General features: G+C 51.9%; 2 protein-coding genes across 3 annotated transcripts in view; both read right to left on the reverse strand.

The window, feature by feature from the left end:
• Window positions 1–3,155, reverse strand: part of IGSF22 (immunoglobulin superfamily member 22) — an 18,079-nt gene extending 14,924 nt beyond the window's left edge. Inside the window, 3 exon segments of the mRNA XM_069469683.1 lie at window positions 592–728; window positions 887–1,018; window positions 3,047–3,155. Coding sequence (XP_069325784.1) covers window positions 592–728; window positions 887–1,018; window positions 3,047–3,155 — 378 coding nt within the window.
• Window positions 3,156–7,006: 3,851 nt separating this feature from the next.
• PTPN5 (protein tyrosine phosphatase non-receptor type 5) lies at window positions 7,007–47,181 on the reverse strand. Of its 2 annotated transcripts, none has more exons than XM_069469686.1 (14): window positions 47,162–47,181; window positions 41,392–41,468; window positions 20,817–21,010; window positions 20,144–20,155; window positions 19,855–19,938; window positions 19,128–19,369; window positions 17,710–17,899; window positions 15,358–15,442; window positions 11,359–11,438; window positions 11,038–11,175; window positions 10,442–10,552; window positions 7,729–7,889; window positions 7,527–7,640; window positions 7,007–7,100 (listed from the first exon to the last, which is right to left on the reverse strand). In XM_069469686.1, the coding sequence occupies exons 1-14, from the start codon at window positions 47,179–47,181 to the stop codon at window positions 7,007–7,009; spliced, it is 1,602 nt and encodes a 533-aa protein (XP_069325787.1). The 2 variants fall into 2 exon arrangements, with proteins under 2 accessions (XP_069325787.1, XP_069325785.1); XM_069469684.1 differs by having other exon boundaries at window positions 20,144–20,251.
• Window positions 47,182–70,451: the final 23,270 nt, after the last annotated feature.

The raw sequence follows: 70,451 nt of genomic DNA on the forward strand, positions 1-70,451 counted from the left end.
CTGGAGACAGAGGTTGCAGCTGGGCAGATCCAGCTGTCAAAGTGTCCCTAAAGCTGGTTAGACCTAAGGATGATGGGCCCTCGGCGAGACTCTTCTGGAGGGGATCAGTTGAAGAGTCTAGGATCCCTGACCCTCACCCCTGCTCTGAGACCAGTCCTTCCTCGCCTCCGGGTGCCGCCCAAACTTGGCCTCGCCCCATCCACCACGGGCCCGCCCCTTCCTAGCCACGCCCATCGGCTGGGTCTCTCGTTCCCTTTGGCTCGCTCACTCTTTGGTTCCCTTCTCAAACTGCCCCTTTGCTTGCATTTGTCCCTGCCTCCGCCTCGCTCTGGCTTTGCCCTAGCTTTGCCCTAGCTGTGCTTCGCCCCGCCCATCATTTCCGGTCCTCTGCTTTTTCTGGCTATACCCCGGCTCCAGACTCGGCCTCTATTGTCCTGCCGCGCCTCTAGAGCAATGACAGCCTCTTTCCCAGCGCCCAGTTCTCGGGTCGCCATTGTGGCTCTCTGGGTGGTGAGAGGACTGGCGGCCCGCCCCGGGGTCCCCTGCCTCCGGCCTCATCGGTGGCTGGACCTCCGGCGCCGGTCTCCGCACCTTCAGCACGTGCTCCTTGTTAACGCTGTCGTAGAATATCTTGGCGGACTCCTTGATGGGGATGCCGCTCTCCCTCTTCCAGGAGATGTTGGGTTTGGGGTTCCCCTGCACCCGGACTCGGAACACGGCTTTATCCCCTGCGGTGGGCACGGGACGCATTTCCCCTCTTAGCCACCAGTCCAGACCCTCTGCCAGTGTCTGTGTATTGGGGGACGTTGGGATGGCAGAGCGGGCTGGGGGATTAGGTTAGAAAGCCAAGCCCCGGGGGCCTGGGGGGACACGGGGAGCGACACACCCTCGGGTGCGGTCATTGGCTGAGGTTTCTCCACGAACTCAGGGACGCTCTCGCCCGCAGGAATGTTGGCACTCCGGGTCACCAAGCTGAAGAGCTCCACTGTGCTCGAGGACTTCCTCCTCACGACTTCCTCTGTGGGGGCAGGCGAGAGATCAGCATGGGCTCCGGGTGGAAGCTCAGCCCAGGATTGGAGGACTGAGCTTTTCTTGAGGGACAGTGGAACATGGGAACAAAAGGTGTTTAAGGCAAGCGGGGGCAGGACCAGCTTTGTTGGAGAAAGGGGGACCTGAGTCGACGGTTCATCGTGTTATGGCAAATTTCAACCACTAGGGGACGCTAACTCCTCTCCCACACCTCACCGGTCAATAACCTTTTTTGGGCCATGGTCCTGAGTCCTAAAGTTTTTTTTTTTCTTTTTTAAAAAGGAGTCTTCCCTTTTGAGATTTCCTTGGTCTTTGGGCTTCTCTCCTGGAAGTTCTGTTTCCCCAGTAGCATGAAGAGGGGCAGGCCAGCTTCTGCTCTAGATTTTCTCCGTGCCATTCTGTGGGTTCAGCATTATTGGCTGGGGAGTGGCGATCTTTGAGTGAGGGACAGGACACCGTCCGACTCCAGCGGGGCTATGTACCGGAATCTCCCCATCTAAAAAAGCATATCCATTGTGGTAATATAATTTTGTATTTGGAAAACAAAAAAGTGCTTTTGCAGTATAAACTATACAGAAAATCTTGGCTGGTGAGTTATCGGTTCATAACAACTGCTCTGAATCAGGAAGCATTTTCCTGGTGTCAGGAACTGTGCTAGGCACATATCAGAGATGATTTCATTTAATCCTCACTGCATCCCAGTGAAGTAGGGACCTTTATTAGCCCCCACTAATCTGAGGGACTGAGATGAAAAACATGTGGTAAGAAGCTCTCATGGCCTGCTTTTAAATAATGAGCAGAGGTCTCAAACAGGCAGTATGCAGGCTGCCCCTGGCCTGCAGACGTCTTTTATTTGACCTCCACAATGTTTAAGCAAAGAAGTAGCCCTATCTCTGAAAATGGAAAGATTCACATAAAAATTCAGTTTTCTGGATTCTCAACACTGGACTCACAGTCCCATATGGCAACAGTCAGTGGGAGGTCAATAGTGGCTGCCCCTTTCGTTGGGGCACGTCCTCTTCACTTTCTCCCACATTTATGTTCCCTGCCTGGACCCGGTTGGTCAGTGGTTTTCAACTCTGGATGCACGTTAGAATCCCTGGAGAGCTTAAAAAGAAAAAAAACAAAAAAACCTGATTTAATGGTTTGGGGTGATAGGTATCATTTTTCATCCCCCCCCTCCCACCCCCTACGCTGCAGTGACTCTGAGAATCAACGCTATACATCACTTGGGTTTGCAACTTCTGGTCTAGACCACAGGCCTTGAGTCCCAGCTGTTCCACTTGCTCTGCCTCACTGGCCAGGAGAGGTTGGTTGGTATATAGAGTGTTTATCTGGCCTTGACCTCTATGCACAGAGGACTTTGAGTGACTCTGTTCCTCTGGGACTTTGAGGGAAGGCCTGTGACTGTAGGAAGGGGTATTCAATATCCTGGCCCCTGGCCATCTTTTAATCTCTTTCCACTAGAGACACAACTAAAACAGTCTGCTCTGCTCTGAGACCATTTCTCAGCTTTCCCTTGGACTTGACTTCCCCCAAGTCTGGCCCCTAAGGGCTAAGAGCCTGGATGCTGAGGTCACTTGTTTACATGTCTATCTTCTCTGCACTGGTGGCACCAAGTCTCCTATTTCTTAAGTGGAGCAAGGTCAGCATTACTCACATGTAGATGAGGTGTCTACCTTCCTACTTCCCCCATGTCTAAAATTCTACCATCAGAGGTACAATTCATTTACCTACAGCTCTGATCTCTTTAAACAAGAGTTTATCAATCATTCACACATGTCCATGTGATTGATTTTTCCTAAGCTGTTTCCTGGAGATCTGCTCTGTGAACATACGGTTGGCTGAAGCTTTATCAAAGCCCAGATTAGCAGCACAGGTTGGGAGGGGGTTGCTGTTGGTACTGTGGGCTCCTGAGGGGCCCATTAGTGGCAAAGACTGAGGGCACCCAGTGGGTGGGTGTGAAGGAAAAACGACTGCCCCTTCTCAATCCCTCCCCCATCCCCACTCCACTTGCCTCCCACGATCTTGGTTGTCTGGGAGAAGGTCTGCACGTGGGTGGAGGAGCTAGAGAACGCCATGGACACATGCTCCTGCATCATCTGCTAGTGGTAAATGGTTGCCATGGTGACAGCAGGCGTGGGCACTCACCTGTGAGGACCAGGGAGAGGACGAGGCCATGAAGGACAAGGGAGGGAGCAGGAGAGAGATTCGGAGAGGTGTGTGTGGACACAAGGGAGATGGATGTGCACAGGAGAGGGCCGGGAGAGCAGTCAGGCAGCAAGCCTCTCCTCTCTGGCCTCTCTTCTTCCCTTCCTAGCTCCCTTTCCCTGGCTGGTTACAGGAACCAATGGGCCTCTGCCCTCACTGAGTAACTCCAAACCCTACTATGGTCTTAGAGGGAAAGGACACGGGGCTTGGACTTACCCTGCCAACCAAGTAAGGCCCAGGGGGAGTTGAGGATACCTATTGATAGTTACACGGAACTAGGGAGGCAGTTGCTGGATGTTTCATCAGGAGGGAATGAAGTCAGACCTAAGAAGGAACCTCCTGACTAAGCCATACTGGAGCGGCCCTTACAAGGAAGCTGTGGATCCTCTTCCTGGCCCTGGGGACCGCTGGTATTGGTGAAATGCTAAGACAGATGACAACACATTTCTACAGCTCTGCTTTCATTTGTGACATGGTAAAGGCAGAGGTTTAGTTTTTATTTCTCACGTTTTTCTTTGGCCTGGTAATTCAATCACATAAGCAGTGAAACAATATAAAAATCTACACGGAGAGGCTGCCTCCCCCTCCCAAGTCCCCACATGCCCCAGCCTCCCCACCGCAATGGGTACACTGTGGTCTCCGGGCTCCCCCTGGAGCGACTTCACGCAAATAGGAGTACGGAACATGTTCTTGTCCTCCTCCTTTTGTTTTGACACGTAAGGTAGCCTATCCTACCCTTTCTTTTTTCACTTCATACATCTTGGAGATTTTTCCACGCCAGTTTATGAAGAGTTTCCTCATTCCTGTTAACAGCTACACAATGTTTCAGTGAATGGATGTACCTGCCATCCTTTAACCAGCACTGCCATGTTTAACCCCCTATTTAGTACATACGAGGGAACTGATGTCCGAGAGAAATGCCCCGCCACTCAGAGCAGAGGCCTGGCCTCCTGACTCCAGTCCAGTGGCCTTCCAGAGAGCCCGAAGGCCTTCTTCTGAGCCAGGCGGTTTGGGCCTGAACTTTACCACCCCCCTACTCCCCACATATCTCTGCCTGGGCCACTTCTACCTCTGGGTGCTGAGACCACTTCCATCCCAGCTCGTGCCCTCTACCCTGTGTCTGAGTCTGGACTCAGAAGGTGGCAGCAGGCTCTGCCCCGTCCTGAGGGAAGAGAGAAGCCTTACCTTCCGCACTCACCAGTCCTCCCAACACTCGAATGCTGTGTCCACGGCTCTGGAGTCTCAGCTAGTGCCTGGACTGTAGGGTGGCCAGTCTCCTCCTTCCTTTGCCCTAAAAGTGGGGCCACTGGGAGTCGCCCAGTCCTTAAATGTCTGGCCCCCTGGGGGCGATCCCTTACTCAGGCTCTGCAGCTGTCTCAGCTAGATGCCACACTGGTGTGTGTGTGTGTGTGTGTGTGTGTGTGGCGGGGGATGGGAAGTGGGAGAGGGAAGCAAGGCTGGATCCAGAGCTGGAGGAAACGCTGGGGAGGCTGAGGGTGGAAGTCCAGGGGCACTTTTCCTATTCCCTTGTGCTAGAAGTTTTGGTTCTCACTACTGCTGGGTGGGACCCCTCTGAGCTGAGGAGCTCAGAGCGTGTGTGTGTGTGTGTGTGTGTGTGTGCACACATGCACACGCTTAGGTACATGTGCACACACAGTCCAATGGGGCTTAGGGAACGAAACAACAGGTCTATATTTTCTAGGGACTGGGAGAGGGAGAATTGGGGTGGGTCATGGCATCTGCTACTTTGCACAAATCCAGGGGCCACCATTCATGTTACACTCTGTGTGGTTCATGCATAGTCTGAGTGGCCTCACAGGGCCACCTTGGGGAAGGACAGGGAAATGTTAGCTCCTTCCCATTCTAACAGCCCAATCTCTCTAATCTGGGTAGCAAGGTAGATCTTCTGGGGGTAGATCTTTGTTTTAGGGTAGCTGGAGAGCATGCCTCCTTTCTCTGGGATGCCCATCTGGGCTGCTTCACCCACCCACTGTTCTTTCTTCATTGTCTGTAGAACACCTTGCATGCCTAGACCATTGACCAACCAACCCAAGGTTCTGGTATCTTGTAAAGAGCAGTTGGTTGGTCAGCAGCCCTTCCCTGGATGTCCCCCTGCCCTGGGGTGACCCCCACTTGCCAGCAATGGCATCACAGCTACTTTTGCTCCATCTCAGGGGTGCAGGGGATAAGAATACAGCAGGAGTGTCCAGGATGACTTAGGATCTGAGCCCACGGGCAGATTCCCTTGGCCCCTTGGGAGGAGCTATTCTCAGCCCAGGCCTCACAAGGGAAATTTCTGGGCTGCAGCTGCTGTTGGGACCTATGGAGCTGACAGGGAGAGCCCTGGGCGTGACCTGAACATTCCCTTGCCCCAGCCTTGGGCTTTCTGGCCCATCTGTTGCAGCTGGTGGCCTGGAAGATACTTTGCCTTCCCTGGAAGCCTTCCTCACCTGTCCTTGAGGCTCCCTATGGCCCCGAGCATCTGGCCAGGCTGGGGTTGAGGGTGTGTGAGAATCCTGCAGAATGGACTTATTTTGGCTTTTCAAATTTGGACTCACTCCATACTCCCAATCTCCACAAGGGGCGCCAGTGAGCATGAGGGCCAGACTCCTGTGCGCTTGCCTGGGGGGTGCCCGGAGGCAGGAGTGCAGGGGAGAGGAAAATCACACACACCCAGGAGGTTAGTTTTGCTCAAAATGCTCCGTTTATTGCTCTATTCAATGACCACGAGCGAATTATAAAAAGACACCAAATGTCTCTCTGCCGTGAAATAAATATTTAAAGTCAGCAATAAAAACACGTGGCTCCAAGATAACACACGTTGCCAAAGAGTCATGCATGCCCTGCTGATGGGCTCTCAACACACACATGGACATGGGAACACACGTGGAGCAACACACAGCGAGACTTCTGGGAAGGCTCTCCCACAGTGACACAGAGAAATTTCTCACACAGATCTGGGGCTGAGTCCCCACCCCCTCCCCAGAGCTCCCCTCCCCTCCCCCAACCAGGGCCCAGATCCTCTGGGTTCCCCACCTCCATCTGTCCCCTTCCTTCCCAATGCCTCACAGGCTGGTCATCGCCTCCTGGGGACATCTGACACCCAGAGGCCACCCCGGCTGTGATGCCCACTGCAACCCAGAGACCTCTCCCCCAGCTGAGATTTCTCTGCCAACCCCTCAGGAGCTCCCCATGCCTGACCTCCAGGTCCTCAGCACCCACCCGTTCCTGGTCCCAACAACTGGGGGCCAAATGCACTCTGCCTGTCGGGAGAAGTGGGGGTAGGGGCCTGAGGCAGGCACCTCTGCCTGGCTGCTCGGGAGCTGGAGCTCATTACCCCTTTCCCGGGCCGAGGAGACACAGTGTCCGGTACAGACAGCAGAGATGATGGACAGACGAACACGCTGCAGCAAGACGCCTGGAGTGCGGCACGGAAACGTTTTGGATCAAGTAGCGATGGAACCATCATTAAAAACTGAGGCCCCGGGTCTGTGTGGTGTAGGTCAGGCCCTGGGGCCCCAGGCCTGGCCTGGCACGTCCCTCCCCCTCCCCCCACTCCCCAGTATGTACAGGAGGAAGAGCTATGGTGGAGGGCAGGGGCCAGGCCCAGGCTAATACAGGAGGCGGGAGCAGACAGGAGGGAAGGAAGCAGGAGGGGGTGAGGGCAGGGAGCAGGCCCAGGACCTGAGGTAGGGCCCTGGGAGGCCAGGGTGAGCGCCCAACTTAGGCTGGGCAGTGCCCAGAGGACCTCAGAGGGGGCGCTTGGTCACTCTGGGGACTGGTGGGACAGCTGCTTCTCGTAGAGGCTCATGACGTGGTGCACAAACTGGTACTGCTCGCAGGTCTGGATCATGCCACCCCTGCGGGGCAGAGATGCATGACAGGGATGTGCTCATTGAGGGATGGGCTGCAAGGGGTGCCCAAAACCCATGCAGTGCCCATGATTTTTGAGGCACACTAGGGGCCTTGTCCTTGTACAGCTTAGAGAAACCAACCCTTGCCAACCATTGCCCTCTGCTTCTTCCTGTTGGGGACACAGATGACATGTTCCTCCACTTTCAGCCCCTGTCCTTCTGTCCACCAGCTCTGTTTCTCTTCCCTCTTCATCCAGCCCCCAAATGTCTGGATACTGTCTCTCCACCCAGCTGTCCTCCCTACTCCTTGTCTGCCTGTCAGTCCGCACCCAGTGTCCATCTGCCCCTCACCCACATGCACACATCGGTCTCTCCTGCTGTCCCCAGAGCTCTAGCTCCCCCATGGGCCCCCACCCCTGCCCGTGGGCTGACCTGTCCTGACGGAGCTGGCACGTGGTCTTCAGGATGTCCACCACGCCCTCATGCCGCAGCTGCTGGCAGCAGATGCTGGTGGCAATGAAGCAGCCGGTCCTCCCAATCCCTGCACTGAGGGCCGAGGGGATGGGTGGGGTGAGGGCAGCGGCCCAGCGGGTGGGGGGCCACCCTGCTTCAGTGGCTGGCTGGGAGGACCCACCTGCAGTGGACGACGATGGGGGCACAGTGGGGCCCCTCCTGCTGGGCTGCCTCCTCCACCTCCCGCACCAGGTGCAGGAGTGGGGGGGCCCGGTCTGGGGTCTTCTGGTCAGGCCAGGATGTGAACCAGTAATGCTTCAGGCCTCGCTCTTCAGTCCCACTCTGTCGAGGAGACAGAGGCCCACCCCAGACACCTGTGAACTCTGTCAGCCCACAAACCAGCCCAGAGATGGGATGGGATGGGAGGAGGACGGACACAGGAAGGACAGAGAGAGTGGGACCCCTTACCCCTCCCATCTAGGCCATACTGCCCAGTGGCACCCGACAGAGACCCAAAGTCAGCCTGGTAGTGGGGGCTGGTCGGTGACACCAGCATCGGTCTTCTCTTTGTTTCTGCCCCAACAATTCCAGGATCATCCGAGAGAGGGCAGAAGCCCCTTCCCCAATTAATTTCTGTCTCCAGAGTTCCTTATCTTAACAGATGGCCAGTTGTCTCTTAGAGACACAATCCAGAGCCCCAGGACTCTTCCCCTCGCCTTGCTATGCTTTGCCTGCCCGATCCCACCTCTGTCCGCATTAAGCGCTGCCAGTTTTACTGCCTCTTCATCCCCCCAACCCCACTAACACCTCCACTTTGACCTTTACCATCGCTCTAGTATGTGCGACTCTCCCTCATCCCTGACTGCCCCAGATCCAGAGTCAACATGATCTGTCCACACCACAAATCTGGACACGCTGCTCTCCCGCTCAAAACCCTTTGCTATGGACCGAATGTTTGTGTCCCTCCTAAATTCACATACATGTTGAAACCAAATCCCCGACATGATGGTATCTGAGGGTGGGTCCTTTGGGAGGTGATAAGGTCAAGAGAGTGGAGCCCTCATGAATGGGATGAGGGCCCTTATAAAAGAGGCCCTGGAGAGCTCCCTCTTCCCTTCTGCCACGAGAGGACAGGAACCAGGAAGTGTGCCCTCGCCAGAACCTGATTGTGCCGGTGCCTTGATCTTGGACTTCCAGTCTCCAGAACAGTGAGAATTAAATCTGTTGTTCATAAGCCACCCAGTCTATGGTATTTTGTTACAGCACCTGAACATACTACAACACTCTTCGATGGCTCTCATTGCTTTCCAAATAAAACTCACTCTCCTTAGTCCTTAGCCCGGCAAAGACGACACCCAGTACAGGGTCTATCCTTTCAGGCACATCTCCTGCCCCTGCACACTTGTTATTCGATGTTCCCATACTCCAAAAAGTTTGTATGTAAAGTGTCAGGAGCATGTGTACACAACTGTTCCATCTTCCATGCCCTTACTTTTACTTTTTTCTCTTTTGGGAATGCTCTCCCCACTTCTTTGCTCCTGGTCAACCCTTCCTCATCCTTTAAGACCCCAATCAGCAGCACCACTTCCAGGAAGCCCTTCCTGAGCACGCCCGCTGGCAGAGTGACCTTCTGTATCCTTACCTATCTCTGGCTCGGTATTTACCATCTCATGGGCACTTCTTGAGGAGAGTTCAGGGCTTTGGACAGATCTGTAGCCCCAGTCCCCAACCCAGAACCAAGCCCAGGCCGGGTGCTTGTGATGGTTTATAGACAAAAGTAAATATCCTCAAACCCCAAGATGTCCTGGTTCTTTCCCTACCAGCCACATGGCATTGAGAAGATGAGCAGCCCATGCCTCATCTGGGCCTCTCTTTCTGGGGCATTTCTACTTAGGAAGCCAGTCCCTTGGGTCCCTGGGTCACCTGGCTGCAACATAGACCACAGCCTTGCTCCCTAGCCCTTCCTGCCCTCCAGCAAGACCTGTATTTCCAAGCTGCTCAGGTGGGCAGTGCCCTCTGTGGCTGAGGTGTCCCCTGTGCCCCACCAAGCACACTGTCTAGGGAGAGAGCAGCTCAGAGGGACAAGTCTCAGGCCTTGAGCTCATTTTCAGTGGCTGCACCCTGTGGCTGTCAGCATCAGTGGACTTCTCTGGCTGTTTCTGGATAGGGCATCAGCTTCCTGGTGCCTGGCCCCCCGCTCTTGCAAGCCTTCCAGGTTATTACTGTGGGCTCCACCTTCTCCAAATATGGGTCTTATCATTTCTCAAAAACAGAACCCACTCATCCTGATTCCAGAGGAACAGTATCCTCTCTTATGCTGATCCTGAAAGAAGCACAACTTCAGGGTGGGAGGATACCTTCCCCCACTCTTCTGAGCTGTTTTGTATTGCTCATACTTTGTATGTCTTCCTTTTTCTTGCCATTTTGTATAACCACTGCCTCCCTGTGCAACCCCAAAGCTGCAAGGAGTGCCTGCTCTCTGGTGGACAGATCGGTCACTACAGGCCAGAAACCCAGCATTCCAGGGGAAGCGATGTTGCTAGGCAGATCTCCAAGTTATAATGAACCCTTAGTTTTAACGACAGTGCTGGAGGCTGCTGAAGTCCCCTCACCCAGACAGTCCTGGCCTTGGGTACATTTGAAGCAGAGGTAGAAGGCATTATGAATGACAATGTTATTAAATGCAACTGAGGTTTGGGAAATGTAATGGGTTTGGTCTTGCCTCTGGCCCCCAAGTCCGCTAACCCCTCCCTCATCCCTGCTTATCAATCACCAAAAGCTGGGAGTTACACAGGCCTGTATTTCAGCTACAGTGGACTGTGGGGCCCTGTTCTCTGTGGAGCCCCCCGTTAAGCCCCTATACTCCATCCTCCCAGCCCAGCCCCAGGCCTCACCTTGAGGGAGATGAGTCGCAGCCGGTAATCCTCAGTGTGAATGACTTTCTGCACAGTGATCTCAACACCATCGTACACCACCTGCTCCTCTGGCCAGTACTCGGTGCATTTCTGCAGGGGCCCAGATCAGGCTGCGATGCAACCCCATTCCCTTCCCAGCGCCCCTCCAGAGGCAGTGGAGAGATATACAAGGGCAACAGATTTGCTGCTATAGAGTGTTGGGTTCAAACCTCAGCTTCATAATCTATAAGCTACTTCCCTTTTCTGAGCCTCAGTTTCCTCATCTGGAAAATAAATGGAGGTAATGCTCATCCTGAAGAACTTTTATAGGGATTCAAATAAATGGGCCGTGATGGGTACAGAAGCAGCCATTGTCAGTCCTGGCAGGCTGGGAGGCAGCAGAGTGTCGTGGGCACTGGAGGTGGAGAGCCCAGCCCCAGGCTCTGCCTCTGTCCATGTGGCCCTGAGCAAATGACTTAACCTCATGGAGCCTCACATCTCATCTTGGCAGTGAACGCTGCCAACCTCACAAGATCATCGTTAAGGATTAATATGCAAATGAGATGCTCAGGGTAGGGTACAAAGCCGGTCCCTACCTCATTCATCTCCTCGATGTTGGTGATCATGACGATGATGGGCGTGTGCTCCTGCCACACCATGCGCCAGAAGTCAGCCACCGTGCTGACGATGGGTCCCTGAGTGGCGATGTACACCTTCTCCTCCCCACCGTAGCCCTGCGGCCAGCCAAGTCCAGGCTGTCAGGGTCAGAGGCAGCGCTCCTCGGGCCCAGTCCCCACACTCAGGCTCCTCCCAGGGGCTGGCAGGAGCCAGACTGGCTTGGGGACAAGGCTGGAGGATGGGTCCCCTCAACTCAGGCCTCCCCTTCAGCAAGAGGCCATTGGGATGGGGATACATACCCGGATGTAGTTGGCGTTGATGTAGGAACTCAGAGGGTCGTCGGGGTCTGGTGAGATCAGACACACTCTGCTGTGAGGGTCTGGGGTAGGGGGAGACAGGTGAGGCTGGAAGCTGGGCCCTCTTGTGCAGGGCCCACCTTCTGTGGCCCACTCCTGGGCACCCACATTTCTTCTGAGACCTTAGCAGTTCTTCCTTCCCTTGCTCGGCAGCAAAACATTGACCCCATTTGTGGTCCATTCGGGGAGGGAGGACCCAGGATGAAGAGGAGAGTAGAGAGAGAACCATGCCCTGGGTCTCTACCTCTGTAGGCTCCATGCCTACCCTTTGCCCGTGCCCCTTTGGCTGCCCTGTACTTACTGTGTCTTATGTTCTGAGAGGAGAAAGCTAAGTCAAGAAAGGAATCACCTAGCGTGCAGACGCTGGACAGCAGGAGGCTGCTAGAGTTCGAGCACATACTGCCACTGGCTTCAACGTAAGCTTGTAAAATTCATGGCCTTTCAAAGCCTCAGTTTTCCTACCTATAAAAGGAGGGCAAAGATGCCTACTTTCTTGGGCTATTAGGGATACAAATGAGAAAACAGATGTGAAAGTGCTACATAAACTGTAAAATGCTTTAAAAAATACAAAAAGCTGTTAAGATTTGGGAGTACGGCTGGGTGTGGTGGCTCATGTTTATAATCCCAGCACTCTGGGAGGCCAAGGCAGGAGGAGTACTTGAGGCAAGGAGTCTGAGACCAGCCTGGGCATCACAGGAAGACCCTGTCTCTACTACTACTACTAATAATAAATTAGCCAGGTGTGGTGATGTGCACCTGTAGTCCCAGCTACCCAGGAGGCTGAGGCAGGAGGATCACTTGAGCCCAAGAGTTTGAGGTTGCAGTGAGCTGTGATCACACCACTACATTCCAGCCTGGGTGACAGAGTGAGACCCTGTCTCTAAAAAAAAAAAAAAAAAAGATTTGGGGTAGAAAGCTAGCTGAGGAAGACTACTGGAATAAAAAGGGAGAAGTCTCCCATATCTGGAATGAGGCTGTAGGGTCTTAGCTGTGTGAACACATGTGCACAAAGATTTTTTTTTTTCAATCTATTTACACATCAAATCCCACAGTTACAGATTCCCATACATTCTGCTCTTCCTGGAGTAAATTTTGTTTTGTTCCAGCTACAGCCTCCTTGTATTGGGTTTTCCGTCAGCCTGCTGAGACTGAGACTGAGATAGGGAGGGATGGGGGTAGGCAGAAAGCTGGCTGGGGGACCAGAGTCCTGGGTTCTGGTCTAGCTTTGTCACCAGCCCACTGTCTTATCCCTTCGCTAGGACTCAGTTTCTCTCCTGTTATAGGGAGGGCTGAACTAAAGGCACTTCCAGCGTGCACATCATGGGGCTCTCAAAGGCAGTAGAGGGGAGTCATTAAGAGTCTACACCAGAGAGCCTGGGTTTAAATCCTGGCTCTATGACTTAACTAGCAGTGTCCAATGTGGGCAATTTACTTAATCTCCCTGTGTCTTACCTGTAAGCTGGAGATACTCCTTCCACAATGACCTCACTTATTTTGTAAAGGTAAAAGGAGTTAACAAGTAGAGCCTTTAGTCATTCCGTTAGACTAGCACATGGTAAATACTATATTGCAGGCAATTGCTGTTATTATTGCTACTATTACCAGTTTCCCCATAAGTTAATGGATAGAAAGAAGGATCCCAAACTCGGTAGGAGGAACAGGAAAGGTGGCATGCCCAAGTCTCTCCTCTCTAGACCTTTTCTTGGCCCAGCCCCAATGCCTGAGGTTTTAGCAGGTGACTTGGGGGGTGGGGGTGGGGATGGGGCAGTTCTTGTAAAGAGGGGCATGGGGATGGCAGGGATGGAGAGGAGAGAGGATAAGTGGGCGGAGGTGCTTCTGGGTGACCGGCAGCAGAGAGAAGCAGGAAGCTCTGCCTGGGCCATCTCCTTTCTCCCTGTCTGCAGGGAATACTGTGAGATTCCAGTGCACGGACAAGGGGGCGACTGGTGAGAGGTGAGGAAAGGAACCCGGTGACAAAGGGTGTTATAAGCCATGGTTAGAGAGCTGGACCTAAACCTGAGGATTACAAGGGTGACAATGACAGTGTTTAAGGAAGAGAAGGACATGATTAGGATTGCTGTTTTGCATCATTTTGGTGGCAGGGGTAGAAGATGGACAGGGGAGGAGGATATGGAAGTCAGGAGACCAGGTAGGAGATTACTGCAATAATCCAAGTGTCAAGGATCACAGGGCTGCCATGCATGGCACGATGCCAGGGGCATTTACATCAACGTAGTCTATGTAAATGGTGCCCCCTGGAATTGGGGAAGATGAAAGCCCTACCCCCAAAAAGTCATTTGGCTGTGAGGATGGAGAAGAGGAGCCAGCTCTGGGAGATATTCATGCATTCATTTAAACAGGTGCAGAAGGTCTACTGTGTGCCAGGCACTGTTTTAGTGCTTGGGATACAGTGGGGAAAGGGACAGAAATTGCTCCTCTGCATCTTGTCCCCAGTGCTGCCTGCTGGGCTACTGGTCATTCTGACTATAACTGTGCAGGGGCCTGTCTCTCCCAAGAGACTGGGAGATCCTTGTGCACAGAGTCTGTGTCTTACTCATGTCTAAATTCTCAGGCCTGGAGGCAGGAGCTGAGGAAATGTGTGCCCAGTGAAAGAGAGACCAAACCTCAGGGTGTCCTGGATTTGAGAGGCAGCCTCTGCCAAGCCCGACCTGCCCTCTGCCCCCCAACCCAGACTCACAGAGGGTGCAGGGGCAATTCCTGCTAAACACAGACAAGATTCTCTGTTGGCCTTTGGGGCCTGCAGGCTCTGAGCATGGCTGGAGGTGGCTTGAGCCTCTCAGCAATGTGGTGGGGACAGCGAAGAATCACAGTCTACTCCCACCTTCCCCCAGTGGCCGCTCTGAGCAGCCAGCAAAGCCCTGGGTTCTGGGTCCTCCAGCCCTGAGCTCCGGGTAGGGCTGGGAGCAGGAGGGCAAGATGAGGGAAGAGGTGAGCAGCCCTGAATAATGCATCCTGGCCTTAAATGGCGCTTTGTTTAACCGGAACTACCTAGACACTCTGCAACCATAGCAACTACAAGTCGCTATTTTAAAAGTTAAAAATAAGTCATGACATCTTACATGTTGTTGGAGATGCTGATGGCAAAACTGCTTTTTTAAAGCCTTGCTACTCCACAGACTGAGTGGAGTAGCTTTGCGGGGATTCACTTTCAACAAGTCACCCCCAAGCTAGCCCTGGGGCCTGGGGCCAGAACTTGGCAGGGGTGGCAGGCAGACAAAAGTGTGATAAAAGTCACCTGAAAATGACACCCCAGGGCTGAGAGAGGAACATCAGGTCACCTGGTCTAACCGCCTCCAAGGAAAGAAAATCCTTCTGAGACCTTCTGGGGGGATTGCTTGTGTAGCTTTACTTGAACACATCGAGTGATGGGAAGCTCACTACCTCACAGAGGCAGCTCATTCCCCCGTGGGGTGGATCTACCTGTTAGAGGACTTACAATGTAGACAGAGAGCCCGATCCTGGGGTCATAGAGGCCCCAGTTTGAAATCCAGCCCTGTACTTCCTAGCTGTGTGACTGTGGATGAGCCACTGAACCTCTCTGGGCTTCAATTTCCTCTCGTTAGTATCTGCCTACTCTGAAGAGATAAAGGATGTGAAACATCTTTCCGTCACCACACACTGGCTAGGAGCCGCTGTTATCACCACCCCTTCCGTCTGGGTTTCTGTGGAGCCCAGCACACTTGGCCAGGCAGAGCACAGGCGCAGAGAGTGCTGTGTGAGGGAAGGCGCCGGCCTCTGCTCTCACCAGGCTGGGAACCCCCCAGCTCGTCACTGGTCACCTCCCAGCTCTCCATCCCTTCTCCTCCAGTGGTGGCTGTCCTGTCACCCCTGGAGGGCTCAGCTCTGAGGTCTTCTTCAGGGTGAGGGGCACCCAGGTGAAGGTGAGCCGGCCCCCACGTCCCTGGGATGGTGAGTACTTACTGGGAAGTATGGTTTTGTACCGGTTCTTCCGCACCAGCCCAGGGATGTCGTACTCTTTTGGATCCACAAAGTTCATGGGGATTTCCTGCAGGAGGAGGACACGGGGGTGTGAGCACCTATGGGCTGGCCCTCATAGACATTTGAATCCAGGGGCTGGCTTGAGTGCATGAATTCATTCAACAAACATTTACTATTAAACGAGTTAGTGCACATAAAGCATTTAGAACAGTGCCTGGCACATGCTGAGTGGATAATAAATGCTACTATGACTATTGTTTATTGAAGGCCAACCTGGCATATAGTAGACACTTAGGAAATGGTTGATGAATGAAGAACAAGACAAAAAGTGACCTGGCCAACTGCTGCCTTCCTCCATATTCTCTGTGCAGCATTCCTGCCCTGGGCATCCCTGCCTTGGGAGCCTGGTTCATGCTGCTTGCTCTGTGGCAACATCACCCCATCACCATCTCCTTGGGCTCCACCACCTCCTCTGAGAAGCCTTCCCTGATTCTCCAGCAGGAAATTGAAGCCTCCTTCTGAGCCCACAGGTGTATCTGCACCCCCCAATCACTCTCCGTGTCAAGAGCTCCTAGTGGGCACTTCTCTCCTGGCATGTGACATCTTCTCGGGTCTGGCCTCTTTACTTCCAGCTACGCCTGTCTCTTCTCTGTTGCTAATCTGCCGTTCTCTGTCCTGTCCCCAGGTCTGAGCTGATGGTGTTCCACTTGCTGGGACCACCGGTCCCCTCCTCCATTTCTGCAGATTGTTCCTACCCTTTAAGGCTCACCCCTGACTCTGTCCTCCCAATGTCCTCTGGGGTGACTCCCTGATGCCTCTCGCCTCTGTGCTCCCTTCCAATCTGTCCGCACCGTTTAGCACCTGACTGCACCTAGTTTCATACTTTTGTTGTTCTGGGGCACACTAAGTGTGGGCTTTGTGCGATGAGGTTTGTAATACCTCCTAGGGTTGTTGTGAGAATCGAAAGAAAAAACAAACACGTGCAAAACTGCCCCTGGAGTGGGTGCTCAGGCCACGTTCCTCCCTCTCTGGCAAAATCAACAATGATCCCGTGAACAGCAAATCACAGAGAGGACATAAATTCTTCCTTCAAGGGGAGATGATGGCGGTGGGAACGCAGCAGGAGGTGAGCCTGGGGTGGCTGAGGAAGGCTTTCTAGAGGCATCCAGGGTGAGGGAGGAGACAGGCACAGGTGGGGCTCACCTAGTTTGCAGGGGTGGGGGAAGGGGGGGATGGCTGGCAAAGGAAGCCGGGGCTGGACCAACTCAGGTGAGGTGGGCCGGCTGCCTATGCAGACGTTGCCGGGTTCTGGGAACATGGGGCAGGGGGGTCTTCCCGGAGGGGAGAGCCATTTGGTCCAGGTACGGAGCAGGGCAGGCAGGGGCGAGAGGCCAGGAGAAAGGAGATGTAAGGGAGTCACACCCTTCCCCAGCCTTATGGCTTCTACCAGGAGGAACTTTCTCCCAGTACTCACGGCCTCTTCCCCATTCCTGCCCACAGAAGCGGGCAACTGCCTGATAGGTAAGTTTGATTGAGGAAATGGGCTCTGGGGCCTCAGCCCCTTCCTTCCTCCTCCTTTAGGGGGCCCTCCTGCCAAGAAGGAATTACAGGGATGCCCCTGTAGGGCAAGGCCGGAGATGTACCAGCACCACCTGTGGTGGGTGGAAAGTTCATTTAATTCTGGGGCTCAGTATTAGGAAGCTCACTGTTGCTAAGCTCATTTCAAATTTCATTGGCAATAGAAGGGATATTGTGATCTCCTATGTCTTAGCTCTTCATTGGTTGAGCCCTCAGGCAGGTAAACAGGGCTGTCATTTATTGGGCCCCTAAAAACCCAACAGGAGGCAGCAGGAGGCTGTGGCAGGGTAGGTGGGAGGTGATCAGGACCCAAGCTAGAGCTCCAGGGTTGGGAAGGAGGGGAGGTGACTGGAGAGATTTCAAAGGGGGATGAACAAAGCTTGGCAGGAGGAGGATAAGAAAATAGGAGAGTCAGACGAGAAGGCTTTCTATGGCTTTCAGAGCACGGTACCAGGCCATAAAGACTTAGAAATGCCACTGTACAGCAATCACCCTGCTAGGTGCTTTGCATACATCATCAACCTCTTTAATCCTTGCAACAACCCTATTACTTTCATCCCCATTTTCCAGATGAGGAAACTGCGGCTCAGAGGGAAGGAGCTTCCCCAAGATGGTGGGAGAGCTGACGATGAAGTGATGTTAGTCTACTGCAGGTGCTGAGCTTTGGGCACCATGCTCCCCTGCCTGGCTTGGTGGGTGGCTGATGGGAGCAGAAAGGCCCATCCAGAGGGAGGTGGCCGGCTCAGGGGGACTCACAAAGAATTCTGCCTGCAGCAGGAAAGGGTCCAGGGCCTTTTCGTGAAGCTCCTCGGCGTGGAGGACTCGGGAGGCGCTGAGCAGGTATTCGCGGGCTGACTCCTCACGTGGAGACATGAGATAGCCAAAGCCCTCCTCGTTGCAGCCCGGAGTGCACATGTCCAGGGTCAGGGAGACGTTGGAGCCCCTCCTGGAAGGACCCGGAAAGGGGGAGTAAGTTTCAGGTGCCGGGAGGGGCACCAGCTGGGGGCCTTGAGGGTGGGAAGATGAGGGAGGGAAAGAGCGGGTGGGCTCGAGGAAGAGGAGTGGGAGTGTGACAAGATCCCCGTCAAAGGTGCATGAATCTCAGCCTTGAGGAGTAGGCCTGACTCTGTCTCCTTCCTCCCACCGTGCAGCAGTTGGGTTGGGGGTTTGGGGCCCTAGTTCCAAAAGTTCCATCCACAACAACCCCAACATCCCAACATGGCCCTCCCCTGGCCTCTCCTCTGTCACTGCTGGAGGCAGTTCCTCCCTGTGGTCCTCAGGTGGATGGGTCTCACAGAGAGGACACCTGCCTAGAGCAGAGTAGCTGGGCTCGAGCCCAGAGGATGCTCCAGACCCTCTGTGTCACAGTCCTGGGCCCAGCAGTCCTGGGACGAGGCTGCCAATGAGTCAAGGACATCTCAGGCAGGACAGGCCAGGACCCTCAGCTGTCAGGGAAGGAAGGAGTCCCAGGAGCAGCAAGGACATCTACACTGCACAGACTCCACCATGCTCAGTGTCTACAACCACAGACCAGGAAGGCCCTCATTCTATAGAAAGGGAAACTGAGTCTCCATGAGAGGGTAAGAATTGCCTAGGCTCTCACAGTAAGGGGGTGACAGAGCTGAAACAAAATGCTCAGTTTTCTGACTCCTCATACAGTGTTCTTTCCATGATATTGTGTAGGGAACTCAAACCTGGTGTGATCTGGTTTACCCACCTAGGCTCTGAAAGGAGGGTGTCTACACCCAAAGTGTGCTCTGTGGAACACTATGAGCACTCCATATGGCGGATTCTGTAGTCAAGTGATTTTGGGAAATGCCACATACTGCCCTCCTGCTGATTTACAATGAATACAAGCATGTTAAAGGCCATGACAAGTCCTGCAGTAAAGAGACCTACTCAAACTTACTTGAGCACAGGAGCGTGTGTGAGTGCGAACGTGTATATACCTGTGTATGCCTGTGTGTGCATGTGTAGTTAACAGTATTTCTCAGCATTCCTCTTGGGGCACTCTGACCTACACGAATGACCTCAAGAACATGTGTCTACACTGGCTAAGCCAGGAGGCCAGCTTTGTCCTAGGCCCTAGGAATCAGAGTCAGGCATCCACCCATCTGATGGAGAGCTGTGTGCTTGAGGGCCCACAAAGCCCGCCCCTCCTCCACCCCTCCCACCTCTCCTGCAGACCCATGGACTTGACGGTCAGCGAGGCGGGGTCAGCCTCAGGCTTGATGTCCATCACGCAGTCAAACACAGGCGTCTCAGGCACTGGATCCAGGTCCAAGAAGTCATCCTCGACCTTCTCCTCCATCCACTCCGAGTAGGTGAAGGAGGGCTGGCGGCTCACCGACTGGCGCCTGTCCTCAGGGGGCAGCGGAGTGGCTGGCTCTGGGGTGGTCCTCAGGAAGTGCCACACCTGATTGGAGGTGTACAGCATCACGGACCTGGGACCATGCCAGCTGCCTCCTGGGTTCCTGGGGTGCCCGTGGGATTGAGTCCCCGGCCCCTCAATGTGTCTAGAGTCGCCCTGCTCTCCTGGAGCTGTGTACACAGCACTACCCCTCACCTAGATGAGAGCCTCCACCCCCCCTTCTCCCTCCCTGCCCCTCTCTCCCCCAACCCTCTATTTCTTGTGGATTCAGCCCTTCTTGATGGGGTCTGGGGGTTCCTACACAAGTCTTCTCCCTGCCTCAGCGCCGTTCTCCAGCCCAGATTCCTGCAAACCAATTTTCAGAAAGAAGGAGCCTCTCACTCCAGACTGGGCACACTGGTGGGAGGAGACAGAGACCCATCCTTGTCCTGCCTGGGATGTCTAGCCTGTGGGTGGGGTGGGAGTGGCGGGGATCGGGGGCGCAGGGTCAGAGGAGGTGAGTACCGAGGCTGGGTCAGGAGGTGCCTTACCAGGGTGGTGCCGAGGACCAGGCCCACAGACAGAGAGACCAGCAGCAGACTGGGGACTCCCCAGGTCCCAGCGCCCAGCCAGGCCTGGGGGACAGCAGACAAACAGGTAAGCGTGGTGGCCGGGGCAGTGTTCTCAGCTATTTCAGCGGTGACAAAACTTAGGCTCTGAAAACTGCGTCCTAGGTCGGGGGTGAGGAGCAGGCAGAAGCACTTCAGGGGCTCAGGGAAGGTGGGACTGGAGGCCCCTGCCAGAACCCTTCCACCCTGGGGCTCCCGCAAGTGTACTCACTGTAGGTCCCAGCTGTTTCAGAAGCGTCAGCAAGGAGGCGATGAGGTCTGTGGCATTCTGCGACCAGATGTGGCCATAGCCGCTGAACCAGAGCACCCCGCAGGCAAGCTGGGCAGCCAGGGGGAGCGGACTGGGTGCAGAGCCCAGCTCTCGCCCCCATATTCCCCCACTGAGCTCAGCTTCAGCCTCGACTGGGCTCCTCAAGGAGGCCCCTGCACCTCTACGGTCCAGACTGGGCAGCTGGGGGAAGGGCCCAGGTGCCCCGTGCCCAGAGGAGGCCCCAGGACTCTCCCTGGAGAAAAGCTGACTGAAGGAGGCCAAGAGAAAGCCCTTCCCAGAGGGGACCCCTCAGGTGCGCACGTGAAAAGGGAAGTCTCCCAGAAAGGCCTCCACAGACAGGAGTCCTCAGAGAGAACCCCGCAGGACTGGGGGGGCAGGGGAGAGGTCTGTGTTCCTGATTCTGGGGTTCGGGAGGGCAGGGTGTGAGGGCTTAGCTACTGGGGCCTTAGCTCGGAATTCCAGCCTCCCCTCGCACCAGCCTGGAGTCCCCGAGGGACACCAAGGAGGCCCCTCAGCCCTCTGCCTCCCAGGCGGCCATCTTGGGGAGGAAGTGGAAGGCTGTCCCTCCGCCCGCCCTCTCTCCAGGTCCTCGCGAGGCCTGTGACATCCTTACCAGGAGCTGGGAGGCTGCAAACAGGCACAGGCTGCTCCTGACAGTGAGGGAGTGGCTCCCGGCGCCTCGAGGTGGTGGCTTCTGAGCTGGCTCTGAGGGCAGCGAGGGAGGAGGGGGCGGTGGCATCTCTCTCTGCGCGTCTGGGAGCCCTTCGGCCTCGTCCCGCGCCTCCATCACTACCGGCTGGGGGAGACCTGCAGAAGGCGGGCATGCGGCCGGTGACTCCGGCCCCTCAGCACACAGGCCTCTGCGACCCGCGGTGGCCGCTCCTTCTGGGGTTGCTGTGGCTGCCTCTCAATCCGGGATCAGTCAGCCTGGCTCCACTTCCAGCAGTCACCCTCGATTAGCAAAGCAATATTCACCTACCTTCGTCAGAAAGAGCTAAGTGTGGGTGGACAAATTATTTCTCTTTTATTTCTCCAGTAACAGAGTTAAAATGGCAGGAGGTTTTTCAGGGAGTTAATATCGTTGTATTTACGCAGCTTCATTCTTTCCCATTTCTTAAGGAAATAAAAAACAACCACCTCAAACCCAATTAAAAAAGGAAAAAAAAAAAAAAAAAAGACATGGCATAACCAGGACGTGACCCTGAACAAACTCACCCACGCCTGCCCTCCGGATTTTTGCCTCTCGGGATCCGTGCCCTGAGTGGGGCTGGAGGCTGGGCTCTTGACAAGGTCACAGCCACTTGTCTCGCCCACCCATCCCGAGACCCCCACACTGAGAGGTGATAGGGGACAGTCAAGGCAATGTGGAGGAACATCCTCGTGCAGCAGAATTGATATTAGATGCCTGGGATCCAGTTCTAGCTCTGCCCCTAATTGACGTGACCTGGGGATAGTCACTCCCTCTCTGGGTCTCAGTTTCCCCACCTGGAATATGGGGGTTGGGCTCTAGCCTTAGTTTTCTGACTGTGCTTTCAGAACCCTTGTGTTTTCTCAGATGCACCAGGGGCTGTTATCAAGCGCTCCTCAAGGGAGGCAGCTCTGCCTGTACCCGTCCACATCCTGGAGCTGTGCTAAGATTATCTCAATGCAGAGTTCCGTTACTAAACAGTCTGAACACCACTGGCTTAGATCTGAGCCCCTGGTTACAGTATGGGGGTTGCAGCTGCAGCCACCTCGGTGAGTCCCAGATATTGGAGTTCCCTGCCCACACTCACACCTTTATTTTATTGCCAGGAAGAGAGGGGCTAAGAAAATGGGTGTGTACAGCTAGACAGCTGGGATGGGGCTGTCCGCACATCACGGTGTATGCGGGACAATGGATTTCTTTTCTGGTTGGGTGACAACAGTACCATGGGAGGCCAACATAGCTGTCTGTCCATGTGCTTGCCCACTCATTTGACATTTACTGAGCATCTCCCATCTTCTAGAGCTACAGTGTGGCGCAGAGCCCAGGTCCTAGAGATACCGCATTTGTATCACAGGCTCCCCTGTCCCAGCTGCTGAGCCTGTATGGCTCTCCCCCTGCTGTCTTCCAGCCACACTCCTTGCAGTTCCTCAGGTAAGCCTGTCCCCTGCGCTGTGCACATGCTATTCTGCCTGGAGCATCCCTCCAACTCCCGGCTCCCCTTCCCTGCCTCCCACATACTTTGCCAAGGTCACCCCTATTCAGATCTCAATCAGATGTCTCCTAGAGTGGGTCCCGCCCTATCACACACAAGCACCCCACACCTGTCCTTCATCCCACCAGCAACAACACACCTGGAATGTGCAGGGCCCTGTTCTGAGTGCTCTACATGTTAATTTATTTACTCCTCGCAGTACCCATATGAAGTTGGTACTACCATTACCTCCATTTTACAGAAGAGGAAGATGAAGTGCAGGGGGATTATGAGAGCTGCCCAGAGTCACCTAGCTGCTAAGTGGCGGAGGTGGGTTCGACCTTAGGCAGTCACATGGGCACCAGGCTGCATTACACTCGCTATGGTTTGTAAAATAATTTTTGACTATCACCTCCTCTACTCGCTTGGAAGTTCCATGAGGGCAGGAGCGGGATCAGTTTTGCTCGTCACAATTGTCTACAGCATCTAGCACAAGTCCTGGCGTGTAAGTCTACAATAAATATTTACTAAATGAGTGAATGATGATGGGCAGATGACAATTTTGTACTCGGTTTTCTTACCTGATAAATGGGATAATAATGCATGCTTTGAAAAGCTGTTATAAAGACCTTAGATACTATAGATGAGACACCTGGCATGGGGCCAGGCATTTAGTAGGTACCCAATACATGGCAGATTATAATAATAACACATAATTCTTGCCTTCAAAAGGCTCCCAGTCTCATGGGTAAAACAGACCAGTAAATACATGTTTATAACAAAATGCAACAAGCAATAAATCGAAGTGCTAGTGGAGTCTAAGATGCAGGGGAAGGGCATCTACCTCTGCCCACGCAGGTTACCGTTACTGACCATCTGAGCAGTCAGCTCAGATCCTGGGAGCAAGGTGTAAAAGGAAAAGCTGCTGCTAAAAGGTGGATCATTTGGAAGTCAAGAGTTGCTACTGTTGATAAGCAGAGGGTTGACTTCTTAAGGGGCAAGGTCTCCACTCACACAGTTGACAGGTGATGCCAAGTATGAAAGGGTGGGAAGGGTATAGGCTTGGTGGTCACCTGGCCTCTATGCCTTGGCTCTGCACTGCTCACACTGGGGACCTGGGGCAATCTCTTCTCCTCCCTGGATCTCAGTAAAAAGAGGGGCTTGAATGAGAATTCAGTGCTGCTTAGATGTTTCTGCCAACCTCAGAGGAGAGGGAACAAGGGCCTTTGGGGTTATTCCCAGAAAGCTCACATGATCTTAGACTTTGCTGTTTTGTTTTACGATATTTGGGTGTTCTGTGTTCTACACTACGACATATCTGTACTCATTTTGATATTAAAATAATGTTTTTTTCCCCCTCCTATAGCTTCGAATCAATTTATGTTTCAGGAAGACGTGTGACATTTATCCTGTGGCTTTGCCCTCAGGGGTACATGCACCCTAGTCTGAGAAGCATGGAACTTGCCTGCAATAAAACATCACGCAGCCGTTATAAATGACTCTGTTGATGAATATTTAATAACACGGAAGGAAATTTCAATGGTATGAAGTGAGAAAGGCAAGGTTACAGAACAGTATGATTTCGCTGGCCTTAAAAATTAAGAAAGGACAAATGTGTCTATAAAAAGATGAAAAACGCCTGATGTAAGGTTAGAGATTAACATGATAGTGCCGTAGAGCCTGGAGCACGTAATGCCTGGCATACAGTAAGTGCTTAATAAATGCTGTACTTGGCAAATGGGAAGAATATAAGCCAAGTGTTAGCAACAGTTCTTTTGCGTGGTGGTGAGATTGGAGGTGATTTCAGTCACATATCCTAAATTTCCTTCAATAGTCAGATATATCTGTGATACGTGTGTGCATACATATACACACACATTTATAGTGAGAAAAACTATTTTTTAAAAAAGATCAAAATTCTGAGTTCGGGTATCATGAAACGTAGTATTCCCAAGTTTCAGGCCCTGACTCCCACCTGTCCCGTTAAATACATAGCTGGGCTATCAGAGATTGGCAGAGAATGTGCGGCTCTCTGAGACCCACCCAGCAGCAGAACAGCCACTCAGAAGGCAGGTCCCTTGGATTCTGTGTGATCATCACTTTTGCATATGAAAGACAGCAGGTTAGCTGCCTTGCACGTTACGGGGGTGGAAGAAAAACTGCAGGCTGGTAGGGCCCTGTATGCATATCCCAGAGACAAAGGGGGAGCCTTTTTATTTTCGTTTTTTTTAAAATCACTGGGCGCCTGCATCCCTGGGGGCCAGATGCATTCAAATGGCAGGTATTTACTGGACATCTGGTATATGTGTATCTTTCAGAGCAGGGTTTACTTAAAAGTTTTTCTGGGTAGAAATCTGACATCTTTTAACCCAGCAAGCTACATTTTCAAACACACACTATATGCCGCATATTATTTTGAGGGAGATCCATGGACCTCAGGTTAAGAGCCCCTGATCTCAGGGGTGGGCAGTGGGCATTTGTGATAGAAAGTGGTGGAAGTGGCAGAGATGGAGAACTGGGTTAGGAACCCACCTCTCTGATTTTAGTCCCCGTGCATTTGTGCATCGAGTCCAGCACACATCTACTGAGCGCTAATTATATGCCAAGCACTGGGAACACAACGATCCAACTTCATGCAATTCAGGAAGTATTTACTGCGTCCCTACTTTGCCAAGCACCGGGCTAGGCTCTGGGGGATACAGCAGTGAACAAAACAGTCCCCACCTGCACAGACCACTGTGGTCCTGGGCCCATTTGTTCTTTTGGCCTCTGTTCTGCTCCTAGAGATCATGTCAGCTCTTCTCTCTGCCCTGCCCTCTCTTTCACTCACTATCTTGTTCTGGGAATGACAATGTCACCTCACCGGGCTGGCTCTGTGCCGTTCCCGAAGTGCTTCTGCGCACGCAGTCGCATTTGCTTATTTCGGTAGCCCTGTGAGGGAGACATTATCATCATCACCCCTGTTTTGTTGGTGAGAGGCGGCTGCTCGTGTCAAGGGCTGGCTTTTCAATAGTTCACAGCGAGGTAGCTGCTTTGCCACGCATGAAACCCTGACTCAGAGGCAGCTTGCTGACAAGTGATTTAGTATCGGGCTCCTCGCGGGCTTGCCTCCTGCACAGGGTGAAGAAATTTTCCAGGGGAAGAAACCAAGGCTTAGAGAGGTTAAGTGCCTTGCCCAAGTAAGCGCAGACCTGAGATTTGAACACAGGGCTTTCCAACACTAAGAGGTGTGTCCATTTGGCCAAACTGCATCTCAGTAAAGGGACACTGCGGCAAGGCAGGGAGGATGGTGAGAGCTTGTGTGGGTCTGGAGGAACCTTGACCCCCTAACCAGCTGCACGGGGGTGGTGGTGCAGCTCTTGTGCCTGATCCTCGGCTAAGGGATCCTCCAAGGCTATACGTAGGAAGTGAAGGAAAGCAGTGCTGGAAGGAGCCCAGGCCAAAGCGCTAGGCCTGCTGGGAAAGGCATGCAGGCAAATGGCCTTCAGACTTCACCTGGGGCGTGTGGAAACGCTGTGATCCCTCTCTTGTCACCTAGCTCCCACATCCCACCATTAAACTCTGCAGCTACCCTGTGCCCCGGGGCTGGCGCTGCCTGAGTTCCAGAGCTGCGGCTGCTCCGTCAGTGACTCATCCTTTGAGCTCCCAGGCTGGCAGCCCACCGGCACTGGAGTGGCAGCTGGCTCAGCCTGCTCCTGTTTACGCGGGGAAGGAGGCTCTGTCCCAGTTAGCTCTTCTTCCCTTCCCAATGCGGCCAGCAGTGCCCTCCCAGCCATGCCCACACAGCCACAGGGGGCCCTGCCCAACAGAACGTTACACTCAGACCTGCCCGGGCTTCCAGAACCACTGACTGTCAGGGCCTGCGGAGAAACAGGCCCAGAGAGGAAAAGCAGCTCTCCCAAGGCCAACAGCCAGTCAACGGCAGAGCCTGGATGTCGGCTTCTACCGCAACCACCATTTGCTAACATATTTGACTGCTTACCACGTGTGGGGTCCTGCTCCAAGCACTTTATGCACATTAACACACTTAATCCTCACAACAATCCTAGAAGGTAAGTGCTACTCTTACTGCCATTTTATAGACGAGGAAACCGAGGCACAGGGAAGTTAAGTCACTTGGCCAAGGTCCATTAATAAATGGGTAGAAGCTAAGACTAGAACCCAGGCAGTCTGCCTCCAGAGCCCATACTACTGGCCAACATACTAGAAGAGGCTAACTCCCTAAGCCCAGGACCAGGCATTCTGCTTCCCACACCACATCTCCTTGGAGAAGTTTCCAACATCCCCACCCCCATCCATCTGGGAGATGGTGTGGGCTCCACAGCCTGTTACCATGTCCAAAATACCCCCAGTAGACACTGACTCCTTGTCTATAGGATCACTGCTCCTATCTCACTGCGGGGACAGAGAGGAGTGTGGGAGGTGTACGGGGGTCACCTCGGGCAATTTTCTGCCAGCTCTCCTCTGTGGAGGGGTTAATCGACAGGGAGGGTTTGCCCTCCTATGTTCCCTCTCTGTAGGGGGGAGCCAGGCACATCATCAGCCTAATGCTACTCAGCACTCACAACTATGCTGTGGGTTGACATGACTGTCTAGATCTTATGCGTGAAGCCATAGAGCCTGGGGTCACAGAACCAGGAGGCAGCAGAGCTGGGATTTGAACCCAGTCAACGGGTCTCCAGAGTCTATCATCTTTCTCTTATTCCACAGAAAGGTCTAGGAACCCACGAGGGGGATGGGGTGGGGCAGGTTTTTGAAGTTTTGCTTGGTTAGGCCCCAAATCAAAGGAAGTATTATTAGAGGAACTGAGAGGTGCTGAGGGGTGGAAGAGTCCAGAAGGAAAAGTCCCAATCAGCCATTTCTGCCATCACAATATCACACGCTCAGCACTGCCTTGGGCTCCGAGAGGGAGAGCCTGGCCTCGCTGGGCACTGCTGTGGTCTCTGTCCTCATTTTCTGCTACCTTTTGAGGGTGTGTAGCAGGCAAACTAGGAGTCAGAGGGTACGCGGTGCCTGAGAGTAGAGTCCCCAAGACCACGGCAAACATTTACCAAGCACCTGCACAATGCCTGGCCCTTCACTAAGATCCTCTCCTACCTTCGAGATGTTTTGTTTCAACCCAAGCACTGACCATCAGGACTCCCAGCAGTGAGAATAGCCCTGGTGAAAAAAATTTCTAGCTCCTCCCAAAGGCAAATGGATGGTGGATTTGGGGTTCTGGAATTTGTACTGGCTCCCCACAGCCCCTCCACCCTGTTAGTCCTGCTTATCCGGGAGCAACAAGACCAAGAGGTCTGCAGAAGGAGGCAGGAAGATGACAAGGGCTTGGGCTGGCGGCGAGCCCATCTCGGATGGACAGCGGGCTGAGGGAGGGCCCCCGTCTTCCGCATCTCTGCACTCCCCAGGCAGGCGGGACGGGGTGGGAAATGGAAAAAGATTCCGGCATAAGAGGATTCTGGACTAGAACGTGGGCGCTCACCATTTATCAGCTCCATGTCTTAGGCAAGTTTAACGTCTCTGTAACTTAATTCCTGCTGTGGTCATAAAATGTGCCTGTAAATTCTTCAGCATTTCTCCCATCCACAGGTGGAGTCTCTGTCCCCTCCCTGGCTGACCGCCCCGAAGAAGAGACAGTGGCTGAAGTGATGTTACAGGACCATGAGGCTAGGTTAGAAAAGTCCAGGTAGCCTTTACTAGTTCTCTAGGGACACGTGAACCTTTTAGCAGCCATGTGAGAAATCCGGCTACCCGGAGGCTGCCTTGTGGAGAGGGAGAGACTTCAGTGACTGTACAGTGACTGCTTTACAAATACTGACTCATTCAACCCTTAGAACAAGCATACGAGGCAGGTAACAGGACTGTCCTTTGAAGACAAACGTACGGGAGCTACAGGACTTGCCCAAGGCCACCACGGCTCATAGACAGAAGAGCCAGGACTCAAAACCAGGCAGTTTGGCGCCAACATCTGTCCTCTTACCCTGACTGTGCTGCCTGCCCAGACTGGGCCTCCACTGCTTCTTCCTCCTCCCTGTGGGGGGAAGTTGGCCTGAGAAAAGTGCTTCAGCCCATCCAAGAACAGAGGGGACAGGGGCCATCCCAGAGCAGAGGGTCTTCTCCCCTTGGCATAGTCCATCATACTCTGGTTGGGGGACTCTTCTGGGGAGGGAGGCACAGAAAAGTAGGACGGGGACCAAGACAATGAGAAGAGGTCTGGGAACCAAGGCGGCCCAGTGCTTGGTCTGGAACCAGGGCGGGGCAACTGACCGCCGTCTGCAGACATCCGAGGGGCTGTGCTACCCTGCAAGGCAAGAGTGGGATCTGTGTCTGGAAGCTCAAGGTAGGCAGGTTTCCAAGTAACACGAACTAAATCTCTAAGACTGGACCCTACAAGTCTATACTGTGGCTCTCTCTGTCCCCACAATTGGCTCTGTTTCCAGCAAGGTCACAGCTTATAGTAGCTTGCAGCAAAAGGTTTTGGAGTCACACAGTCTTAGGCATGAGGCCTAACTTTGCCATTTACCACCCGATATTGGGTAAGCGACTTAATCTCTCTGAACTTTAATCTCTCCTCCGGAAAACAGAAATACTAAAACTTGCCTCCTAGGACTTTGTGGACACCATGAGGCAAAAGATGCAAAATGCTCAGCCTGGTGCCTGGCACATGGTGAGTGCTCAGTAAATGGAAGTGAGCACCCAGAGGTGAGGGGGAGGGGAGAAGGGGAGGTGAAGGAGAGACGCAATAAGAATTGCCCTTTCATCTTTCAGGTGAGTCCCCCAGGAGGACAATGGGTGTCCGACCCAGACGTGGGCAGGGGCCCTGAGGCTGCTGGCTGGGGAAACTGGGGTTGGTGGATGGAGTAGGCACGGACGGGGGTGGGGGCAGGAAGGCAGCTTTGTCTCTGCCAGTTAATTAAGCCCGGAATGCTAAAAAGCTTTCAGAACAAAACACAACCCAAGTACTCCTTGGATGGGATATAATAAAATGGTTCTATCTGAAATTGCAAACAGCTTTGTTGCTGCAAACAAAGGCTCCGTTCTTTGTGCCTCTCTGGAGTGGAGGCTGAGAAGCATGAGGGTGGAAAGGGTCAGTGAAACTCTGAGGGTGCCCCCCTTCCCAGCTGCCCATGCTGAGAACTGCAAGAGCCGAGAGCAGAGGCTCTGGAGCAATGCGGTGCCAGAGGTCCCCAGTGCCTGAGACCGAAGCACACGAGCATGGGGAAGGAGGGACAGACTTGAGAAAGCACCTTGTTCTATTCTCCCATTTCACAGATGAGGAAACTGAGGTCCAGAGAGTAAGAGACAGAACCAAGACTGGCATGCCTGTCTTTAACCCTCTAGTTCAGCTCCCTCATTAAGCTAGCATAGGATGTTTAATGGGGCCTGCCTGTGGGTATCTGAAGGTCTAATGCTTGAGGCTCCTGGCAGAGGAAGGCTGGGTCCTAGCTTGGGGTTCTTTCGTGGGCCGTGTTAAATGCCCTCAGAGGTCTAGGAAAGGCCAGGCAAGCTCTTCAACCCAAGGCTCTCCCAAGGACAGCAGGGCAGACAAATACCAAGCCTGCAGAAGCTGCCACCATCAGACAGCTCTCAGCAACCTGGGAGGCTCACGTGTTCGCAAGGCATCAAGAGGCCCGAGTGCTCCATCTCTATCCGGATATGAGACTCTGGGCATCTCCCTGCCTCCAAGGACCTTCTAGGCCTTCTGTAAATTCAAAGAGTGGGATTACAGGTCTTGGAGGGGTCTTCCGGCTCTAAAGACCCACTGCTCCTTAAAAAAAAAAAACACAACTGAACGGCCTGCTTTCATTCAATTCAATGGCTTCCTTTTGTTATTAGGTTAAAGATCAAAGTCCCTGCCCTGGTGAATAAGAAGGACCGGCTTGCTCTGGCCTCTGCTTATCTCCCCAGGCTCCACCCACAGCACCTCCCGTCTGTCTGCTCTGGCTCTTCCAGATCCTCTGCTGGAACTGGTCCGGGAAGTAGAAGAGTCTGGGAACTGGTAGCTCTGTTTCAGGGCATAAATGTCAAAGAAACTCTTACGCAGTCCCTAAGTGAGCATGTAAACCAATGTTTCCTCCTGTGCTTTCTGTGGTGGGTGTGGGGGAGTGGAGCATCTGCAAGCCCCTCGCTGGGGGAGATGGCGGGCCAGTGTCCAGGGACACACTGGGGATACTGTGCAGCCCTTGGGAGCATGGAAGGAGCTTAGACACATAGTGCCGAGTGACAAGAATGAGATCTGGCCAGGCGTGGTGGCTCAGGCCTATAACCCTAGCACTTTGGGAGGCTGATGCAGGAGGATTGCTTGAGCCCAGGAGCTTGAGGTTGCAGTGAGCTATGAAGACGCCACTGTACTCTAGCCAGGGCAACAGAGTGAGACCCTGTCAGGAAAAAAAAAAAAAAAGAAAAAAACAAAGGAATGGGATCTAACACAATCCAATGTACACAATTAAGAATATAGGACACAAAACATCGCCACCCATTCTGCAAGGGAACATAGAAACAAAAAACACAGATTAAATGCATTAACTATAGAGAGAGGGGCATAGCAGTGGGAGATAAAAGGAGATAACTAAGGGAATAAAATCCAAGAGAAACCTGTGTGACCTACTGCCGATAACAGGACCATGCACCGGGAAGTATGGTGGACAATGCTCTAAAAACCCTAGATAATCACCTTTTCCTCCCCCAAGTACACTTGAAACAAAACCAGTGAGTTGGAAGCTGGGCCAAGGTTCAATGGGGAAAGAATGAACAGAAACTGGGCACCCCTGGCCCTGTCTGCATCCTGGCACTGGCAGAGCTGCAGAGAGAGACCCTGGCTGCTTGGGAATCAATACTCCCTGAAGCGGAAAAGGCTCACAAGTTTAGCCGCAGCACAGCCAGCTGTCAAGGAGACCCCTGAATCTCCTCTTTTCTGAGTTGGATCACCCACATGACCTCTGAGTCATTTTGCTGGCTTTCTACAGGGAGAGGAATTCCACGCCTCTCCACAGATGTCCCTGGAAGGATTAACCAGCCCCAGGAAGATCCCCAGGGTTGGGTCAGCCCAGGTTTCCACCCGCCAGGCTGAGCCACCCAGCCAGAGGGAGGTGACTCACCTCAGAGGGCCCCTCCCCACTGGCTACCACTTTTCCTTGGTAAGGATTAATTAGTATTTCAGAGTGACCATTTTTTCTTAGTGATTTTAGAAAATACGGAGAGCCCCTCCCTCCCATAAAATCACAAAGAAATACCAAGTCATCCACAATCCTACCACGCTGAGAAAGGTATTGATTTCCTTCTGATGTATTTTCTGGTACTTTTCTCTCTTTGTGGGTGAACTTGTCTCCCCGTATAGGCACTCTATCTGCGCATAGGCATGCCCTGAGAATATGCTTCTTTAGATTACAAGGATTCAACTTTTAAGCAACGTGGTAGACAGCCTCCAAAGGTGGCCCTCCATGAGCCCACCTCCTGTTCTTCACATCCTTTTGTAGGCCCTCCCGCGCTGCACCAGGGGTAGTCCGCATGGCCACCAGCATGCAGCAGAAGGGGAGGCAAGTCACTTCTAAGATTAGGTTATAAGAGACCGTGACTTCCATCTCAGGCATTGTCTCTCTCCCTCGTGTGCTTTCTCTTGGCTCTCTCACTCTGAGGGGAACCAGCTGCCCTGCTGTGTGGTCAGGCAGGCAGTCTGTGGCCTGGCCCACTTGGACAGGAAATGAGATCTCTGGCCAACAGGCTGCAAGGAACTAAAGCCTGCCAACCACCTGTGAGTGAGCTTGGAAGTGGATTCTTCAGCTGCAGTCGAGTTCTGAAATTACTGTAGCCATGGTCAACATCTCCAGATGACCCAGCCAGGACCACGTGGCTAAGCTGTTCCTGGATTCCTGACTTAGAAACTATGTGAGATAATAAATGTTATTTTAAGTTGCAAAGTTTTGGGGTAATTTATTATGCAGCAAACTACGATTAATGCAAACAGTTTTACCCCTTCATCAGGTCAGCAGGTAAGTAAGGTGGACTTTCAAAACAAGCTATATTCCCAATGGGGAGAGGGAGGCTGAAGAGGCTGGGAATGGCCAAGGGTTGGCCATGCTGCCAGATGCCAGGACCGACGGGGGTGCAGCTCAGGTTGGCAGGGGGTGGCACTGGACCAGGTGGACGAGAGATGAACAATTCTAAATGGTCTTGTTTGTGATCAATAAGTGGTCTGTTTTAAGCTGGGTGATGTTCAACAGGGACATGGGCAACATGATCTGACAGTCACGATGAGCCATAGCCCCAGTGGGGCTGGGAGGAGGGGAGGATGGTGATTGGTCCTTAGAAGAGGGCTGCTTTATGCAAAGCCTTGTCTTTGTTAGGAAAATGGCATGCAATGGGAAATGTGGGGCAGGCTTTTCATCTATGTTTTAAAAGGCACTGTAACCTCAGTTGACATCTGGTTACGCTTGGTTCAGACAGCCTAGTTCCTTTGTTGTCAATGATTCTCCCTGGTCCCTGAGATCCTTCAGGTTTTAATCACCCAGGATTAAAAAGCAATAGCACTGGGGTCCTAATAAACAGCCCCACCTGTACCCCACATTATTTTCATACGTGCACGTGTGAAATCCCAAAGTTTAAATATGTAAAGTGATTTGTGCAAGATTCTAAGCTCAGAAAGGGCAGAGTCCAACTTTACTCACACCCAGGGCTTCTGAATCCAATGATACGAAACCATAAAAAATGAAGTGTGAGTGAGACCTTATGGTTTACGAACCCTAATTCACATCCATTATCTCAACGAATTCTCACAACTACAATGAGAAGACTGCTTTTCGGATTTCGAGGTGCAGATGTCTCATGGGAGGGGGGGGAACAGGACAGGGGTTTGTCCAAGGCCATCTGTGAAAGGTAAGGCCTGATCCAAGGGCAGACACACTCAGCACTGTCCTCGCCCCCAGGAAAATGTCTCTTGTCCTGACCTCACACTCTGAGTGCCCTGCTTCAATCCTTCACCAGGCATGCTCTTCCTCATAGGTGAGGGGTCCATGCAGCCAAAGGGTTGTTCCCCCTTTTAGACCACGTATTCAAAACCCTAGGATTCCCCACCCATATAGACCTGAGCTCGATGGCTCCCTTTTCTGACTGCTTTATCAGGGTGCACCATGCTGCTGTGTGCATTCCTAGGGCTGGCTAAGGTGGCTGCAGAAGGTGTGTTTGGAGCTTGGATGTGTGGGCTGGGGTACCCATCCACATAAACGTGCACGAGTGTCCTTGTGGTGTTGGACAGAGCTGGGGTGAGCCGGACACTGGCTTTCCCTAGACTCCACATGTTGGTACAGAACTCTGAAGAGTCGAAATTCTAAATCTGAACCGGGATTTCCAACTCCTCACGAATGAATATTTGTCAAGGTAGAAAGATAGAACACATTTCATCTCAAAATTTATGAGCTTGCTTTCTAACTTTTAAGTATTTAGATACAACATAGACAGGCCTTATGAATGTTAGGGGTGGGCCTGCGTGCAGCTGTGTTCTTTGGAGTGGCAGGAAGAAGAGCCAAAGAAAAGAGAAGACCCAAAAAGACAAAGAAGAAGCAACAAGGGGTGAGTAGCTTAAGTAATGGGAGGCTGGGGGAAAGAATGGGACATGGGATGGAGGCCGGGGGAAAGAAGATTTAGGAGAGGAAGAAGATAGTAGGAGGAGGAATGTGAAAGCTTACAGAGAAGATGCTCTGGGGGATTAGGATGGCCACAGATTCTCCACACTCCTATCAAGAGGTGGCATTTATGTCCCTCCCTTTGAATCTGGGCTGACCCTGTGACTGGCTTTGATCAATAAAATGTGGTGGAGTGAAATTGTGTGACTTCTGAGGCTGGGACTTAAGAGCTCTGAAGCTTCTGTTTTTGCCCCTTTTGGAAATCAGCTACATATAAGAAGTTCAACTACCTTGAGACCACCATGCTGTGAGGAAGCCCAAGTTAGTGGCATCGAGAGAAAGGCAATGGAATGGGTAGTGTAGCTTGTGGCTCTTTCATGACTCCTCCTCCAAATGGAGGAGGACTGAGGCGCCAGACATGTAAGAAAAGCTTTCCTGGACATGCTATCCCAGCCCAGCACCAGGTGTATACGGCCAAAGGAATGACCTAAACTAACACCACATGAAACAGAAGAACCACCCAGTTGAGCCCTGCATGAGCCCCCACATCATGAGCAAATAAAACTGTGGTTGTTTTAAGCCACTAAGTTTTGAGATAGTTTGTTAGGTAGCAACAGACAACCAAAACAGATGCTGAGATCTGAAAAGAAGAAATAAGCTTAAACGGAAGGTAGAGGGTTTTTTTTTTCTTTAAAAAAAAAAAAAAAAAAAAAGATATAAAGAACTTCCTGAGAGCTGGGGTGATTTGTCACCGGGCCAGGCCAAAGAAAAAGGTGACAGCATCTGTCACTGCATATCTTAGGAGTACACCAGATGCCCATTTGTCTAAAAGGGCTTTGGCTTCAACCGTTGCGGAAGCAGGACTCTCCCAGATGGACTCTTTCTTCCAGGTGCAAAGACTCTCTTTTTAGTGTCATCACACATCCAGGTAACTCCTAGAATATCAGAACTATTTCTATCCTGGTGAAGAGAAGTAGATGCTCATTCTCCCCACCAACTTGGGCCCCCCTTCCTGCCTGACTCTGCAAGTAGAAGACACTCCTGCCTGTGGCTGAGCTGGTTCTGTGAGGTCCCAGACCTGTGGTGTGGAGTCAGGAAAGAACCACAGGCTACGCTACCCAGTCCAGTGCCGAAGGACCAGTCCGGACTTGACACCTGAGCCCTGGGACAGGAACACAAAGAGGCGAAGGTTTTTCTGTTCACGCTCCATATTCTGGACCAAGCACTGCTGTCACTGTTAGCTACCATTTATCGAGCACCGTGTAATAAGCACTTTACATCCATCCACTCATTTAATCCTCACAAAATCTCTGTGTAGATCTTGTCATATCATCACCCTCATTTTACAGTAAAGAATTTGGAGCTCAAAGCAGTGAGATAATTTACCTGAGGTTATGCTGTTTGTTGGCGGCAGAGCTGGGATTTGAACTCAGGTCTGCCTGCCTCTCCATAGCACCCCAAGGCCCTGCTAGATGGGCTTCTCTCTCCATATCTGTCCCGCTGTCTGAGAAGAGTTAACCCCTACTATTGTTGACCAGCACGTACCTGGGTTGGTACTTCTCTTCTCAAGACAATGGTATCGTTGTAGAATCAGTGCTTTGAGCATCTCCAAATGGTATTTGCTTTCACTTTATCCATTCTGAAGATTCAAGTCAAGGACAGCTCTTCATACTATCAGCCACAATAAATATCTCTAAATGCACTAAAAGTCTTAAATGAAAACAGAACTATCAACTCAACAAAGAAAAATCAACAGAATCTCCGCTGCTACGTGGTGACAAGCACAAGTGACATCCTGGTCTACTACAACCGGTCGTTTTCTCCGTGTTTGTCCACTTGGGCACCTATACTTGCTCCTAGATCAGTTTGAATCAGTACTAGACACCAGTCTGGGGGGTCCTGTGAGAACAGGTGCTAGTGTTACTAGATGGGGACAAGGCCCATTATGAGGTTAACCTGCTCCTTAAAATACTTTATAGCAGGTTCCTCAAGACATGAACCAAGACCATACTCATCCTCTAGGCCACTGTTTTCAGGAAGCCTTGCCTGACTCACAGTGATAAACTGCATCCTGTGCACCCTTCTCTGGTACCTTGAACTCTTTGAGAGGGTTTCCCTTGTCTGTCTCCCTTATCATTGTCTCACCAGTATCTGACGAGTATTGGGCATACAGTAGATGCTCAATAAATTTGAGTACATAAAAGGTTCAGGCTGCCTTTTCAATTGGCCCTGTTGGTTTCCGGTATAAGACTTCATCAGTGACGTGGTGGGATAGCTGTGACAGCTATGACCCGATCCTTCCTGCTGGTCAGAGGTAGTCACTGCAGGATTAGGATGACAAAGCTTTCCTCCATATGGGCCTCCAACCTCTGTACTCTATAAAGTGGCACTCAGGGTGGACAGTGGCCTCTTGCTGAGACCCAGACCTCATCCCTGGCCTCAGAGGAGGGTTCATTTATTGCTCAGAATGATACAGGGCACCGTGCCTAGGCCTGGGAGGGGACAGGTTTCAGGACACCAGGATTTAAAGTGAATAGTAGATACCAGAGCCAGTGGCCCAAGAGGCCAGCTGTTCCCACCAGCAGGGCAATGGCCATTCAGGCCTTGAGTGTGTACTCACAACCTTGCATAAACCCAGCTAATTGTGATGCACCTAAATCTCAGGTTGGCAGGGACTGTCATGGCTCCAGCCCGCTGCCTGCAGGAGGGCTCTGGGAGTACCCTGTTCCCAAGAGCAGTGCTGCCCTAGGCCTGGACCCTGTACTGCCTCTCCTCTGGCCATGCCACTCCCCATGAGATGAGAAGTCCACAGGGCTCAGGAGATGTGCTCATCTGGAGTCTATGACCACCTGGTATCCATGCCCCCTTCCCAGGCCACGCTCTGGCTCCTAGGACTCCAGAATTCCCTGCCCAAATAGCCTGAAGCCTGCATGGGTCTCCTTCCCAGGTACACCCTTCCAAGGGTAGACATTGCCTCCTGCTTAGGTATGTTTAGGTTTGATGGGTGGCCAGGGATCAGCTACTGGGGTGGGGTGCGAGCCAGACGTGGACACACAGACTGACGTGTCCACATGCTTGTATGACAGGGCCCTTGCGGTGCGGGACTGAGCAAGGGGCGGTGTCCCACTAGGGGCCTCATTTGTAGCCTGGCCTTGGTCCCTGCAAACGTTAGGAGCAGCCCTGTCCATGAGTCTGCCCGGCGGAGATGCTGACAGCAACACTTGGAGACAACGCTCCATCCCACGTACTGGCTCCCACTGGCACCTGCTGTTGCTTTATCTGCCTCCTTCCCCCACCCTGTACCCCCGGGGAAGCTGCTGGGTCCCAGGCCAGGCTGGTAGTGGTGCTGGTTGGGGGTAAAGAGTGGAGGCCCCAGCAGCAGCAGTGTTGCCTGGTTTCTTGCAAATGTGAACACCTACACACAGAAGAAGGGAGAGTGTGAGTTTGAATGTACCAATGTGTTTGGGTGACTGAGAGCAAGCAAGTAAAGTGAGCGAGAAAGGGAGTCAGAGAGAAGAAAAGGAGGGTGACCATATGAAAAAGAGTGTATGCTTACAAGAGAAGAAAGTATACGTGTGTGTGTGTGTGTGTGCATGCGGGTGGGGAAGGCAGCCTGGTGTACACCCAGTGCCCCACGGTACCCGGGGACTGGGAAGAGGACAGAGAACGTAGGGGAGGCGAGGAGCATGCCTGCCGATCTTTGCGCGTGTGCATGCAGAGGGGGTGCAGCTGTGGGAGAGAGAGACACCCCCAGAGGGCATGAGAGAACAGGTATGTCTGTCCGTCTCCAGGCAGCATGCAGAGTGGAAGTGTGGATGGAGCGAGGGAGCTGGGAGAGCCGACTGTGCAAGAGGAAGACGACAGGCAGGTGTGTGAGCCTGGAGGTACGTGTCCGCCCCTGCAGGGCTGCGTGAGACAGAGGCAGGCCACGTGCCTGGGGACTGTGTGTGGGTATGTGCATGTGTGTACGGGGGCATGAGGCTGTGGCAAGCGAGCACGAACACGAGCCTGCGAGCACACGTGGGGACGCCCTGGGGGTGTGAGCTGCGTGCCTGGCTCTGGGGTAGCGGGGGCTGCCGGGGGAGTTGTTGATGCCTGGGGATGTTTCCATTACAGAAAGCTCATCTCAGAGGACTGTATGACCTGCCTGGTGCTGGCTCAGGCCCGGGTGACCATGGCTGGGAGTGCTGGCCACACTGTCCCCATCTGGAGGTGTGTGTGAGAACGAATGAGTCACGCGGGCATGGCTGGCCCTCGCTCTGCCTCGCCTCCCATCTCGCCCAGTGGGGAGGACAGAGGGAAGGGGAGAGAGTACTCGAGGGCCGTATTACACCAGCATTGTGCAGTTGCTTGCAGGGCCTCTGGGCTCTTTCTAAAGGCCTAGCACCCCAACTCTTTCGGCCCATGAACCTCCATTTCCTTTTAGGTCCAAGTTACAGTGTAGGTCAGTGGCTTCGGCTGACAAACATCTGTGGATGTCTACACCACGCCAGGCTCCGGGTCCACCCTATTTATAATGCCAAACCACCCCAGTCCCTTTCCATCACCTCCTTCTTGGCTTTAATTTTCTCCACAGCACTTACCACTATTTGCCACACTATGCATTTTACTGACTCTATTTATTGTCCATCTTTGCCCTAATAGCAAATGCCTATATAGCACTTGCTATGTAACAGACACTGTTCTAAGCTATTAATTCAGAGAATCCTCCAACAACTCTACGTGGTAGTGAGTATTACGCTTGCCATGCTGTAAACGGGAGCCCCAGAGAGGCTACGTAGCTTGCCAGTGGGCATCCAAAGCCCCGCTGGGGGCTGGCACATAGTACTGTCCTGTGAGGGTGGGCAAGTTTCTCAGTATGGATCATTGCTGAATCTCCAGTGCTTACAACGGTGCCCAGCACATGGCAGTGTTCAATCAGCAGCGAGGGAAAGAAGAAATGAGAGAATAAATGCTGGACATGGAGGACGCAGCAATGAAATAGAGGTGTTTGCCTTCAAAGGTAGGGATTTCCAGAGGAAGGACACAGACGGGGACATGCACAGTGACCTTGCCCACCTCCTCCAAATTCCTCCCTGGCACAAACATACCTCTACTCTTCCTGCCTTTGTCCACAGGGTGCCAGAAGGTGATGGTGGCTCCATGGGGGCAATGAAGGCAGAACAGGGTAGTGGTGGGGACGTGGGCTCTGGAGAGAGGCTGCCTGGAGTGAGTCCTCCCTCTGCCAGCTAAGTGACCTGGACAGACTGTCTAACCTCCCTGGGCCTTGGTCCCTCCCTCATAAGATGGGGGCAGCACATGATACCGACTTCCTGGGCCATTGCACAAGGAAGGCAATGTACCAGCCCCAATGGAGATGACCGATACTCCTCTTCCATTCTACACTGGTTGCTGGCTTTGGGGGAAGAATGGGGGAGAGAGTTAGAATTAAACATATCATGTGTATTACTACTGTAGTCTCTCTATTGTGGCTTCATCCCATTTTCCAGAAGCAACTCAAAGCAAAACTTGTCCATGAACTTTTATTAGGGCAGGGACTGTTTCTGTTTCTTTACCACTATATCCCTAGCACCTAGTACAGTACCTGAGACCTAGTAGGTGCTCAATAAGTATTTGTTGGATGAATGACTCATCGGTTACATTTATTTACTTCCCCAGGATCCTCGTGAGGATAAATGTTCACATCACTATTGTTTCCATTTACGGGAGGGCCAGCAAGGTTAAGTGACTTGTCCATAAACACACAGCCTGAAGCAGCAAGGCAGACTCAAACGCCAAATCCACGCTCTTTCTTCCCCCACGCCATGCTATTCTTTGGACCCTATTCATCATGTCCTATTTTCTGTGGATTTTTTTCTAGCCAGTGGGGCCGTCCCCGATCGTAGAATCATCTCCGAATTCTATGACTCATATCTGAATCACAGAACTGTTTAATAGCTGAAAGGGACTTTTGATGTCATCTGGACCTCCCACCCATTGTGGAAATTTCCTCTCCGATGTCTACCTAGCCAGTGCTTGAATGCCTCCAGTGATGGAACACTCATTTTCTTCCTCTGGAATTATCAAGTTCTACGACTAGGCCACTTTTAGAGCCAGAAAATGTTCTGCATCCCGTGGGCCAAGTGGCCTATCTTTAATTTCTATGTATTGGGCTTACATCATCCTAGAATACAGAGAATGGATCTGCTGCCCCCCCGACAAGACAGCCTTTCAGATAGTCAGATGCTCTCACATCCCTTCAGAGAATCCTCTTCTTCAGGCTAGACGTTTCTGGTCCCCACGACAACTCCTCCTGGGAGATGGTGTCCACCCCAGACCATCCCAACAGGTCACCCAAAGTGTTTTGAGCAATGGTACCCCCTACTGGCTAAGGGGTGAACTGCATCAAAGGGCTCAATCCTCGGGCTGCCTGAGCGCCTTCACCAGGGGCTGCGGCACCCACACAGGCTGTGAACGGACTACTTATTTTGAAGAGCCGTGGCTTTAGAGTCACACCGGGTTGTTCCCAACATCTACCTTAAGGAGTGCCATATCAAGACTCCGTGCTAAGGTTCCTTGCCAGTCATGAGGTTTCTGATGCGGTACAGGTTTGAGACTTCAAAGTTAGAGTTCAAAGGGCTGTTTTTTTTAACAAAATGTTTGAAAGGAGAGCTATGAAAATGTATGCTGTTTACAGGATTATGGGGGATTTTTCTTTTTTCCCACTTGTATTTATTTTCTAATATTTGTGCAATGGATATTTGTTATAAGACAAACAAATGATGAAAACTTTAATCAAAAGAAAAAAATTAAAAATCCTCCCTCCTCTTCCCTTTATGCCTTCCAGGGTTGTTTATCGTGACCTTGGTATTGGTTCTACAACTGGGCCATGTTGCCACCTGTGGGCAGGAGTGCCCTGGGGATGTCTCCGTGGTGACCGCAATGGCCCGTGGTTCAGAGAGGGAGGCTTCCTGTGAGTGTGGTCAGCTGGGCTCAAGCAGCAGTTTCACACTCAAGCTGAGCTTCGCAACACGGCTGGAAGGTAGTTCTCCAAATCCTCAGCCTGCCCGCGGCTCATGCCGTCTTCCAGTTGTTTGCGTTTCCTACTCTTAGCTCTTGAAGTCTGCCCAGCACATCACCAGTCAGTGGTCATGTCCCTACCAGCCCTGGACTCCCCAGGTCTTCGCCCTGCTTCCTGCTTCCTAGCACACCCTCGGCTGCCCCTCTTCCCGCCACGTGAGTCTAGAACAGCTCTGAACAGGTCAGAAAGGCATAAGGGATTAGAAAAACAAACTCCCCATTGAAAGGAAGACCTACGTCGCTGCTGCGTGGAGCGAGTTCACAGCTAACCAGGCTTTACTCCAGCCCCGGCAGCAGCCGGGCGCCCTCTCTCCACTCAGAGCTCTGGGGGCACGTGGGTGCTGGCGAGACTCACCCGGCAGCCTCTCACTGCAGCACATGTCCAGGGCCCCTCCCTTGGAGTCATCAGCGGTGTGGTTCTTTCTCTCACTCCTGCAGCAGGACGAAAACGGGGAGAGAAAGCTGTTGAGCCAAGATCAAGACAAAATCCTGGGCAAAGATAAAAAGCCCCCCTCGCCCATACTCTGTGTCCCTTTGAATAACCCCACCTCCTCGGAGGACCTGAGGAAAAGCCCAACCTATGGAGGGGTCAGGCTGCACAGGCGGGAGAAGAATTCTGCAGGTGTCTTCCGTGTAGAGTCAGCAACAGCAGCAGCAGCGTCACAACCATTATCGTCATCATCTCTACCAGGGAAGGATGGTCTACTGTGCGTAGAGCACTTTACAAACTTTACCACACTGAGTCCTCACCATGATCCCACGAATTAGGGATTCTTAGACAGGCTCAGAGAGGTTAGTAACTTGCCCAAGGTCACACAGCTCGATAAGGTAGAGCTGGGTTTGAAATTATGGTCTAGGACCCCAGGCTCACGTTCTGACTGCTGTACCATTCTGCCTCCTAGTTCCTGTGGTTTTGATCCATGAGTGAACAAGAAGAGGATTCTGGGTAGCCCACAGTCCTGTGTCCAGCTCCCCAAGACATGCAAGGACACTGTATCGCAGGCAGTGGAAAGTGGCGTGAAAAACTCTTCCCTAGAAATAGCTAGAAAAAGTAGTTATACATGTGCTTTGCATGTTCTAAATGTTCTCCTCCTGAAATCAGAAAACCCTCTTTCTAGTGCACCGGGCACCTGATAGGACTATACTGGGGTCTGGCCTTTCTTCTTCACCTTGTGAACTGGAAAAAGGTTGCTAGAGATCAGCTAGAGCCCATGAAGTATCTTTAGAGTAGACATATGCTGAGGGCAACCACAGACCTCACAGGGGTTCTACTCTGGCCTGAAATGCAGGCGTGGCCTCCGATGGCCCTGTCTGCCCTTCATGTCTCTGACCCTTGGCAGTAACTAGCTGACGCAGGCTGGACACACAAACCAGGCTGGCTGGGTTGATCGAATTTTCTCCCGTGTACATTTAAAATGCATTCTGGAGGGCCTGGAGCCTGTGGTTGCCGGTGCTGAATCATGGTAGCTGCGGTGCCCTGGAGAGAAGATCCACAAACATCTGCTGCTGGGGGCCTCGGAGCTGCTTCGCTGCCGCCTGCCGTACCGAGTCTGAATTGGGCAACATGTCCATCAAGGCCACGAGAGGCCCCAGGATCCTTCCAATAAACTCCCACCTTTTAGTTTGAGCCAGTGGGATTTGATTTCTGAAACCGGCAGCCAAAAGAACCTCTGATACAGCCTTGCCAGCATAATACTTCCAGGAAGCCCACGGGGTCAGCTGCCTTTCTGCCCACCAGTCCCGCAATCCTGCCTCTCACCAGACTGGTCCTGGGGCCTGTTTCACACCCAGCTGCAGATCTTAAGTGATTAAGGGCAGGCAGGCCAGGTTAAGGGTGACCCTTCTCACTCTGCTATCTTCTGTTCTTAACTGGCATTGTATTATTTTATTTTTTCCCTCATTCCAATTGGCAGGGTCTCTGAGAAGCCCAAGTCCCAGAGCCCAGTTCTCCTGCAGAGAGGGGGTCACTACCTTCAAGGTAAATGTCTAACTTTAAATGCTTTCTTTAAATGTCTCCAGAGTCGTTCTACTTTTCTCCCTCCCCACCATCTCTGTCTTGATCCAAGCCACCATCATCGCTTGCCTAGATTACTGCAGCAGTATTTTAACTGGTTTCTGGCATCCACACAGGCTGGCCTCCAAAACATCCTCCACATGTCTCCGATGCTATGGCTTACATAAGTTGTGCAGTTTACAACCCGCACAACTGGATGGGGCAGGCTTGAGCTAGAATCAATTCCTTAAAACTCAACATTTATCACATAACCTTTCTTGAAAAAATATTTCCACGGTATCTATTGTACTTAGAACAAAGACACAAATCCTTTGACATAGTTCACTAGATGTTGTGTGGTCTGGCCCTAGTTTATCCCTCTAACGTTGTCTCATGTCCCTTCTCCCCTTGACCTCTGCACTCCAGCCACCCCGGACAGGCTCTTTACAGTGGCTTTGCATGTGCCACTGCACACTGAAGGGCTTCTCTCTGCTTGGAGAACCCCCTCAGCTCTACTGTTCAGTACTTTTTTACTCATAGTACATACTTGACACAGTTGCAAATATCATTTTAATTACTTAACATCTGTCTCAGCTAGTAGACTGTAGGTTACAGGAGGGCTGGGACACTACTTGAGTCTTATTTACCATTGTAGTAATATCTTCAAAGCCTAGCACAGTGCCCGGCTCACAGGAGGTGTTCGATAAAAAAATACTTGTGGAATAAGTGAATGTCACCCTGACATTCTGGAAGAAACATCAGGAACCTCAAGTATGGCCACCACCTGAGCTGCTTCGTGGGCAGGTCTTTGTTAAGCCACTTGGAAGCCTCCTCCACAGCTGTTGTCTAGAGCAGCCAGAGAATAACAGGTCTGGAAGGCCCCTCATTCTCTGAGGCAGAGAACGGGGCTCTGACTTGCTCCAGGTTGTGTATCGAGTTGGCAGCTGCAGGCATCAGATTTGAGAACACCTATCCCCAACCTCTCAACCCTAAACTTTTTCTTTCTCTACCCTAAAGAGCAGCTGGAGGTCAGCTCATAAGGGCTGACCCCTGGCAGGGTGCAGAAAGGCAAGGTCCGGATACCCCTGGAAGGGGACCCGTGTGTGACTCACACCTGCTTTCACACCTTAAGCCTCCCAGGCCCCAAGCTGTGTTCAGAATAGCTCAGTGCTGCATGTGTGCAGCGGGCTCTATAAATAAGCTTCCTAGAAAATGACTAATTTCATAATCAGAAAAGCAGAAAGAGTAGCACCTCTTGACTGCAGAGGAAAATGGAGCAAGAGCCTGCCGCTCTGCCCTGTAGTCGAAGGACTCCAGGCAACCGTACCCAAAACCTGTATGTCTAGGCTGTCCAGGGGAGGGTTTAATTAGATTTCCAAAAAGAGTAGATGGCCCTTTCAGGATGGATGGAGAAGCCCTGTCTCTGGGCGCTGCCCTCCTCCCTCCCCCCAGCAGCAGAAATAGCTACCTGCAGTGGATTTCTGCAGGCTCCCTCCCTCCCTCCCCACTTCTGTCTGCTGGGCAACAGGAGCAGAGAGCTGGCCTCGAGCTACAGGCTGCAACTCGCTGGGCTGGGTCCCCGCTGCTGCTCTTAGATCCAGAGAACCCCAGCAATGAGGGGCCTTGGAGATCACCCAGCCTGCCCCTAGTTCACTGATGGACAATGTCCAGGAGGGAAAGAACCTTCCCAAAGCTATTGCCTCATTCGACAAACTTTTGCTGAGCATCTTCTGTGAGTAAGGCCCTGAGCTGCCCCAGGAATACAAGGATGAAGAATCCAGGCCCCTCCTTACAGGATCCCAGTCTTCCAGAGGAGACAGAGAAGCACACGCGATTGCACCCTGATGCCTGCTTTGCATGTGACACCTTGGGGAAGGCTCAGCTCAGGTTGTGGTGAGGGGGAAGCGGAGGCGGAAGTCCTTTCCAAGGGGAAGACAGGAGTTGATTCTTAAAAGATGTATCTAGGTAGATGACGGGTCGAGAGAGAAAGAACTTCTTGCATAGAGCAAATATGAATAGCAAGAGCAAGGCAGGGAGGCCTGAGATGTATGGAATATTTGGCACTAATCGCAAGTAGGCTGGTCAGTGGGATGGGATGGCCCTCAGCAGCGGCACACGAGCAAGCGGCAGCCCAGAAGCCAGGAATCCTGCCCCCTGGGTGGGGCAGCCCTCTCCCACCTGACCGTGTGGCTTCCCTGCCTGAGAGAGGTGGCACGGGCTGCCCCACACCTGGCCTGGGAGGTCTGTAATGGGAAGGGGGGGACAGGGCATGCGTTTGAGGAACGGACATTAGTCCCAGATGGTAGCATCTGATCTGGTCCCAAACTACCCTTTTTATTGTGGTGAAATTCACACAGCATAAACTTTACCATTTTAGTCATTTTCAAGTGTCTAATTCAGTGGCATTTCATACATTCATAATGTTGTGCAACCACTACCATTATATAGTTCCAGGGTATTTTTATCATCCCAAAAGGAAACCCTGTATCCATTAAGGAGTCACTCCCAATTCTCCGCTTTCCCCCCTCCCCGCCCCCCAGCCCCTGGCAACCACTAATCTGCTTTCTGTCTCTATGGATTTGCCTAGTCTGGATATTTCATATAAATGGAATCATAAAATACGTAGCCTTTTGTGTCTGGCTTCTTTCACTTAGCATAATGTTCATCCCAGTCAGTAGCATGTACCAGCACTTCATTCCTTTTTAGGGCTAAGTAATATTCCTCTGCAGGGCAGACTTCACTTTATTTATCTATTCATCAGTTGAACATCTGTGTTGTTTCCACCTTTTGGCTATTGTGAACAGTGCTGCTATGAACCAATCTGCTCTTTAATGCTCTGCTCCCCACGTGCTTATGACTTTGGGCAATCCTTTCCTCACTGTGAGTCTGAGGCCTCATCTATAAAATAAAGTAGTCAGACTTTAAGCCCCCTGCAGCTTGAATGTCACCACCTTCATTTGTTCGTTGGTATGTGTGAAGGTAAGGTGTGACGTGCAGCTACCCCGCCAGGGCTGGGTGCTGCAAAGCCTCCGGGACCACCCACCCCATCTTCCAGGGGCTCATGGCGGCGGGGTGGACGTAGAACAGACAGCTGTGGGCTGGGAAAGTGCTCTAACAGAGGCACCTCCCCTCTGCCTGGCGGCTGGGGTGGGGGCTGGGTGGGTGCTTTTAGGAGATAACCTGGAGTGGATGCCAGCTTTGCCTGGGACTCAGGCAGAGAAAGAGCTGGAAGGTTTGGTGAGGCAGGCAGGAGAGCCTGAGCTCGCTTCCTCTGAGTGAGGAGGAACTGGGATGCTGAGGCTAGGATTCCTGGGTATGAGGCTGAGCCAATCCCAGGCAGACACGCCCTTACCTTGGGCTTCCTGCTCCTGGCACCCTCTAAACACCCCTCACTATCAACATCGAGCTCTAACCACCCCCTAAAGCTCTGACCCCAGCAGATGTATCTATTCATTGAATCAAATCTGTCCGTTCCTACTTTACAGCCTTTGTTCATGCTGTTCCCTCAACCTGGAATATCCTTTCCCCTTTTTTCCAAATCCTACTCATTCTCCCAGGTGCGATTTGAGTGGCACCTCTTCCATGGAGCACTCCCTGATCTCCCAGGAAGAATCAAGCCCTCCCACCTCCGGGCTCCCCCGCACACCTGGCTCACACTTCCCTTTGTCTCGTACTTCTTTCTGCTGCTATAGTTAGCTGTTGATGCACCTGCCTCCCCCGCTGGCTTCCGAGTGACTTGGGAGCATCCTCACCCCCTCAACCACCTCTGCATCCCAGGCGTTCAGTACACGGCCTGAGCCTGTTGATGTAGACGTTAAAGGTCAAATGTAGGGCAGTGACAGGGTCTCAGGTTTGGTGGCTTTGCGGGGTCTGGGAGGGCAGACTCCAGCTAGGAGCTTCCCCATCTAGAGAAGATGGCCCGACCACGGCCAGAAAGAAGCCCATAATTCCATCCAGATTTTCACGAGCATGTTCAGCATGTGGGGCCAGAGGACATGGTGGTTTCATGGAACAGGAATAACACGGCCGATCACCTCATGCGAATGAGTCACATGCCCCAGAGCACGCAGGCGGAGAAGGCTCGGCCCCCTCAGTGGGCAGGCTGCACGCGACCACGCACACGCTCCCTCACCTAGCTCCCTCATAATTCATTCCCAAGGTGTCTAGACAGGGAGGGCTGCCATCTGGGGCCAGGGCAGGAAGTTTGGTCAGCAAAAAGCAAACTGGAGATGTGAACGGGGGAGAGAAGCCACCTTCAGAACACTCAGATGGGGAAAATGAGGCGCACGGTTAAGTGACTAGTCACACAGTGTGTCAACAGTTGTTTTCAGGGAGCTAACAAACTCCAGATTTCCTTTTGGGAGTCACCTCTTTCCTCCCTCGGTGCCCTGCCTGCCCCTTGTCACATAGAGAGCCCAGAACCAGAGCACAGTTACCTGTCATTTCTGTGTCATACCCCAAAGCCTTCTAATAAATAGCTTTTCCGCTTCTGTTGCTGGCAACCAGAGAACCCAGACTGATGCGTGCAGCAAACTCGTGGAACGGATGGGCTCCGAGCCCAGGACTCCCAATGCTTAGTTCACTGCTATTTCCATCCTGCCAAGCTGCCTACCCTCCTTGCCCGGCTGTCCACTGTCCAGCCATCTGTCCCCACGTCTGAGCAGACTGCAAACTTGAGTGTTCTGGATCCCAAACACAGGGGCTAAGTGTTCTCTGCTTGGGATGTGCCCAGATGAACGACTTCCCTTCCATCCCTGCTCCACCGTGGGAGGCAGGGTGTGGGCGTGGCAGAGGCCCCAGGGAAGGAACACAGAAGGGTGCTGGACAGGCCCAGCCTGCGGAGGGGCTCGGGCAACAGTTTTCCTTCTTTCCTGTGAGTCTGATCCAGGGACTGGACCACCCTTTTGTTAACCCATGTTTACTAAATACCTACAATGTGCAGGCCTCGTTTGTGGCCCTGGAAACACAATGACTACAAGCATCTTATGGGAAATGTAGGTGAGAACAAAGGCAATGGTGGCACAGGGGGCCCTGGGAGTGTGATGAGGCCCCTAAGGAGGCAGGAGTCAGGGAGGTTCCCAGGAAGTGCTCTCTCCAGTGAGAGGTGAGAGGCAGGGGCCTGTGGTTGTGGGAAGCGGGGTGGTGCTTGGGCAGGAGCGGGGCACACAGACGGGCCTGGGGTTGAGGGAAAGCAGGGCCCATTCGAGGAGAGGAGCGGAGAGAAATTCGGTGCACATGGGGGGTGTGGAAAGGGAGTACGGTGTGGGAAAGGACAAGTTACTGAGACGCTAAGCTGTGGTTTTTTTCCTTCTCCCTCCCTTTCTTTCCAGAGAGGTTTGGATGCAGGACCAAAAGGCAAGTTCCTGGAGGAGCTGTCCTTCCTGGTCTTTGTCATATGCCAGCTGGAGCACCTTGATGGAGGGGCTCTTGGTCAGGAGGTGGGGGTGTGAGGCGGTGGAGAGGGGTCTCCCGGCCCAGGACGGTGACAAGCACGTGGGTTCCGTGACTGGTGCCTGGTGTGTGTGGGCAGGGACAGGACCGCCTGGGAATGGCGCTGAGGTACGTAGAGACGGCTGGATCTCAGCCTCCGGGGCTTCCGCAGCACCCCCCACAGTGCCCGCCCCACAGGGCACAGACACGGCAGACCTGGAGGGGCCCTGCAGGCGGGGCTGGGGCTGTCACAGCTGTAACCAGCATGGCTTCCTTGAAACACCCCTGGCATGACGGCCGTGGCAGCGGGTGGGGAGGGGCACCCTAGTAATTACTGAGATTGAATTTCCTCCCAGCTAGGGATGATGGGAAGCTCTGAGTCCGGTGTAATTTCATTTATGGAGCACAAGGAGACATTTCTTCCATACCCAATATTGAGGATTAAGAAATCCACCAGTGCCAAGAATAGATTCTCGACTTGGAAGCCGCGAGACTAGCTGAAGAGTGGGTGTGGCAACCAGGTAAGAGATGGGGGAGTCCTGGCTTGGGCCTGTAGCTGGGGACTACCCCCTTTGCTGAACCACCTGCTCCAGCCACTCTGGTTTCAAACTGTAACTGCCTCTCTATCACCCCCATGACCACGAAGCACGTTCTCTTTTTTGCCCCGTTGTGTAGGTCATCTCTCCTGCCTGGAACAACATCACCTCTTTGCACCCATCCCCAAAATCAACCCAGACTTTAAGCTCCAGCTTAATCTTCAATCGCTCTAGGAAGCCTTCTCTGAGGACAGATGTTCACTCTGCTCTAATAAAGCTGTGTGTCTTCTGGAAAGTGTCTTTATCACTCTGGGCCTTAAATTTTTCTCATTTGTCAAACAGAGCTGACAATACCTTCCACCCAGGATTGAGGCGGGAATTACCAGTGAGTAAGAGAAATGTGAAAATGACTATCAGGGTGCTTGGTAAACAGCAGGTGCTCAGGAACTGTGCAAATGACCAACAAAGGCACAGCAGAGAGGAGAAATGAGGGTGGTGGGAGGAGGACGCAGGTATAGCTGGGGTCCCCAACTCTGGGGCCATGGCCCGTTACCAGTCCGTGGCCCATTAGGAAATGGGCCTCGCATCACCGCCTGAGCCCCACACCACTCCTCCCCCTCCATCCCCCGTCCATGGGAAAATTGTCTTCCATGAAACAGGCCCCTTATGCCAAAAAGGCTGGGGACCCCTGAGGTACAAACAATGCACAAACTCCCAGGAAAGGGCTGGGAACCTATCTTTTAGAAAGGGCAAAGGGCTCTGCACATTGCCCAGTGGTCTGGGGCAGCCTTAGGGCAGGTGAGGCATCCCAGGACCATGTGCCACTCTTCGCTGACAACAGGAAGGCACCGTGAGGCCTGCAGTGTTTGTGGTTTGGGCTCAAGGCCCAGTGTGAACTGAATTTACCTGCTGCCCCCTGTGCTCTCAGGAGGAGGGGGCTGGAGGGAGGAGTGAGGAGCCCCTGTCTTGCCAAATTCCTAGACTGGGTGAGAGCAGAGGCACACAAAGATTCTCTGCTGGCCTTGGCCACCCTGCCGGGACCTAAGCAGCAGGGGCGAGCTGCACTGGCAGCATCGAGAGAGATCCGGGGCTCATAGCTGAGTCCAGAGCATTTTGTCCTGACTGCAGCTTTGGGGTACAAGGTCGAGAACCTCACTGTGATCCAGCTCAGGCTCTGTGGACCTTCCCAGCCTCTAAAATCCACACTCTCTTCTCTCATGGTCAGGTTGGTGAGGATGGAAAGGGAGAGGAGGAGGTGATGGGAGTGAGGAAGGAAGCAGGAGAGGGCAGAACCAAGCAGGGCCACCTGTTCAGGGATACCTTCCACGGGCCCCTGACTCATTAAGAGGATAACAATGACAATAGTCTTAACAACAGACAGGGCAGCCACCAGCACTGAACCCATACCACACAGGCCAGGCACTGCCCTAAGGACGTTACAGGTGCTGGCATATTTAATCCTCACGACAGCCCTCAGAGGAACATACTAGCATTACCCGCATTTTATAGAGGAAATGGAGATTCAGAGAAATGAAATGACCTGCCCACGGCCACATGGTTGTCATCACAGATCTGCCCCCTGCCACCCCTAATCCTAACCTCTGTCCTTGTCCACTTTTTAGCCTTTGGTGAAAACAATACCCCACACATAGGAAGAGAGTGAACATTACAGCGCTCGATTTCTATAAGCTCCTTAAAAAAATCCTCACCATGGGGTAGCATGTGATGATCCTCATTTTACAGATGAAGAAACTAAGGCCCAGGGGGTGAAGTGACTCTGCTAGGCTCACGCAGTGAGTGAGTTAGTGAAGGAGCCAGAGGGAGATTCCTGTGCCTGTCCCCTTGCCCAGGGCCCCGAAGGAGCTCATTGCTGTGCCCTCCCCAGGAGCAGACTGACTGGAAGTCCTGCCCTGCATCACGACCTCCGGTTTCCCACTGGAAACAGCAGTCCAGGGAGCTGGCCTTGGAAGGCTGGCTGCCGGGGGAGTATGTGACGGTGGCAGTTGTGTTCCATCAGTCATTTGGGCCAGTCATTTGGCCAGTCATTTCCCCTACCTGAGTCTCAGCAGCCTCAAATGAAAATCAAACGGGTTGAAAGAGATGATCTTTAGACCTTTCCTTACAGGTCAGGCTTCAATGCCGGGGCTGCCAGGGTTTAATGAGGCTGACAGTGGAACGGCCGTGAACCAGCAGAGGGCGCTCACAGCACCGGGGAAACCGGCCTTGGTCCACGGAGCCCAACTTCCCAGTGTGGAGGGTGGATCCCACCGGAGCCAGTTACGACAGAGGTGGCGTTCAGCTGTGATGGTTTGATGCTGCGGATGGTCCTGCCTGATTGTAAATTGTGTGGCCGACAGGAGCCCAAAAGATGATGGAAAAGCTGGATTTTGGAGTTCAAAGGTCATCTGGTCTAATTCTCTGCTCTCCAAGACTCTGACAACATCCTATTCTGCTTCCTCTCTCCACACCCCCACCCCCACCAAGGTATGCAGTTTAATTTGCAAAGGGAAAACAGGCGATCACAAATGTGAAGTTGTGATCACACCTCTTGGGGGCGGGGGTGTTCTGGTATTTCCGTTCAGTTAGTCAGGTAGCTATGCTGTCTCGGAATGTACTTTTCCTTCTACCGGAAAAGGCCCCCTTTCCCTTCTCTACTTGGAAAACTCTTATTTGCCCTTTAAGACCCTGCTCAAATGTCCACCAGGATGTCCACCTCCTCAGCAGAACCCTCCCTGCTCCCTTAGGAAGAGCTGGGTGCTCCCTGTTCTCGCTCTGCGCACGGTCACGGCCAATGGAGAAGCCTGTATCTCTGCCTCGCGCCGAGCCACGCCTGTACCCAAACCTGTGGTCTGTAATCACGGCTGCTTCCCTTAACGGCGGGCTCTGCGTGCCCAACAGTCTCCCAAGCACTGTGGTGTATTACATCACTCACTGCTCACTCTCACTCTACGAGGTAAACACAGTCATCCTCCTCCTACACACGTGGAGACTGGGACTTGGAAAGACTGAGTCACTTGGTCGAGGTCACACAGTTGGGAAGTGGCAGAACCAGGCTTCAGACTCAGTTTGCCTCAACACCAGGCCTAGGCTTTCTTTAAATCACTAGGTTTACAATCTCCGAAATGGACGTTCTTGTTTCCCATACCTAATACTATATCTGGCACCAGGCAAACGTTCAAAAAATATTTCTTAAAAAATATAAATGAAAAGAGGGTTAGAGTCTTTGCATTTACAAATGGCTCATTAAAAACACCATAGAAGTAGTAAACACACAGGCTTTGTCACTGGGCTGCCCAAGTGTGGATCAAGGCTCTCCCACTGGCTGCCTGATTTGGGCAAGACTTCTCTATGCCTCAGTTTCCTCATCAGTGAAACGGGGATAACTGTGTTTACACTGCAGAGTTTTTACATGAGATGCATGTGAGATGCTTAGAACAGGGTCCAGAAAGCTCCTAAAATGTTAGCGTTCATCATGTTGCGTATCAGGCCTTGTCTATTTCTCTTCCCATAGAGGAGGTCCACGGAGACTCTGGCAAGTGTCTTGCAGTGTGCTAGTAAACTGGTTCTTAAGAAAAGCCCTCATTTGTGGCACTTGCCAACTTCTACAGTGTAAGTGCTCCCACCATGGCTGATTTCAAGCTAGAACGGGAGGAGTCATGCTGCTAGTGTTGGCAGAGGTCTGCAGTTTTGCTCAATCTCTCTATGCCTCAGTTTCCTCATCTTTAAAATGGACCAACAGTACTACCTTACTCGTAATACTACTGTGATGAGTAAACTTAAAGCTCTCGGAAGAGCACATAGTATGCTAGCCAATATTACCGTCATTGTTAAGAGTTTTAACTCGGTCTCACTGTTGCTTGTCTGGCACTGACACAGGCCCAGTCTCAGCACTGGCCTTCTGCCCTGGCAGGTGGAGTCTCTGCCTTCTAGGACTGAGGCCTGTCCACCCTTACAGCTCTTCCATCTCCCCCTGGAACTAGAATTCTGACCTAGCCTGTGTTGGTTACACACCCATTCTGATCACACATTATTTTGTGCCTCTGGTTTCGTCTCTAGACATCCCTGATGCTGTCCGTGGCCTGGACTGCCAGCACAGGCTGTGCCGTGGTCCGGATCAACCATGATGATCTCTTCTGGTATCTGCTTTGCTCTTCATCACTTACAAAGCTCCTTCTTCTCCCAGGGCCTGGATGAACTTACAGAGGGGAGAGCTGAAGTTCAGAGCTAAGTTTGCTCCCACCTGAGGCTAGGGAGGCCCCTAGCTCTGGCTACACCCCACTGTGGGCTCTAGTTCCCTATCAGGGGCCCCCCTCCAACCTCATTTAACCCTCCGTGCTCAGGCTGTGGCGACACAGGCTGCAAAGATCCTGGCCCCTTAGGGTCTGGTGGAAGAGTCAGACAAACTGAGTCAGAAGCAAGGCCTGGGAGAGGAAGGCAGAGGCTAGGTTTGGAAACATTAACTGGATCTTAAGGCTCTTTAGCCAGGAAAGAGAATGAACTAGGAAAAAAAAAAAAAATGCCGGTGGGACCAGGAGTCAAGGCTGAAAAGGGCATGACCGCCTGAATTCAAATTTAATAAATACCAGCTGCATACCTACTATGTGCCACATGCCTTCCAACACCTTATTTCATCAGCACCTTGAGACAACCTCACGAAGAAGACATCATTATCCCCCTTCGCAGGAGCTACAGGCACTTAGAGGGGTTAGGAATTGACACGAGAGCAGGTGAGCGGTCACCTGGTCCTGCCCAGGTGGCCAAAGGAGAAGACAGGACAGAGCCCAGTCCTGGGCCAAGATGGCCGATCCTCTCACTGCCTTCTGCCAGTGGACAGCTGGAAACCTTGGCCCAGGGGAGGCTGTGAACGGAGGTCCTCAGTCCCTGGGATGGATCCCTCAAAGGACAACAGACTGACAGTTCTTAAGTCACACAACCATGGCCATATGGAAAAAGGATGGATCCAGAGGCACAGAGACCTGGATGAAATGCTGTGTGCTGCCACCTGATCCCCATGGGGCCCTGGGCCAGTGTCTTCACCCTTTTGAGCCTCGGTTTCCTCCCGTGTAACATGGAAGTGACAAGAGATGCAGGGCCGTGGCCAAGCCTAGAAAGCGAGTGATGTATACAGAAAGAGCCGGCCCTCCTGAGGCAGGCACCCGGCTGCCCTGGCTCAGAGCTGCATTTCCTGTCTCCCTCCAAGCCAACCCAGCACGGGAGACACTCCTGCTCTCTGCGCCAGGCAGTGCCACCAGCTACAAAGGTCTGCTTCCAATTTCCTCAGGCTCTGTCAGGTGTTCCTGGAGCTGATGAGAACAGCACACGAAGGAACAGCTTGAGGATGAGAGGGACCTTCCCAGAGGAACCTCCTCTGCCCTCTGGAGGGCTCCAGGCTGTTTCCAGGTCCCCGCGTCACCTGGAAGGGTGGGTAAAGGAACTGGAAATCCGACTTTGCAGGAGTCCCCAAATCCTCCTCCAGCACGAAATCGGCCCGCCCCACCCGCCATGCTCCCTCCTGCTCTCCAGTCGTGGTGTCCCCTGTTCCTCCTGCCTGGACAGGCCTCCCTGCTCCTCCCCTTCCAGCTGGGGCCTCCTGCCCTTCCAAGCTCCACCTCGGCTCAGGCCTCCCCCAGGGAATCTCCCAGTGAGTCCAGCGCACGCTGGCCTCTCCTGTGGCTGAATTCTCCCCCAGTGTGTCTGTGACTCGGAACCTGGTGATGAACTGCACCCCCATCCTGGGCTGCTCCCTGGCTCTCCTGTCCAAAACTTTGGCTTCTGCGAGCTGCCCAGGCTGAGAAGGGGGAAGGCACGGGCCTCCTTCTACATCCCCCATGACAGGGAGCCCAGTGCAGAGGAGGAGGGACGGAAGGCAGGGCAATGTACATCCAGTTCTTTCCTCCGTACTCAGAGTCGGAAGGAAGATGGGGAGGAGAGGCCAAGTGGGAGAAAAAGAAGGAAGAAAGGAGTAGAAAGGAATGAAAGAGGAGGGAAGGGCAGCTGCATGAGACTCAGTACCAGGGTCATGGAGGACAGAGCAGGCCCACAATCCAGGCTGCCCTGGGTCATGTTTTCAGCTGTCTCCTGGGCTCAACACAGAAGACTCTTTAAAAACCCTTGGAACTCACCTCTTCCAGGCAGCCTTCCCTGATTGACTCTGATCTCTTCCCTTGCCCTTGGCTCTCTGAGCTGAGCTATTTTGCACTCATCAATGCCATTTCCCATGGTGCCAGGTCCCCCGGGGAAGGGGTGGAGGTCTCTGCTTCACTGGCAGGAAGTTTCAGTCTACATTTATCATCTGTAGTCAGAGATTAGACTTCATGTCTTTTTTGACCACCTTTCTTTTATCAGCTTCGGAGGGTGGTTTGGAATACATTTTGCATGGTTATTTTAAATCCAGTTTGTCTCTGAGATAATCTTGAGGCAAAAGCTGCTATAATCTTATATTCATCTCTTCACTATCAGGCCCTGTGGGGATACACAGATAGCTGAGGCCCAGGCCCTGCCCGCCACCCGCACCCAGCCCAGTGGGCAGAGTCAGAAACGCGTCAAGTGTCCACCGGGGCTGTCTCACGGGCGTACACGGGAGGGCACAAGGGGAGGGGCCGGGAGGCCGCACAGAAGAGACCTGAAGGACAGTGGGGAGGGCGTTCCAGGCAGAGAGCACGGCAGGGGCACAGGCCCGGAGAGGCGAGAGGGCAAGGTGTGCCAGGAGGGGGAGGCACCTCAGTGTGGCCGGAGGGTGGGCCGGAGAGTGACTCTCACCACACGGCACAGGGCTTCACGCGTCAGCCTCTCAGCCCAAGACACGCTGCTGTTAACACACAGGCCACTGGATCGCAGACGGAGTGAGGCAGGTATTGTCACTCTCGCTGGCATTTAGAAATCTCTGTGTTCGGGGGGCGGGGGGACAACATGGATGGATCTCAAAGACAACGTCAGGACACAAAAGACCACATACTAGATGATTCCATTTATATGAAGATCAAGAACAGACAAAAACTGTTAGAAACTGATAGAAACGGGAACAGTTGTTCCCTCGGAACTTTCAGGGGTGATGGAAATGTTCCCGTCTTGATCTCGGCGATGACTACACGAGTTCATACAATTGTCAAAACTCACCGAGCAGAACACTTAAGATCTGAACACTCGACTACTTCAAAAATATACTTCAAAAATGTGTGTGAGTGCTTTTGGCTGTCACAGTGACTGAAGGGCACCACTGGCAAATAAACAGGGGACAGGCCAGCGATGCTTTCACAGCAAAGAACTCTCCCGCCCAAGGGCCAGCGGAGCCCCTGTCGAGGGTCACTGCTGCAGGCCATGGGGGGCCACAAAGGAACGGGAAGAGCAGGGGGAACTGGCGACATCTGTGTCTGGGGGAGACAGGGCTTTGGGGGTGGCGGGAACGGTCCAGGCATCTTGGGACAGTGATGTGCCACGGAAGGTGGACCTAGGATCTTCACCGCCACTGCTGGGCCTTGCATTTGCCTAACTCCAGATCACTGGCCTGAAGCTGCCTTGGCCCAGGAGGTCCCGCTAAGGCACCCCAGACACCGAAGGGGACGCAGGCCAGCGGGGAGGTAGGAGACGCAGCAGATGTCTGTGGGGAAGGGAGATGCTTTGCTGCTGGCCTTCCTGCCTCACGATGAGCACCAAGGATGACAAAAGTGATCATCTCCCTCTGAAATGAGTTTGGAGTCACCGGACGCAGGGCTGGATGCTACTGCTGCTACTACAGAAAACCAGTTTCTTAAACCATGGGCTAAAGAAGAACACAGCTGACTTACACTAAAACGCTCGCCAGACCGCTGCCTTCAGGAAGCCTTCTCTGACCTCCACCTGGGCAGGCGCCTCTCCCATGCTCCCCGGCCCTTGGCCAGCACCAAAGCACACTAACTGCCGCCGTCTGAATCCTGGCTCTGCCATTCACTTGCTTTGTGCTCTTGGCAAGTTACTCAAGTTCTCTGAATCTGTTTCCTCACTTGCAAACTGCGGATAATAGAAACCTTGTTCACTCAACTGCTATGAAGGTTAGGTGAAATAATGCAGTAAAGGCTCAGCAAAAGGTAGTGCTTTATTATCATCGCAACAGCACGCATCAGCACGGACCACCGTTGCCAGGTTACTTCTCTGGAGCCCCCACTAGCATTAGCTCCTTGGAGGCAGGGTCCTGGTGGTCTAGTTGATTGCCAAGGGTCCCGTGTCCACCACCACGTCCAGCACAGTGAATACTTGCATGCGTGAATGAATTCCACCCACTAGGATCTCTCCTGAGAGCTTTCTTTTTCCACCCACAATGCTTCTAAATCACAGTAATTCTTCAGAAATGGAGGTTGGACTCATTTGTATTCTGTTCCCTCTTCCCTCCTATTACCTCCAAACAAAATTTACTTTTTAAAATGAATGGCTTCTTCCTGGACTCTCCACTCCCAAGACTTCACTCAGTGGTCTTTTTCATGCGGGGCACACAAAAGTCCTTTTTTTTAAAAAAAGCACCCTACACCTTTGAACCTAGAATTACCATAGGATCCAGCAGTTCCATGGCTAGGTATACACCCCAAAGAATTGAAAGCAGGAGCTCAGACAGATACTAGCACACCAATATTCACAGCAGCGTTATTTACAATAGCCAAAAGGGGAAACAGATGAATGGATAAACAAAATGTGGTATATGCATGTTAAATACAATGGAATATATTCAGCTTTAAAAAGAAATGCAATGCTGATACCTGCTACAACATGGATGAACCCTGAAAACGTTAGGCTAAGTGGAAGAAGCCAGACAAAAACAGGACAAATATTATATAATTCCATCTATATGAGGTACCTAGACTGGGCGAATTCATGGAGAAAGAAGGTAGAATAGAGGTTGCCAGGGCTGGGGAAGATGAGAATGAGGAATTAGTATTTAAGGGGTACAGTGTTTCAGTCTGGGAAGATGAAAAAGTTCTGGAGATGGGTGGTGGTGATGGTTGCATAACACTGTGAACATTTCTTCATGCCACAGAATTGTACATTTAAAAATGATTAAAATAGTAAATTGTATGTGTATTTTACCACAAGTCAATGCCTCCCAAACCAAACAAACAAAACACTGGCGGGACTCTCCGAAATCTGTCAGAGCTGTACACCCCTCATCCCCAGCGCTCTATGACTGCGGCCTCCTGGCCCGTGATCCACCTCCCTTTCTCCATCATCTCCTTGGCTCCAGCTCTCGTGTTCCCTGTTCCCTTCCTACCCCAGGACCTGGGGCCACCACAGGCTTTCTTCTCTGCACCCCTCTCTCACCACCCCTAGTCCCGTCATACCCCTCGAGGATGCTTCCAACGGATGCCCTGAGACTCGGAGACAGAAAAGCCGTGTGCGCGGACATGCTCACTCCTGACTACAGCCAGCAATAAAAAAAGGTTAAATAAAGTATAAAAAGTCACTGAGGATAAGATGATGACCACGTGTGTTCAGAGACATTATGGTAAAACGTTAAGTGAAAAATTCAGGCTATAAAATGATGTATGGACCGATTTCAACTATTACAAAATATAGATCTATGGAAAACATAGAATGAGACATAAAAATAATGGTCAATCTTACATTTGTTTTCTAATATGGAGTCCAGTTGTGTTATTTTCACAATTGTAATTTATTTTTTAAAGGCCGGGCAACACCCTTAGGCAGATGATGAAATATACCGGTCGTCAGTCTTAGAAGAATCTTCAAAGTCGACTCTGGATGCCCATGTGCCACCACCACTAAAGTCCCTTCCGAGTGGCTTCTGGAGACTGGGGGTGGGGGGAATAGTTCATGTCAACTCTTCAGAAAGACATGTTGAAACTTGGTATGTCTCTCTAATGACTGCAACCAACCACCTGGCCACAAAAAGGGAGGGCAATATAGGGTATTTATTTTGCCATCCCAGTAACCAGGGGATTTAACTGTGAACGGTTTACCCCTGCATTAGCCCAAAGTTAGGAATTCCCACCGAGATGTTTGCTCCCTTCCGTATCTGCAAACTGTGGCTCCACCGCATCTGGCTCAAGGGGATCCCCTTCCTACCCAACAGGCTGTGCCTCAGGCATGGACACTGGAGTCGCACTTACTTCAAGGGGGACACAGGAAGGGAGGGTGGCTCTTGTTTCATGTGCCACAGCTCAGTGGGAAAAGCTTTTCTCAGTATAAGAGTTTGAGAATTTCTGAGCTTTGCCAGACATTGGTGGTCACTGTGTTCACTCCACATCTCATAAGATACAGAAAAGATGGAGATGACATTGAAGACTGGGGGGAAATCTAATTCTCCATAATACTCTAGTTTAAGGCCAGGAAGAGCTTTTTGGTGATAACATTGTTCAAAAACTAAAAGAGGTTTTAGGGTTTTTTCCCCCTTAGGGTGACCTGAGTTTCTAGTTTCTGGAGGTCACAGACCTGTGGAATCGGATGGAATTTGAACCAGGGGGGCCCAGAGCTAAGACTGAGCCACATGTCAACTTGCCCTCACGTGGTCCAGCCAATTTCTCCATTCCCACTTGTGGATCCATTTAACCAATTAATTAAGTACCTGAAGAATTTATACTTCTAAAATTTCTCCCCTCTCTGCCTTTTTGGGAATCTGTCAATTTGTGGGAGATGATAATGCCTTGTCCTGCAAACATGGGCCTTGGTGCTAGAGATGAGTTTCTTTCAAATCTCCGTGAAGGAGATGGTAGAGGACATAAGAGTTACACAAGAGAAAATCTGACATGAAGCCAGAAGCATTGGCTCTGGAAGGGGGGATGAAGGAAGACCAAAAATGTCACTGTTTTAATTGTTTTACAGTCATTTAAGATACGTTTTACTATTAATATTTAGTCTTAGTCAACTGCAGTGTTTATATCAAGCTATACCGAATAAAATATCAGATTTCACTCCAATTTTCATACTTGCATGACAACACACACATTCGTCATCTCAGCTTTATCATTTTGATCATACTACAGCTTGCTATGCCCTTATGATGCCATAATATCTTTATTTATTGGTTCATAAAGTCTAAGATATGAAGTCTCATTGATAAATGGTCATTTCTAGAATTTTTTCATTCAACAACTATTTAGTGAGCCACTGCGGAGGTCCAAGCTTGGTCTGTACTAAGAATACAAGACTAGGACTCAGGTTCCCTTGGACTCATTAACACCACACAATTTCTCATTGCTCAGCCTATCAGCACCTATATGACTGGCTCTGACCACCTCTCCTACCCTTTTCCTTACCACTCTTCCCGCTTTTGCCTATCTCCTAAGCCACACTTGAGGTTCCTTGAAAACACCAACCTATTCTTACCCCAGGGCCTTTGCACTTGTGGTCTCCTCTTAGAATGCTATTCCCCCAGGTCTCCTCCTCACTTCATTTAGGTCTTTGTCCAAAATATCACCTCCTCAAAGACAATCCTATTTAAAGGAAAATCTCTTCCTCTCCCCTTCCACCCAGTCACCCCTCATCCTGCATTATTTTTCTCCAAAGCGCTGCTCACCCCCTGAACTATTTTATCTTTGCTTATGTTTTATTTTCTGGCTCCCCTGGTAGAGCTTGGGCAAGAAGTTCGTCTTTTCAGCAATGTATCCCCAGAGCCTAGAACAAGCTGGCATGTAACAGATGTCTATACAAATTTGGAGAATGAATGAATGAAGGAAGGAAGGAACTGGTTCTTCACAGTTTAGGGTGCTTGGTGAGCTGGCTTTGCAGGAGGAATCATTAGACTCTCTGTCAGATCCACGGCCCTCCCCCACTCCTCCCTCTGCCTTCCCCGCCTGCTGGGCTCTTTCTGTGAATGGCATCCTTGGCCACTCAGTCTCAAGCCTTGCCATCACTTTTCCTCCCTCCCTCCAGCTCCCACATCCAATCAGCTGTCAATTGTGGTGACACTGTGACCTCTTACATCAACTCCTTTTTCTACCCATTCTTACAACTGCCCCCAGTCCAGACCCTCACTATTTCTCACCTAGACCATTGTCATCGTTTCTTACCTGGGCTTCCTGCCAGCAGGCTCTCCCCCTCCAATCTGTTCTCCACTGGGCAGCCAGAGTGACTTTCCTCATGGTCAAGTGTGATCATCTTTCTTCCCCACTCAAATACTAAAGACCAACTCCTTAGCTTGGCACTCAATGCCCCCTTCTCCCCAACTGCCTCCAACCTCCTACCCAGCCTTCCTTCTTACAACTCTTCTTTTATCCTTTTTGCCCCAACTGGAGTGAACTGCTTTCCAATTTCTGTACTGTCCTAGAAGCCCCCACTGCCCATCCATCCTCTGTTCATGCTATTTCCATTCCTTGAAATATTTTTCCTCCTTTCTTCTAACGTACAAATCATTCAGATCCAGCTCAAATGCTACCTAACTTCTTCAAGAAGCCATTCCTGATCTCCTAGAAGAATAAAACCTTCCCTTTATTTTCAACTCTTTTTAAGGGGTTATCCGTCTCTCTTTTAGGGCCACTATCGGGGAAGAACAGGCAATATCATGCAGAAGAAAAAGTCCAGAATCTGGACTCAGATAATCTGAGCTGGAGGCCTCACTCTCTGAGACTTTTTAAGGTATGCACCCTTAGATAAGTTAAAGTCTGAGTCTTAACTACACTACCTGTAAAATGGGTATGATAATACTATTGCTATCATGGGTGTGTTATGAGGCGTAAGTATAAGTGCCAGAGTGTAAGAAAAGCTTTCAACACTATTTAAAGATTAAGTTATATCATGCTAAGGTGCAAAATAACTGATAATCAAAAGTGCTGCTCCTCCCAGGGAGGTTTCATGGATGTCTTACGCTGACTGAGCCCTAAGTCCAGGAATAGGTCAGTAGGGGAGGGATTTTTTTTGAGGAAGGACAATGTTGAGGCCCTTAAATCCCATGTGTTTGGATGATCTAAAGAAGAGAAGAAGTGGAGGGCATATCCACAAAGCTGGAGCCCTAATGGTATGACTAGCTACCAATTCCTGAGGTTTTTTCATGCCCCAGGCACTGTGCTAAGTGCCCTACATACATTATCTCTTTGAGTCAGGAATTATTCCCTCACAGAGTAAAAGAAGCCTGTAGCAGTTATATAAATAAGTGTTCTCCTTCCCCTCTCCCCACCCCCCAGTAAATAGTTCAGATCTGAAAGAACTCTGGAAAATCTCCATCCAGTGATCTTATTTTCTGGATGGAGAAACCGAGACCCAGAGAGGTTATGAGCATTTACTGAAACTGTACAGCCAGCAAGGAAGACATTGGGCCTGGAACCCACATCTCTTCACTCTTGGGATAGAAACCTCTGCATGGCAAAAACCCAGGGGCTGCCATTCATTACGAAGTCCATGTAAGTGGCACCTCTTGGAGCACAGTATCATCTACGTGGACTATGACGTCAGTGGTGGCCCCTGGAGTTATGCCACGTGACCACGTTGGCTGTGCTCCATGCCAGGCTGCTCACCCCACTCAAGAAAGAAGTTCTTGAGAAAAGAGCCTCAGGCCGCTAGAGGATGAACACTGCCCTGCTTGCCAACTGTACTACCCAGAGCCTCCTCAAAGGTGACTGACATCATCCTTTCACAGTCCATCTAAGCTTGTACTCCTTCGACACACCTCTCGGGGCACCCTCTCTGCACCGGCACCGGCATCGGGCTCAGCTCTGGGGACACCCTGCCGTCCTTGAGGGAGCCCTGTGCTGAGAAACCACCAGAGCCTGGTGTGGCTGTAACTCAAGCTTCCCCAGCAGCTTTGTCAGCAACACCAAGAGGCTGCACTTAACAAACACCAAGGAGGAAGAGGTGGCCTGGCATGAAGGACTTGGGGACCTCCACGGAGGAGTGACAAAAGGGGCCTAGTTGGATTAGAAGACCTGAGCCCTGAAGGAGGAGGGGAGAGTGACCGGGAGGACATGCAGTTGGGTCAAAGTCGGGGGAAGAGGATGAATTCTTGAATGCCACATCACCTGGTCCAACTGAGGACACTCAGGCTCAGGGGCTCTTAGGAGGAGCAGGACTAACAGCCCAGCATCTGATCTCTGGGCCAGGGCTTCTTCATTCCCCCAACCGAAGTCCCAAACCTGAGTACTGGCATAAGAGGGCTCTCCTAGGAGAGTGAATGAGGCACATTAAAGGCCAATTTTTTGTTTGTTTGTTTTTGAATGGCACCTGCAGCTTCAAGTGGGGGCAGGGCCGGAATCACAGACTCTCATGATACACTCAGGTGAATTTTGGGGTTCTGGGGATTCAATGGGGATAGGATCTAGGTGTGAGGGGAAGGAAATGGGTATGAAAGCCAGGGGCCCTAGATTCTAATGAAGGCTTTGCCACTAACTCTCCAGTGACCTTGGTCAAGACACCTCACCGGGCCTCAGTTTCCCCATCTGTAAAGTGAGGGGGATAAATGAGCTCCCAAAGTTCCTCTGGTCCTGACCTTCTAAGCCATGATCCTTGATAAGGGAAGTCCCCCCAAGGCTCTGACCCGGGCAATCTCCGGGTTTTGCAGGAGTCTGGGCCTCATCCAGGAAAAACTGGCATGCTGGGGGAGGGGAACGCGCTCGGCTTTTATTTTGAGGGTGGGTGGGACGCGGGTGCTAAAGCTAAAGGGTCGTGGGAGGCGAAGCGATGGGAAGGCTGGGAGGCGCGGTTCAGAGGCCAGCAGGCTGGCGGCGATTTCCAGCCTCCTTCCAGGGGTCCAGACTCCGGAGAGGCGATGCAGCCAAGAGCCGCGCACTAGCCTCAGCCGCAAACTCGGACCCCGGACCGCTATCCCGCTCCCTCCCCGGAACCGCGCACGAGCTTCGTGGGGAGTGGCTGCCGCTCCCTCCCGGCTACCAAACGCCGAGCCCCCTCCCCCGCGTCGGAGACCCCCTCCCCCAGTCTGGGGGCGCCGGGAGCCCCACGGGGGCGTGGCGGGGGCGGGCGCCGGCTCCTCGGGCCCGGAAGGCTGAAGGAGGTCTCCGTTGCAAGGGAGCTCCGGGAGGGACCCGCGCCCTCCACCTTCCGGCTCCCCACACACAAAGGCGCCCACGGAGGCGCCGCACTTACCGGCCAGAGCGGGCTCCGGGCGCCGGCGAGCGGGCGGGCAGGCTGGCGGGAGGCTGTGCGCGCGCGAGTGTGCGTGTGTCTGCGTGTGTCCCTGTGTGTGTGTCTGTGCCAGTGTGTGTGCAACGGGGGCCGCGCCGAGCTCTGTGCGTCTGCGTGTGCGGGGGCGTCCGTCCGTCGGTCCGTCCGCCTGGCGCTCCGTCCCGCGCTCCGTGCGCGCTCCCTCGCCCGACCGCCCTAACAAATGCGCTTCGGCGGCGGAGTCACCGGCGCAGCCGCCGGGTCGGTCGGCTCCCCCCGAGCCCCAGCTCCGCCCCGCCCCCGGGCGGGCTTGCGCCGTTCCCCGAGAATTGCGCAGGGCCCGCGGGGCTGGCAGGGCGGGGGGCGGGGAGCTCCGGCAGCGCCCAAGGCCCCAGGGAGTTCGGATCGCAGACCCTTAACCCCTGACCCCATTTCGGGTGCCCTTCCTCCCCCAGCAACTCTGCCCGGGGTCCCCGCAGGCGTCGCCCCCACGCCAAGGTTGCCCGGGCAGAGAGGGCGGGGGAGTGGAAGCACCGCATACGTTTCATTCATGATTTTTCTCTGCCCGGGAGCCCCAGGTCCGGGCTGCGCTGCCACGGCGACCGCCAGAGGGACCCCAGCAGGGCCGGGCGCGCTGAACCCGGGGCGGGACAGACAGGCCGAAAGAAGCGAGTAGGGGCAAGCGAGACAAAGGGGTCAGAGCCGGGGGAGGGCGCGGTGCACCGAGGGGATGCTGTGGCGCTCCCCTCACGATGCCCACACCTGCGCACGCGGAGCGGCCGCATACCCGGGCGCACACAATGCCGGGTGCCCGGGACCGGTTCCAGGACTCGGCGGAGGCGAGTGTTTTCCCACTTCTCCTTCTTTAGCTTCTGGGGAGCAAGAGCGAGTGGACAACCATCCCTCTACGGGGGTCTTGCCCTCCTGAAGCGCGTCGCGGGGCGCGCACCTGTCCTGGCTTTCTCCTAGGTGCCAGCTGCTCAGACGCCCAAAGGAGCTGCCCATGCACCCCACAACCCCGCATTCTCCAGGCTGTCACCCCGCTGGCCCGAGGTTGCCGACATTCCATCCCGATGGGGGCTTTTTGAAGCTTCGGGCTGCACACAGGGCAGGGATCCCAAGCTCCATTTTTACACGGGGAAGCTGAGATGAACCACCACACAGATACCACCCTGGTTCCTACCACCACCCTCTTTCGCTTGGATTTCAGCCATAGCCTCTTTACTGGTCTCTCAGCTTCCACTTTTGGCCCCCTGCAGTTGATTCTCTACACAGCAGTCAGAGCGATCCTTTTAACACATAGATTGCGTTATTCCTTTACTGGAAATCCCACAATGGCTCTCCATTTCATCCAAGTGAAAGCTAACGCCCCCATAATGACCTGCAAGACCCTTCATGAGGTGGCTCCCTTTTAACTCTCTCACCTCTCTTCCTACCACTCTCCCCATTCCTCCCATGCTCCAGTCACACTGGCCTTTTTTAATGCATCACCAACATGGCAGCCACCCTGTGGCCTCAGGACCTTTGCACTGCTATTCTCTCTGCCTGACAACTCTTCCCCCAGACAGTTACTCCTTTACCTCTTCCATGTGTCATCTCTGAGAGATCTTCTGTGACTGTCCTGTTTAAAATTGCAGGCCCACTCCCATTTAATCCATGGTAGTTATGACCTTTATTTTGTGTTCCTTGTCCTTTAGGCTCACTGGCCTTTCACTGTCAGCCTCCTCCTCAGACCCCTCCCATCCCAGTCCTCCAGCCTCACCAAACCATTCTGTTCTCTAGACAAACCCTGTATTTTCCCATCTCTAGGCCTTTGTTCATGCTGTCCTTTCAGCCTGGAATGCCATCCTCTCAGGTTTTGACTAATGTTAGCTTAAATACCACCTCCTTCTCCATGGAGCCTTCTCTGATATTCCCAGGGACACTCCGCCCTCCTTATTTTCTGTCTGCTGTGATAGTGGTTCCTTGTCTTTTCCCCCAGGTGCACTATGAACTCCTGGGAAGTGGGGCTGGGTATCTTCTCTCTCCCCAGATCCCAGCAGAGATGGGCCCATCATTACATGTCTGTGGACCAAGGTCACTGATCGGAAGGCTCTGGGCTGGGCCTTGACAGTCTTTTTTTTTTCCCCCTGAGAAGGGGCAAGAGCCCACCTGGGTCTCTGTGTTACCCTCAAGGAGTTTCCCATGGAGGGGGAAGGGAGGAACAAATGTCAGATAACCAGGCCTTTCTGCTTGGGCTGTATGGAAGTGTGGGTAGATGCGTCAGCCAGTGCGCAAGGACCTGCTCTTCCTCTCTGACAGTATCATCACCACCGTTCACATAAGGCTGATTTTCCCCAGACTGCGTCAGTGTAACAATAGCAGCTGCCATAAATGATCACTTTAGTGTGTGCCAGGCACTGTTCTGTGTGTTCTTAGTGTACTGCTCTGTTTAATCTTCACGGCAACTTTGGGAGGTAGTCATTTTGATGTCCCCAGTTTCAGAAGAGGAACCAGAAAGAATAAAAGTGACTTACTTAAGGTCACTTAAGGGGTGCATGTTTCAAATTCTGAGCTAGCAAGTTTCCAGTTCTTAGAAGTAGGGATGGCTTAACAGTGAATGCCCTTTGGGCTGATGGAGGGAGGGGGAGGAAGAGGGGCTTAGAGAGTTTCAGCAGTGTCAGCCTGGTCCAGATTTTTGCTGTCCCTAGCTCAGAAGTCACATGGTACTCCAAGTGGGCTGGTTCCTGTTAGCGTTGCTTGCAGTGTGCTGTGGTGGAGGCTAGTTGCTGCCCTTCATAAAGGCAGCTTTGGAAGGCCGAGCTGCCTCCCAAACTTTCCTAGCTGTGTGTTCTGAGCTCAAAGCCCAGCCCCAGCTGTCAGATGTGGATAATAATGCCCATCTCAAAGGGCTATGGCGAGGAAGAGGCATGATCACATCTCTAGAATGTAGTAGGGGTACAAAAAATGATCGTGCTCCACTGACAGTTTCTATCAGATAGGGATATACCTAAACTAGTCTTTCCACCCTGTTTCTGCCCTGTGCAACCTCGTATTGAAGAGCATTCCCCAGGGGTGCAGGAAAGGAAGGAAAGTCTAGCATTTATTGAGGGTTTTAAAAATAAGCTATTTATGTTACTTTCCTGCATTTTCTCCTTTCATCTGCTCAACCACCTTAGGAGGGAGGCACTTTTATTATCAACGAGGAAGCTGAGGCACAGAGCCCACTAATGAATGGCAGCAATGAGATTCTAGCCTGATTCCAGTCTGACTCTGTTCACTTAACCAGCACCCCTCTCCCCTAACCCTATCACCATGGAAAGTGACTCCTCTGATTTCCTTTCTCTTCTCTGATGAAGACAGAAAGTTTTATGAGGTCCATGGCAGTGAAGCAGTTATGAGGTTGGGAAGACTGAGGAAGCTTATTGAGTCATTTTATGTAACTCATTTACCACCTCTTGATGGAGGGAGAAAGAGGGGTTTGCGAAACAGGCAGAGGGGGACAGAAAGATGGTTTAAGAAACCCGAGAGTGTCTTGCTAGTGGTTTTTGATGGACTGTCGGAGATTAGAGTCAATATTTCTTGCTTTTGGCCTCACTTGCAATCCACTCTATTGGTAATGAAATGTTTTGCTTCAGTGGAAATGTTCCCCTATCCAGATTCTTATTTATTTGCTTACTTATTTATAACCCACCCTAATCCACAAAGGACTTGAGGTAGCTTACCACAGGAGCAGAAACCATCAAATGATGGTAAAATATCAATAACGGTAGAGATTCAGGACCAAGGAAAATGTAAATAAACTTTGAGAGACGAGACGAAGTCTCAATAATTACAGCCGTTTTTTTATCGAGTTCTTCCTGTGTGCAAAGGAATTTGCGTACGTTATTTCATTAATCCTTAAAAGAGTGCTGTGAGGTAAGTACTATTATTATCTTCATTTTGAAGCACAGGGAGCTGACGATCAGAGAAGTGAACATGATGCCCTGAGTCATGTAGCTAATAAGCGGTAGAGCCACTGTTTGAATCCAGTTTTGGTACTGGAATCCAGCCTGCCTCTCCCAGGGTCAAAAGACCACAAACTTACAGACTGCAGGGGCCTCTAGAGTACCGTGCTTTAGTCTCAAATTTGGTTCACATCATCTTGGATGCCAAAAAGCAAGGGATACAGTCAGTTACATAGAACGAACGCCCTTACATCCTTCAAGTTTTTGTTCAAGTTTTCTCAGTGAGGCTCACCCTGACCTCTCTCTACTTACCACTTGGAGCCTGCCTCTTCCTGCTCCCTTCAGGAGTCCCCTTTTATCTTTTTTTTTTTTTTTAATAATGGCTCATTTTACCTTCTAACATATTGGATAACTTCTTTATAAACTATGTTGTAATATTGTATATTTCTAATAAGATATTCTATAATATAGTCTATATTAATACATTTATGAATTATAAGTTAGATATTCTATTTAATATATTCACTGTTTAAATGTCTGTCTTTTCCCACTAGAATGCACATGAGCGGGCATCCTTACCTGTTTGGATCACTGATATATCCTAATTTTGTAGGAAAATACCTGGTATACAGTAGGTACTCAATAAATTTTTTGTTGAATGCCAGCATGATTATTTTGGAGGGGAAGAAACAGACCAATATAGCTGAAGTGGCAAAGGAGGCTCCTTTCATTCTTTCTTTCGTTTCCCTCCTTCCTGTCTTTCCTCCTTTTCCCCTACATACTTCCAAAAAGAATTTGAAGTAGCTCTAGAACTTAGCTCTGAGAACAAATTTTCAGGAGAGTTTTCTTTTTTTTTTTTTTTTTCCTGGAGTTTTATATATTTATTGTTTATTAGGAAAATATGTATCAATAAATGCTGTAGTTAAAATTTTTTTTTTATTTCATCTTATTATTATGGGGGATACAGAATTGCAGGTTACATACGTTGCCCATGTACCGCCTTTCCCCCCAAGTCAGAGCTCCAGGCATGTCTGTTCCCCAGATAGTGCGCGTTGCACCCATCATGTAGGTATATATCCCTCCCTTCCCCAACCCCCCTTCCCGAGTCAGCACCTTCAAGTGTTACCATTCCCCAAACGGTGTGCAATGCACTCATTGTGTAGGCATACACCCATCCCCTCCCCCACCCCCCACCTCAGTCTGATATCCGATTGGTGTCGTTCCTTGATGTGTATTTAGGTGATGTTCAGGGAAACCAATTTTCTGGTGAGTACATGTGATGCTTGTTTTTCCATTCTTGGGATACTTCACTTAATATAATGGGTTCCAACTCTCTCCAGGAGAACCATAGAGATGTCGTATCTTCATTATTCCTTATAGCTGAGTAATATTCCACGGTATACATATACCACAGCTTACTAATCCAATCATGTATTGATGGGCATTTGGGTTGTTTCCACATCTTTGCTATTGTGAATTGTGCTGCTATAAACATTCGGGTACATGTGTCTTTGTTACAGAATGACCTTTTTTCCTTTGGGTATATGTCCAGTAACGGGATTGCTGGGTCAAATGGCAGGTCTACTTGAATCTGTTTAAGATACCTCCATAATGCTTTCCACAGGGGCTGCACTAGTTTGCAGTCCCACCAGCAGTGTATTAGTGTTCCTGTCTCTCCACACCCACGCCAACATGTGTTGTTTTGGGTTTTTTTGATAAAGGCCATTCTCACTGGGGTTAAGTGATATCTCATTGTGGTTTTGATTTGCATTTCTCTGATGATTAGGGATGTTGAGCATTTTTTCATATGTTTGTTAGCCATTCTTATATCTTCTTTCGAGAAGTTTCTATTCATGTCATTTGCCCACTTTTTGATAGGGTTGCTTGATTTTTTCTTGCTGATTTTCCAGATAAAGGACTGATAACAAGAATCTATTTAGAACTCAGGAAAATCAGGAGAGTTTTCTGATGGTAGACCCTCAGGGTTTGTGCGGCCAGTGACCTTCATGTTATTGTTAGGGCAAATGGGTATATGGGATTCATGAACCTAATTTGGGTGGGATCTCAAAATGAAAGCCGTATATTTTCCCCACACCTAACTTAGCAAAGGTAATCCTTTTAGGGGTCTAGCCATAGTGCCCACATGTCATATCTCAAGGATTTGGGATCTATAGTGGATGCTATGGGGAAAATAAAAAGCAGAATTTCTTTTGTGAAACAATTGATTTAAAGGGAGAGGGCATCCTGGTGTTCCTGAGAGCTCACCTCTGGAGTCTAATTTCCTGGCTGTGAGCCTGAAGAGTGAACGGCCAAGGACGTTTGCAAGGTTTCTTAGAGGAGGACCTTAGCTGAGACCAATTGCTGGGGTGTATGCAGGCAGGGAGTATGTAGTATGATCTTCCTGTAGAGGCTGGTCACAGATCCAGGCCAAGTCTCCAGGAGCTGCAGACGCCAGCCTATCAGCTCAAGGTGAAGGCCAAGGTCACCTGGCTGCTGA

Source organism: Eulemur rufifrons, chromosome 6 (assembly GCF_041146395.1).
Source record: "Eulemur rufifrons isolate Redbay chromosome 6, OSU_ERuf_1, whole genome shotgun sequence".
Lineage (NCBI taxonomy): Eukaryota > Metazoa > Chordata > Mammalia > Primates > Lemuridae > Eulemur > Eulemur rufifrons.

Excerpts from the sequence above, each read along its gene's own strand:
- PTPN5 (XM_069469684.1), bottom strand. The coding sequence starts at position 47,181 with ATGAATTATGAGGGAGCTAG. Across the intron at positions 19,939-20,143 it reads TGAAACAGCTGGGACCTACA|GCCTGGCTGGGCGCTGGGAC; the intron begins GTGAGTACACTT and ends GCTGTCCCCCAG. Across the intron at positions 10,553-11,037 it reads ACATCGAGGAGATGAATGAG|AAATGCACCGAGTACTGGCC; the intron begins GTAGGGACCGGC and ends GGGCCCCTGCAG.